Here is a 62,372-nt window from a genome sequence, read left to right as displayed (position 1 = left end):
AGGGCACCATTGGTGTGACTTTTTTTTCAGAAATCGAAAGGGGGGGGGGAATCAGGACCTCCTTGACAGCCCCTCCCTAAATGCGCTACTGTATGTTGTCTGTTAACATGTCTGTACTGTCTAGTGAAGAATGTTGCACAAAAAAAATGACGTCATCGCCCAGCTTGCCTAGAGCTGGTAGAGAGAACAACAAGTATCTCCATTCTACTTTGTATAAAACGTCTACAAAATAAGGTGCACTAAAAACAGGGGTATTTGGCGCTTCTGAGTTAATAAAACAAACCTGTGGGTCTCAGTCTTTGCCCTTTTTTTATTTCGGTGGAGGGCCCACAACGTACGTCCACTAAGATTCCTATCTGCGACGTACTGTATGTTCTACAGCTGAATTCGCTAATTTGATTGGGAAAAAGATTAAAGATTATCATAGCCCCCTGCCTCACCGCCCTCCCTTGTATCTGCCTTCGGTGGTGAGGGGGGGGGGATTGAGATGTAAAACATGATTTATGAGTTCATAAACATGATACTTGATTTTTCTGTTGTATAATCCGTATGATGAGACATGCGCTTTAAAGATTAATTCAAAGAAGAGAGAGAGAGAGAGAGAGAGAGAGCTGAATAAAGAATTACGTGTTTTTTTCCCCCACGAAAACACCATCACGCTCACAAATCAAATTACAGATTTACATTACTCCTTTTCAATGTAATTTTACCTAATCGACGTCGTGAGACCAATTCAGCTGCTGTACATATTTTTAACATGGAAGTCTCGGGTGTATGCTAATTATTTATAATCTGGTGTCATTGAACCATGTTTAGAAGACCCAAGGCCGTGATAAGGAGTCATTTGCCAAAATACGTTTTAGGACTAATTCTCAGATGTTGACCTCGTGAAATTTCTTAAGACTCTATGGGACTCTCAAGGAATATTAACCCACAACACTGTATGAAACTCTACAGATACTCCTGACACCCCCCCCCCCTTTGATTTCTGATTTATAAAAAAAAACACTTTAAAATTTTTTTTCGGGGCTCTCGAGCGTTCCCCCAACCTGACGCCTAGGGTATGCCTGTCAATCCCTAAAAAAAAATAAAAAAAAACGGACCCCCCCCCCAAACAATTCTTGATCCGCCCCTGAAAAGGATCACTTATTTGAGCCTGCAGATGAGAGCGCGTGAGCTGCGCATAGATCTATCTTCAAATTCCCCACAGGGTGCTGGGCCTTGGCGAAATCCATCTTTCTAAGGCCACAGGGAACGGGAGGATTTTGTGGAAAAATTATCTGTTCTACACTGGCGCTTAGGAAAGCTGTTCTTTGCGTGTCGGTGTCTCTTGTTATGTTTGGGTCCAGTTGGTCCAGTTGACGCACAGTCAGTAGCGCGAGCAGATCATTACAATCACAAACTTACAAGTACTGACGCAGAACTGAGGGTAAGTCCTAAAGTCGAGTTTACTCGATGTGGATTATATGGTTCCAGCCGGTTCGATCCTGGAGCGTACGGGGCGCTGGATGTTTTCAGTGACTGAGTTGATTTGAAATTACGCTGCACGTGTCATATAAAAGTAGGAGGGCTCTTGAACTCAGACATATGTGCAAGTTCGGTGCAAATCGCGCGCACGGACTCGTACTTTTGACTTGAAAGGAAATCAATTTTATGGCAATGAAATACATTATTTTGATAAATGACATATCATCGAATGATACACGTTTCATCGGTCGTCTCAAACTTTACAAGCCCCTGTAAATACAAATATTCCCGGTGATCGCCAAGGCGCTAAAAGAAAACATTCGGGGAACAGACAGAAAAGGGGAACAAAAGCCAAAATCCATGCCTGGGTCCACCAGGTACACGTACCAGTCCATGTATATGTGGTGCGCAGCCAAACCCTAAAAAAGACGCTTATATATGTTGTGCGATGTTAAGGGATGGAAATACATTAAAGGCAAAGTGAATGGCATTAATATTAGATTATTAATAGCTTAAGCGACTTAGATGTGTGGCACGCCCACTGAAGCTGCTAAACGATAGTTTATTACCCCCTAACAGCTTCAGTAGTCGCCCCAGACATCAGGGCCGCTTAAGCTCAGTGCAATTTAGCGAGAAACTCCTCGGATTTGGGTCGATCCTTCTAGATTGATCTAGGTATGGGAATGGGGTCTTAGAGTAGAGGGGGGACCAAACGCAAGACCGATGTACCAGTAGGTGCATGGAAGCGTGCTATCCGCGCTGGTGACCACTTCGAATGGGCAAAACCGAAAGTCAAAGAAGATGAAGAAGAAGACCAGCTGCTCCATAGCTGCTGATTAAACACATTTCCAGTCCCCTCTCGTTAACATCTGTTTTGCACCATACCTCATTTACATTTTAAATTACTGTTTAAACCCTGATTTCTCTATCTTTTTTTTTATCAGTAGAAGGTATGCGTAATTATACCGTACTGTACATGTTACAAAGGATCGCTTGAATCTACTAGGTACAACTGAATATATTTGAACCGTTTTAATTCATGTACTAAACATAAGAAAGTCATTTGAACCCTAACGGATTCAATACATTTTTTGCGTTCACTGTACAGAATGGACGCGCAACTACATGTATAAAACATACACACAAATATGACAAGAAATACCTGGGAAAGCCGGTATGACGTGACAGAGCACCCCCCCTTCCCATGATAGAGAGTCCGGTTCCATTAATTTGCACATTTTTATTCCATACATGCAGGGACGGATTCAAAGATATTTTCTGACAGTCTTCCAAATTATCTTTGTTGATCCATCCTCCATTTTTGACCGTCTTCCGACAGAAAAAATCAGATACCCGTCAATGTAAACTTGAAAATCTGTCCGTCTTCCGGAAGACCCAGAAGACGGCCTAAATCCACCCTTGACATGTATCATGCATTGGCTAATAAGAGAGTCAGGCCCGTAGCCAGCAATTGCAAAAGGGGGAGGAGTTCTTTTTCTGAAAATGTGAACCTTTTCTCATGAAACCTTAGTTCACCTGGATCAAATTTACCCAGAGTGGACCTTTCCCGAGCAAAAAGGGGGGCTCTTTCGACCCCCCCCCCCCCCCGAACCCTCCTGGTTACGGGCCTGAGATTTATCTTAACTAAGAGAACTGACTGCCTCTAGCCCAGCCATTATTCCACTTTCAGATCGTTACGCATATGTAATATTCCATATAGTGCATTTTAAGTTTGTGTGGTGAGACACCCGAGTCAAGTAAATATCTATTTATTCACCAGACGATCTATCTGTAGTACAAGGTAATTTTATTTTGCTTAAATTGCAAGCCTCTCCAAGTCTTGTCCGCTGTTACGCACGATCTTTTAGAGATGCATATTTATCTAACAGATAAGTTTTCCTCCCGTTTATTTAAATGACGCTGTCCAAAGTTTTGCGATCTACTAAAACGACATTCTCGCATCTCATCACTTCACGGGATCATTTTGAATTATCTCAAACGGATACGATCTCTTTTTAGATAAACGGTTATATGTTATACCTTTAGGAGCACAGCACATATCATTATCATACAATTACACCTGCTGGCCTATTCTGATTAAATCAGAAAATCATGAAAATGCTGCCATTAGTTTGTGCCTAAGTTCCAGTATACTTAGACCTTCGGTGGGAGAAGGGAAAACGAGACGCAAACAGTGACAGGTACTGTTGAAATGCTTTTTTTTCTACTAAATATTTTTAACACCCGTAAACGCTGTGTATTAGGGTCATTTAATTACATACTTTGGTTAATAGACAGAGATCACAGTTTCAGCTTTATTTACGGAGATGGGAAGGGGTGCTTGTTTATAAACAGGCTGAAATGTTTAGGTGTAGCCTATCAGTGCGTGAAATTTCATGAAGATATACGAGCAACAAATTTTACTATGCATTTTAAAATAAGAATGCTGTCACAATGGTGCACTTTTACCAGTATTTGTTGATGGAATACACAGAGAGCCATACCTCACATTACATGTATGAACACAGCGGTAGATATACCTGTAGAGCTGCACCCGAAAGCATTTTACAAACATTTCAAAATAAAGATAATACACATTTTTAAAGCGTGAATAGGTAATAAAATAAATTATCAAACATAAAATTATTTTCATATAAAGATAAAACATTGAATTTCTTCCCGTTAATATCTAATACAGAAAATATATATATATCTTAAATTACAGATTTTGAAGAGTACCAGATTTATCGATGGTCAACAACCGAGGGATATGATGACAACTAAGAAATTCACACACGTACTTTTCTCAGCAGTAGTGACTGGTTCTATGTTGTGGTTTCTATGGATAAATCAAAGCGCTTTAGTGAACAACAACAGAGAGGACATTGATGTCGAGGCAGCCAATCCGAAAAACTCAAAAACAGCGCCTCCTACTGGCAGCATGGGAACCGCATACGACGACCTGCCCGAGTCCGTAGACTTAACAAGGGGGGTAAGGTATGCAGTTGTGCGACAGAGAGATCACAGACTGACATCTGGGAAGCGATTTGTGTATCTTATTGAGAGCCCAACAAAGACGGCCATTGAAGGATTAGAAGAAACTAAGGAACGCGACGTGATTTGGATGACGTTTGCAGATAGGTCTGGTGACATTTACGCCCCGGATACATCCGTTGCTTCCGGGAGAAGTGTGCTTCTTCAGCACGCGGTCAACTTAGCGGCCCAAATGCAAGACGGCGGTTATCTCTACTATATATTCATGGACGACGACTTGGAGCTTTCGGTAAAATCAGACGGGCAGGTCAACTGGAAATCTTGGCTCAAAATGGCCGCGGATCCTTTTCAGAGATTTGAGGAGTTTTTAATGTATTACCAACCTGCTGTGGGTTACGTGCGTTTCGAAGACATGGTCAGGCAGTTTGTCAATAAACAAGAACCCGTAAACTTAAACTGGGATTTTGATGAGTGTTTGAACGCTTTTCACAAGGATACACTGTCCTTTCTGATACCGTATGATTTGCACCTAGATTATGAATCGTGGTATAATGGCGCCTGGATGACTCGTCAGTTGATTTCGATGCTGTATCACAGCTATCGCATTCAGTGCAACTCGCTGCTTGTTACAAATCGTATACACAAAAGATCTGTTTCAAAGGAAAGATACAAGCAATATTTTGATTACGAAATACCACGAAACTACATCTCGTCTGCATTACTAACGAAAACAAAAGCCAGCCCAGCCAAAGCCAACCCATTAATCAAAGCTGTGTTAAAAGGAACGTCCTCCCGCCAAGATCCTGGTACCCTACAACCGGGCTCTAAAATCAAGATTCCCGGCCAGCCAAAACTAAAAGGCAACCATTCGTACCTTGTAACGCCTGATTTCATCCTACAGCATTGGGACCCTACCCATCCCATGATCAGAAAAAAATTAACTTGGTTGCAAAAGCCAGAAATACAGAAAATTCTCGGACTAGATAACCGTCGTCTGCAGCCGTTTACACCTGACACTTTGTACTGCTCCGCACCAAATAAATTTTCACTGACTATTGGACAATGACATTAATTTAAAAATATACTTACCAATCACTGGACTTTCAAACGACTTCAACATTAAAATTTATTAATTAAATTAATGCTATCTTGTCCTAAATATGTTTTATTCAATGTCATCGTTCGTATGAAAGAGAAGATTATTTTCTGTTAATGCAAAAGAAATATTTGTTTCTCCAGATATTTATTCATACCCTTAGTTACAAAGATGAAAAATAACCGCCCAGGATAACAATCTTTGCCTGTAACGTTCGAAAACAAAAAAATATTCACTTTAATGTAAATACTGGACACTCGCATAGATCTGCCAGATATTTTGCAGCTCTAGATAACAACGTTTCGTCCTTATCACAAGGACATTTTCAGGGAAATGTCAGTGCAGGCGACACTGCCGGTGGTATTGAGGTCATCACATGACGACTGGTGTAACGTGACAGAGAGTCCTCCATGATAGAGAAAGCAACACCGTACAGAAGACGAAGGGGTTCAAAAAGCTCGCATAAGTTCGGATCTGGCCGAAAAGCAGGTTTCTACTGTTTGCAAAGTTTGTGATTTAAAAAGAAAAAATGGGAAAATTCATGAAAGTGAATCGTTGTCCTATAATGGACAGAGAATTCAGAAAACCAATAGTTTTCCCTACCTGCTGTTAAATCACAATGGGAAGTTCGTCACTACACAGGGGGCAATTAATCATCGTTTAGCTGCGTAGTAGGCGTGCCAGACATCTAAAAGCAATTTAGCGAAAAATCCCTTGGAGATGGATCGATCCTGCTAGTACGATAGTGTCTGGGAATGGTCCCTTGGACTGTCAGATATCTGGGAGCATTAAAACATATCGGTTGTAGCCAATTTTTTTTAGAACGTTTATATGATAATTCAATTCACGAAATTTGTATAATAATCCAAGAATCATCTAAATGTTTATTATACAGACACTTGACGGGCATTTTGACCTGCAGTGCTACCTAAGAAAAAGTCTCTCTTTTAAAACAAGACAAACAATATGTCGATTCATAATATCAGACCATAAACTAATGATTGAAAACGGGAGATACCATAACCAACCAAAAGAAAATAGAAAATGTATATTTTGCGATGGAAATTCATAGAGGATGAAGTTCATTTTGTCTGTATTTGCCCACATAACAGTGATCTAAGGAAAAAATATTTTAAAAATTTACTGGAACTCAGAATTTAACAGCTAATTGACATCTGGGGAAATTTTGATAAAGGAATGCAAGAGAAGGAAAAACCTGGGTGTAAGAACTATGCGAAATACGGCACTTAAGTCTCATATTAAATTTATTAGTATTATTATTATTATCATTATTGTTGTTATTTATAATATTATTACTATTGTTATTATTATAAAGACATTTCGTATGTAAACTATTGTTGTACCGCACCAATGTAGAAGATGTCACGGAAAAATCAACTATGAAATGTCCCTCTGGTGAACAACCAGGCATTTTGGGCTTGTCATCTGATGATAATAAATATGGAACACTGTCAGCTTTTGATGTAATCGAAACCACTCGAGTCGACCATGCATAATCTTGTGACATTTCCTGAAGAAAGTTATGAAAAACCGCCGTAGGCAAAGTAAGAAGGTCGTCCACGAAATCTTGAAAAATATAGACCGTCATCCGAAAGACCCAGTAGACGGTCTCCACCCGCCCCTGAGGACGGTAAAAACGAGACGAAAAAAGTGACAGGTACTGCTGACATGGTTTTCTTTTATACTTGGTATTATTTAACAACCGTAAACGCTGTGTATTATATTTAAGGTCATTTTATTGCTTTGTTAATACTTTTATACGCAGACTTAAATCAAATATGTTTGTGAGTAACAGTGAGTAAAATTTCATAGAAAGATTTCATAAATAGACTACACATTATGGAAACAACGGTAAATGTATCTGTACAACTGCACTTTGCAATTGCATAACATTTTGCAAGCATTTTCAAAAAAGATAGATAGATAAATATAATTTTAAAAGCGTGAATACACATTTTACAACGAACCATTCAAAGAACATCATTTAGTGACCTGTATGTTATGCATACTCCATTTGAACAAGTAGGAGAAAGACTGGGTCCTTTTTTAAACCAATGAAGTTATTAGTGCAAGAGTTTTGATAAAAGGAAACATCGATATTTAAAAATGAACAAGAAATAAAATAAATTACCTAACGCAAAATAATTCAAAATTATTGTCATGTAAGGTGAAAGCAGCGTTTCTTCAACCAGTAGCTAATATGGAAAACATGTAAATAATAAATATAGTGGTTTATCTTAAATTACAGCTTTTGGAGATTGCCGGATTTACTGATGCTCAACTACTGAAGGTTATGATGACAACCAAGAGGTTTATACACGTTTGTCTGTCAACAATAGTCACTATTTCTGTGTTGTGGTTTCTATGGGTAGATAAGATCACTTTAGTGAACAACAAAAGAAAGGACATTGGCGTCAAGGAAGCTCCTCCTATTACTAGGATAGGTATCGGGTACGATGGCTTGCCTGAATCCATAGATTTATCGTTGGAGATAAGGTATGCAGTTGTGCAACAGAGAAATTACAGGAGAACAACTGGCAAGCGATTTGTGTATCTCATTATGGGTCCAACCAAAAGGGTTATCAAAGGATTAGAAGAAACCAAGGAACGGGACGTCATTTGGATGACATTTGCGGATAAATCAGGTGACATTTACGCCCCGGGGACATCCATCCGGTTTTTATTGTATCTGTCCTTTTAAACAGGGCTCCGTAACTCGAAAGCAACGCGAATAGCGATATCACCTTTTATTTCGAGGCTGTTATATGGAGCGAGTATAGGCGAGATATGGAATCGAGACACTAACGCACGTGCGCAACATAGCGAACCTTTCGAGATACGGAGCCCAGGGCCCCGTAATTCGAAAGCATCGCGATTTGCTACCGAGCGCAAGCGTCTCGATTCCATATCTCGCCTATACTCGCTCCATATAACAGCCTCGAAATAAAAGGTGATATCGCTATTCGCGTTGCTTTCGAGTTACGGAGCCCTGTTTAAAAGGACAGATACAATTTTTTTATTATTATAAAAAACAGCGGGACTACTTATCGTCTGCATTGCTAAAGAAAAAGGCTACACCAGCCAAAGCCGACACGTTACACGTGATTTTGTTTATCACCAATTTACATGTATTACAAATGTGACTAAGGCAGCGATGCTTTACAATTTCATTACATCTTTTAATTCAGCAACTCACTGCCCCATAGCTGCTGACTTTAGAAATTCTCTAGTCCTCTCTCGTTCACATTTGTTCTGCATCCTAACTCATTTACATTTTAAATTACTGTTAAAACCCTGACTTCTCTATCTCTCTATTCTACATTATCAGTAACATGTATACTTAATGATAATGTACTGTACAAAGGATCGCTTGAAACTATAATGTACAACGGAATATATTTAAACAATTTTAATCCGTGTACAAAACATAAGGGTGTCATTTTAACCCCAACGGATTCAATACATTTTGGCGTTTACTGTATAGTATGAACACACAAATATAAAAGATAAACAAAAAATGTGACAAAATGTGCCTAGGAAAGCCTTCTACACTCTTGCCCAAAATGGTTGGTACACGGAAATTTTGGGATGCATATCGCCCTGTTTCTTTCATTATTATTGATATTACCAAATTAATACTGTTTATATTGTTAAATATGTGAAGCTGGAGGATTGGTAAAGTCAAGGAGAAACAACCAATGCAAATGTGAAAAAAGCGTTAATTTATTTAGGGTTTTTTTTTCTCATGCCCCCAAAGAGAATACTTTTTTTACATAACAGTACCAAGTAAAAAATTAAACATAAATTTATACTGTGATTGACAATTAATATGAAATTAGGGGAAATTGTCAAGAAACATCTTCAGAGTTCATTACTAATCTCAATAGCGGGTATGCCCACCCCGAGCTTGGATAATGGCCGCCAGACGGCGTGGCATACTGTGAACTAGAGTAACAGCTCTTTGAAGAGGAATTCTGGTCCATTCATCTTGAAGGGCATCTCGCAGTTCATCTAGATTTGCAGGGGGAGGATTCGGCTAGATTGGGATGTACTTGTTATTCTATTGCCAAAATAGAGCACTTTTACTTTGTGATGCCAAAAGACATCCGAATAAATATATATTTATACATACCTGGAGGATCATTTAACAAACTACCTGTAACAAAAGATAATTTCATATTGCTGTAATTGCAAGCCTCCCCAAGTCTTGTTTGACTTCATGTACGACCCTTTAGAGATACATATTTATATGATGCAAATTACTGTTTTCCTTCCTATACATGTACATTTAAATGATGCTATCAATGTTAAGCATCTGTCCAAAATTATACAGATTACAGATTAGTAAAAGGCAGTCCAATTTTATTGTTCAAAATTATACGAACTATCTAATCTACATATTCCTATCTCATTTCAAGCGACCAATTTGGAGTGCCTGAAACTTATACGATCTCTTTTAGATGCGGAAACATGATACATGTCGAATTTTATAACGAGTTTCCATTAAATTTCACACGTTGGCCTATTCCTGTTGGATCACAATATGATTGACTTCACATAGTAGTCTTGGTTGGAGTGGAAGTAGTAGCTCACATTAGTCAATATTGTATAGAACGGTCGTTGTCGCCCAGATGACGATTTATTCAAACAAACTTTCACACAGACAATCATGAAAAAATGCCAACAAGTTCCGAATTAGTCGTCCGTTCACGGAGTCTTCGTACCTAGGCTCTAGGAAGCAGTTTTATGAACACTAAAGCTAGAAGGACGGGAAAACGAGGCAAAAACAGCGACAGGTACTGTTGAAATGCTTGCGTTTGTACTTGGTGTAAAGGCTGTGTATTTAGGCTGTGTATTTAGGTCATTTTATTATTTTGGTTAAAAAATGGAGAACAAAATTTCAGCTTTATTTACGGGGGAGGGGGTTCATTTATACGCAGACTGTTATCAAATATGTTTGTGAGTAACAGTGAGTAAAATTTCGTAACGACATACGAAAACAAACTATACTACGCATTTAGAAATAGGATTGCGGCCACAATGTTAGTGTTCGATGACGATATAAATAGATACCGGTAGTTCACATTATGGACACATCGGCAGATGTACCTGTACAGCGCTGCACTTTGCCACCGGTCGAATATCATTTTGGAAACATTTTCAAAACGATATATATATATATATTTATAATTATAATTTTAAAAGTGTAAATACGCATTTTGCAAACACCGATTCAAAAACAATATTAAGTAAACCGTATGCTGTTTTAACACAAAGGTTTTAACAGAGAGAAATATCAATATTTAAAAAAGAATAAGAAATGAAATGATTAAAAATGATTGTTATATGAGGATAAAGCAGTGATATTTTCTTCAAACAACAGCTAATATACTGGTAGAAAGCTACTTAGTCATATATATGGTTTTCTATCTTATATTACAGCTTTTGGAGATTGCCGGATTTACTGATGCTCAACTACCGAAGGTTATAATGACAACTAAGAGGTTTATATACATATGTCTGTCAACAATAGTGACTGGTTCTATGTTGTGGTTTCTATGGATAAATCAAATCACTTCAGTGAACAACAAAAGAAAACGCATTGAGGTCAAGACAGCCCCTCCTACTACAACAAGTAGGGTCGGCATTGGGCACGATGACTTGCCGGAGTCCATAGATTTAACGCTGGAGATAAGGTATGCAGTTGTGCGACAGAGAAATTACAGGCGAACAACTGGCAAGCGATTTGTGTATCTCATTATGGGCCCAACCAAGGGAGTTATCAAAGGATTAGAAGAAACTAAGGAACGGGACGTTATTTGGATGACATTTGCAGATAAGTCAGGTGATATTTACGCCCCGGGGACATCCATCCATTCCGGTAGAAATGTGCTTCTTCAGCACGCGGTCACCTTAGCGGCCCAAATGAAAGATGGCGGTTATAGTTACTATATAATAATGGACGATGACTTGGAGCTTTCGGTTAGGTCGGATGGGCAGGTCAATTGGAAAGTTTGGTCCAAGATGGCATCAGACCCTTATCAGAGGTTCGAGGAGTTTCTTATGTATTACCAACCTGCTGTGGGTTATGTACGTTACCAAGATATGAGACAGTTTGTCAATAAAAAACTACCCGTAAACTTGAACTGGGATTTCGACGAGTGTTTTAGTGCTTTTCACAAGGATACACTATCATTTTTGCTACCGTATGATTTGCACCTAGACTATGAATCTTGGTGGTATGGCGGCTGGATTACTCGTCAGTTGATCTCCATGCTATATCACAGCTATCGCATGCAGTGCAACTCGCTGCATGTTACAAATTCTTTATCAAATAGACCTGTTTCAAAGGACAGATATAAGAAATATTTGGATTTTGAAAAGCCGCGGGATTACGTCTCATCTGCCTTGCTGACGAAAACCAAGACCAGCCCATCCAAGCCAAACATATTAATCAAGACTCTATTGAAAGGAACCACTTCGCTCGGAAGTCCAGGTACCTTACAGCCTGGCTTTAACATCAAGATTCCTGGCAAACCGAAACGAAAGGGTAACCATTCGTATCTTGTGACGCCCGACTTTATCCTTCAACACTGGGACCCTACCCATCCCATGATTAAAAGAAAATTAACTTGGTTGCAAAAACCAGAAATACAGAAAATTCTTGGACTAGATAACCGTCGTCTGCAGCCTTTTACACCTGACACTTTGTACTGCACCGCACCGAATAAATTTTCACTGACTATTGAAAAATGACATCTAACGACACATATACGTTCCCATCAAATGTACCAAGTATTATCACAAAGTTCATCTGGTAGGGTATACCCCCACCCCCCATCCTTCCCCGTTGTTAAGTTATAAATTTCCTCGGTAATAGTACATGTATCTTGAAAGCATGCCGCTTGAAAGTCAACTTGCTATCTACATGTGAAAGTATCTTATTCGCGTTTTTTTCGTAGCTGAACGTAGCTAAAACCAAAGAAATGATAGTGGATTTTAGAAGGAATCAGAATGTAAAGGTACCACTCACCATTGGTAATGATGAAGTTAGTAGGGTAGAGGAATTTAAACTACTTGGTATACACCTTAACAGTAAATTGAATTGGAAAGATAACACCGTAAAGAGTGTAAAGAAGGCACGGCAAAGACTGTATTTTTTAAGATCATTGAGAACTTTTACTGATAGTGTGCCTATTTTAGTCAATTTTTATAGGTGTGTAATTGAAAGCATTCTAGCGTACGGAATTATAATATGGTATAGCGGAACAGCTGGGGAGGAAAGGAAGAAATTAGCAAACGTTGTAAAAACTGCAAGCACGATTATCGGGCAAGATCTCCCCAAGCTGGATGATATTTTTAAGGACAGGATGGAGAAAAGAATTGTCAACACCATGAAAGACGCTTTCCATCCTGCATCCTCTCTTTTTACTTTTTTACCAAGCAACAGTAGACTTTTAACTTTTAAAGGCAGTAAACGCTTTTTAAACAGCTTTTATCCAAGTGCAGTGACGCATTTTAATTTGATCTCAAAGCTAAATTCTTAATTTATTTATTTATTGTATTATTTTATTATTTTACTCTGTATATTGCTCCAATGGAAAATGATTTCCGATTTTTATAATTGGCTAAATAAACTCTTATCTTATCTTATCTTTTCTGCCAAATCGAAACTTCCTCAGTACAAATGGGATTTCTTATACTAATAAATATTTGTAGCGTTGCTCTACCTGACCCTGCAATTGGATTTGTTCTTTTATACCATTTCTTATTATTCAATTTATACATTCAATTTATTTCAAAGAGACTGGCCGGTCACTTAGGGCGCCTTGACCTCGTTTATTTCAGAAAGGAATTTCGACATATTAGTGATGATATGCAGTCTTTAAGGTCCGCAGGGGGAAAGGAAAGTATGTTTGTAGATTGTGCTGACCAGGGCTCCGTAGCTCGCGAATTGCGAATAGCGATAACCTTTTATTTCGAGTCTTTTATATGGGGCGAGTATGGGCGAGTTATGGAATCGAGACGCTTGCGCTCTCTCGCAATGCGCGATGCTTTCGAGTTACGGGCCCTGAGAAATCTGACTCTGGGACGTTATGAAATGCATTTGTGCCGTTACATGTATCTCTCGTCTATTTGGCACGAACAATATGAAAACCAAAGTAATGTGTTGCCGCTGCGCGTCACATAGCTGCTGACATAATACCCAGCTTAAGTTAATATTTTAAAAGGATACACTATCATTTCCGATATCGTATGATTTGCTCACGTGCGCAAGTGTCTCGATTCCATGGCCCCGTATCTCGAAATAGAATCGGTTATGGAGTCGAGACACTAACGCACGTGCGCAACATAGCGAACCTTTCGAGATACGGAGCCCAGGGCCCCGTAATTCGAAAGCATCGCGAATTGCTACCGAGCGCAAGCGTCTCGATTCCATATCTCGCCTATACTCGCTCCATATAACAGCCTCGAAATAAAAGGTGATATCGCTATTCGCGTTGCTTTCGAGTTACGGAGCCCTGTTTAAAAGGACAGATACAATTTTTTTATTATTATAAAAAACAGCGGGACTACTTATCGTCTGCATTGCTAAAGAAAAAGGCTACACCAGCCAAAGCCGACACGTTACACGTGATTTTGTTTATCACCAATTTACATGTATTACAAATGTGACTAAGGCAGCGATGCTTTACAATTTCATTACATCTTTTATTTCAGCAACTCACTGCCCCATAGCTGCTGACTTTAGAAATTATCTAGTCCTCTCTCGTTCACATTTGTTCTGCATCCTAACTCATTTACATTTTAAATTACTGTTAAAACCCTGACTTCTCTATCTCTCTACTCTACATTATCAGTAACATGTATACTTAATGATAATGTACTGTACAAAGGATCGCTTGAAACTATAATGTACAACGGAATATATTTAAACAATTTTAATCCGTGTACAAAACATAAGGGTGTCATTTTAACCCCAACGGATTCAATACATTTTGGCGTTTACTGTATAGTATGAACACACAAATATAAAAATAAACAAAAAATGTGACAAAATGTGCCTAGGAAAGCCTTCTACACTCTTGCCCAAAATGGTTGGTACACGGAAATTTTGGGATGCATATCGCCCTGTTTCTTTCATTATTATTGATATTACCAAATTAATACTGTTTATATTGTTAAATATGTGAAGCTGGAGGATTGGTAAAGTCAAGGAGAAACAACCAATGCAAATGTGAAAAAAGCGTTAATTTTTTGAGGGTTTTTTTTTTCTCATGCCCCCAAAGAGAGTACTTTTTTACATAACAGTACCAAGTAAAAAATTAAACATAAATTTATACTGTGATTGACAATTAATATGAAATTAGGGGAAATTGTCAAGAAACATCTTCAGAGTTCATTACTAATCTCAATAGCGGGTATGCCCACCCCGAGCTTGGATAATGGCCGCCAGACGACGTGACATACTGCAAACTAGAGTAACAGCACTTTGAAGAGGAATTCTGGTCCATTCATCTTGAAGGGCATCTCGCAGTTCATCTAGATTTGCAGGGGGAGGATTCGGCTAGATTGGGATGTACATGTTATTCTATTGCCAAAATAGAGCACTTTTACTTTGTGATGCCAAAAGACATCCGAATAAATATATATTTATACATACCTGGAGGATCATTAAACAAACTACCTGTAGCAAAAGATAATTTCATATTGCTGTAATTGCAAGCCTCCCCAAGTCTTGTTTGACTTCATGTACGACCCTTTAGAGATACATATTTATATGATGCAAATTACTGTTTTCCTTCCTATACATGTACATTTAAATGATGCTATCAATGTTAAGCATCCGTCCAAAATTATACAGATTACAGATTAGTAAAAGGCAGTCCAATTTTATTGTTCAAAATTATACGAACTATTTAATCTACATATTCCTATCTCATTTCAAGCGACCAATTTGGAGTGCCTGAAACTTATACGATCTCTTTTAGATGCGGAAACATGATACATGTCGAATTTTATAACGAGTTTCCATTAAATTTCACACGTTGGCCTATTCCTGTTGGATCACAATATGATTGACTTCACATAGTAGTCTTGGTTGGAGTGGAAGTAGTGGCTCACATTAGTCAATATTGTATAGAACGGTCGTTGCCGCCCAGACGACGATTTATTCAAACAAACTTTCACACAGACAATCATGAAAAAATGCCAACAAGTTCTGAATTAGTCGTCCGTTCACGGAGTCTTCGTACCTGGGCTCTAGGAAGCAGTTTTATGAACACTAAAGCTAGAAGGACGGGAAAACGAGGCAAAAACAGTGACAGGTACTGTTGAAATGCTTGCGTTTGTACTTGGTGTAAAGGCTGTGTATTTAGGCTGTGTATTTAGGTCATTTTATTATTTTGGTTAAAAAATGGAGAACAAAATTTCAGCTTTATTTACGGGGGAGGGGGTTCATTTATACGCAGACTGTTATCAAATATGTTTGTGAGTAACAGTGAGTAAAATTTCGTAACGACATACGAAAACAAACTATACTACGCATTTAGAAATAGGATTGCGGCCACAATGTTAGTGTTCGATGACGATATAAATAGATACCGGTAGTTCACATTATGGACACATCGGCAGATGTACCTGTACAGCGCTGCACTTTGCCACCTGTCGAATATCATTTTGGAAACATTTTCAAAACGATATATATATATATATATTTATAATTATAATTTTAAAAGTGTAAATACGCATTTTGCAAACACCGATTCAAAAACAATATTAAGTAAACCGTATGCTGTTTTAACACAAAGGTTTTAACAGAGAGAAATATCAATATTTAAAAAAGAATAAGAAATGAAATGATTAAAAATTATTGTTATATGAGGATAAAGCAGTGATATTTTCTTCAAACAACAGCTAATATACTGGTAGAAAACTACTTAGTCATATATATGGTTTTCTATCTTATATTACAGCTTTTGGAGATTGCCGGATTTACTGATGCTCAACTACCGAAGGTTATAATGACAACTAAGAGGTTTATATACATATGTCTGTCAACAATAGTGACTGGTTCTATGTTGTGGTTTCTATGGATAAATCAAATCACTTCAGTGAACAACAAAAGAAAACGCATTGAGGTCAAGACAGCCCCTCCTACTACAACAAGTAGGGTCGGCATTGGGCACGATGACTTGCCGGAGTCCATAGATTTATCGTTGGAGATAAGGTATGCAGTTGTGCAACAGAGAAATTACAGGAGAACAACTGGCAAGCGATTTGTGTATCTCATTATGGGTCCAACCAAAAGGGTTATCAAAGGATTAGAAGAAACCAAGGAACGGGACGTTATTTGGATGACATTTGCAGATAAGTCAGGTGATATTTACGCCCCGGGGACATCCATCCATTCCGGTAGAAATGTGCTTCTTCAGCACGCGGTCACCTTAGCGGCCCAAATGAAAGATGGCGGTTATAGTTACTATATAATAATGGACGATGACTTGGAGCTTTCGGTTAGGTCGGATGGGCAGGTCAATTGGAAAGTTTGGTCCAAGATGGCATCAGACCCTTATCAGAGGTTCGAGGAGTTTCTTATGTATTACCAACCTGCTGTGGGATATGTACGTTACCAAGATATGAGACAGTTTGTCAATAAAAAACTACCCGTAAACTTGAACTGGGATTTCGACGAGTGTTTTAGTGCTTTTCACAAGGATACACTATCATTTTTGCTACCGTATGATTTGCACCTAGACTATGAATCTTGGTGGTATGGCGGCTGGATTACTCGTCAGTTGATCTCCATGCTATATCACAGCTATCGCATGCAGTGCAACTCGCTGCATGTTACAAATTCTTTATCAAATAGACCTGTTTCAAAGGACAGATATAAGAAATATTTGGATTTTGAAAAGCCGCGGGATTACGTCTCATCTGCCTTGCTGACGAAAACCAAGACCAGCCCATCCAAGCCAAACATATTAATCAAGACTCTATTGAAAGGAACCACTTCGCTCGGAAGTCCAGGTACCTTACAGCCTGGCTTTAACATCAAGATTCCTGGCAAACCGAAACGAAAGGGTAACCATTCGTATCTTGTGACGCCCGACTTTATCCTTCAACACTGGGACCCTACCCATCCCATGATAAAAAGGAAATTAACTTGGTTGCAAAAACCAGAAATACAGAAAATTCTCGGACTAGATAATCGTCGTCTGCAGCCTTTTACACCTGACACTTTGTACTGCTCCGCACCGAATAAATTTTCACTGACTATTTAAAAATGACATCTAACGACACATATACGTACCCATCACTGTACTTTCAAATGTTCCAAGTATTATCATGACGTTCATCTGGTAGGGTCCCCCCCCCCATCCTCCCCCGTTGTTAAGTCATACATTTCCTCGCTAATAGTCTCTTAATAGCATGCCGTTTGAAAGTCAACTTGCTGTCTAAAGGTATCCTATTTGCGTTTTATTCTACCAAATCGAAATTTCCTCAGTACAAAAGGGATTTCTTATACTAATAAATATCTGTGGCATTGGTCTACCTGTCCCTGAAATTGGATTTGTTCTTTTATACCATTTCTTATTATTCAATTTATATATTCAATCTAATTCAAAGAGACTGGCCAGTCACTTAGGGCGCCTTGACCCCGTTTATTTCAGAAAGGAACTTCGACATATTGTCCTTGTATTTTAGTTGTGATATGCGGAAAAGGAAAGTATGTTTGTAGATAGTGCTGACCAGGGCTACGTAACTCGAAAGCATCGCGAATTGCGAATAGCGATATCACCTTTTATTTCGAGGCTCTTATATGGGGCGAGTATGGGCGAGTTATGGAATCGAGACGCCTGCGCTCTGTCGTAATGCGCGATACTTTCGAGTTACGGGGCCCTGAGAAATCTGACTCTGGGACATTTTGAAACGCGTTTGTGACGTTACATGTACAGGTACATGTATCTCTCGTCTATGTGACACGAACAATATGAAAATCAAAGCACTGTGTAGCCTCTGCGCGCAACATGGCAGCTGACATACATGTAATTCCCGGCTGACAGGATGCACTATCATTTCCGATATCGTATGATTTGCACCTAGATTATACATTTTCGTAAAGCACGGGCACCGTGCGATGAAATTGTCCGTGCGATTTTTTTTAATCACAAGGAGCTACGGGAAACGCCGAGTACGTCTACAGTACATGGCCTTAAATCCGTACGATTCCGTGCGATTTTGCACGGCCACCGTCTACCTCCGCTCAGACGCCTTACGAAAAGGCCATTACAAGCAGCATACGTGCACCGTACGGGCATCGCATTTCAAATTTAATCTAGGCTTAAATTGGCGCCTGGATGACTCGTCAGTTAATTTCGATGCTGTATCACAGCTATCGCATTCAGTGCAAATCGACAATACACAATCGACCTGTTTGAAAGGACAGATATAAGACGAATTTTTTATTGTGAAAAAAAAAACGCGGGACTGCATTGCTAAAGAAAAAAGCCAGACCAGCCAAGGCCGACACGTCACTGAAAGGAACGTCCGCGCGCATAAGTACAGTGATTTTGTTTATCACCAATTAACATGTATTACAAATGTAACTGAGGCAGCGAGGCTTTACAATTTCACTACATCTTTCATTTCAGCAACTCACTGCCCCATAGCTGCTGACTATAGAAATTCTCTAGTCCTCTCTCGTTCACAGCTGATCTGCATCCTAACTCATTTACATTTTAAATTACTGTTAAAACCCCGACTTCTCTATCTCTCTATTCTATCAGTAACATGTATACTTAATGATAATGTACTGTACAAAGGATCGCTTGAAACTATCATGTACAACGGAATATATTTAACCAATTTTAATCCATGTACATATCATAATTATATAAAGGAGTCAATTTAACCCTAGGTCACGGATTCGATACATTTTGCGTAAAGTTTATAGTATGGACGCACAAATATAAAAGATAGACAAAACTGACAAAATGTGCCTCGGAAAGCCTTCAATTTACGACACTGGGCAAATCTTATATCAATTACTCCTACATGAGAGAAAGACACCATTTTATAGAATAAGAAATATGTCTTAAATACGATACTGTAACTTACATGTACATTTACTAGTAGCAACTGGCAAATGTTGTATTATACATACATATATACTCGGGGGATCATCGAACAAACTACCTGTAGCAAAATATAATTTCATATTGCTGTAATTGCAAGCCTCCCCAAGTCTTGTTTGACTTCATGTACGACCCTTTAGAGATACATATTTATATGATGCAAATTACTGTTTCCTTCTGTACATGTACATTTAAATGATGCTATCAATGTTAAGCATCTGTCCAAAATTATACAGATTACAGATTAGTAAATGGCAGGCCAATTTTATTGTTCAAAATTATACGATCTATTTAATCTATATATTCATTTCTCATTTCAAGGGACCAATTTGTAGTGCCTGAAACTGATACGATCTCTTTTAGATGCGGAAACCTGATACATATCGCATTTTAATGAGTTTCCATTAAATTTCACCCGCTGACCTATTCTTGTTGGATCACATTATGATTGACTTCACATAGTAGTCTTGGTTGGAGTGGAGATAGTGGCTCACATTAGTCAATATTTTATATAACGGTCGTTGCCGCCCAGAGGACGATTCATTCAAACAAACAAACAGACAGACAATCAGAGACAATGCCACCTAGTTCTGAGTTAGTCGTCCGTTCATGGAGTCTTCGGACCTAGGCTTTAGGAAGCAGTTTTACGAGCACTACAGCTAGAAGGACGGAAAAAGGAGGCGCCATCGGTGACAGGTAAAGTTGAAATGCTTTTCTTTTTGTACTTCACTGAGAGAAAAAAAAGCTTCAACCGATTCTCTCAGAGGCCTCCAGGGTGCTGTATTCCCTTAGAGACTCAATGTTAACCAAAACAGACTCACTCAAGTCCGTTTAAGGAATCCAACCTAACGATTTCATTGTTTCAAGCTAGACTCAAGTTTTGAGTCCATTTAAAGACTCACTTTGGCGGGATTTGCAAGCTTTGAGTCCTTTTAAAGACTCACTTTGGCGGTTTTTTTAGTCACGTGATTGGTGATGACAGATCCGTCAGGTACCACGAGGAAGCCTTCACACACGTTTCTTGTTTTTGGTAAGTAAAACTTTTAAGTATTTAACGGTTTTAGACTTAGTCTTTTTTTAATTTCCTAAAGTTTCATATCATTGAGTGCTTTAGACCATATTGAGACGATCAGTTATAGACCCATAGCCCTTTTCGGGCCTGTTGCTGTGATATAGCAGTAGAAAATCAGGTCATTGTGTTTCTGAAATTGGACCACAGAGGTCAGGCTAAACTTCCGCTTTTGTGGTCGTGTTTATCTGTTATTATGTTACAGTCTTGTTTTAAAAGATCAGTCCATGTAAAAAAGGCTTTCGGTGTTTGATATGGCTAGCAAGTTTGATATTAAATAACAAGCTAGTTAGGAAAAATTACCTTTAATCTTAACATATTATACCATATCAATTTTTAGAATACATTCATATTTTTATCTGTTGAATTTATCTTTAATTAAAATGTTTACTTATTTTCAGTTATTCAATGAATTCACAAGGCTATGGGAGAAGGATATTAAGTCAGCAATGGCCAAAAACTTGGATTTTTATGAACAAGGTCTTGTCAATTTGCCACAGCCCAAAGGAAAAGGAGCTTCCATGAGGGGACTCTCTAGTGAACTGCAAGAGGCTAAAGAAGCTATATGGCGTCTGCACGCTCTGATGTTGACAGAAAGTGTATGTACCATTTAATTTTCAATATTTTAACAGTTCCTTTTGAAATGCTTCCCTCTAAAAAGCCATTGAATTCAATTTCATGGTTTGCATAATTCTGTATTGTCTCAAAATAAAGGCAAAATAACCTTATAAAAATGTCAGGAGTTTCCGCAAGCCAGGCTAAGGCTGCTTTCTTCTTCAGTGTGATATGGTTTTGCAGATTGTGGGTCTAATGATGACGTTCACAAAACCAGGGGGTTTTAAATCCATATAATTTCCTTTTGGGATAATTGAGATGAAAACCTTGAAATTGAAGGCTTTAGTGTCCCAATAAAATTATCCTCGGTTGCATTGAACACAATCCTCTACTCATAAAATAATGTAACTGCTATGAGTTATTTTCACTTGCACATTACCTATATATGCAATGACATATTTATTTTTAGATCCTGCACTTAATCATGAAACAATTCTTTCTTGCAACAGTGTAAATTAACCTAGTCAATAAAAGTGAGATTTACAAGAGGTTGATGTTACTCGTTACTTGGCACTTTTTTAATTAATTAAGCTCATTTTTGCGACCCTACATGTATGCACAATTTCATCTTGCTAATTCTTTTAGATTTAATGTTTATTGCATCCTTTGACAACAGAAAATTTGGTAGAACACAAAGCTAATGTTAGACATTGAAGACTACAGTTAATACATTGTTTACTGCAAATGTAAAGTATATTCATCATTTGTTACATCTCATTAGTAGATGATAATGAGTATATATTTTTCTTTACATGTAGATGCTACCTGGTGTGCTGGCATTTTGTGTTTGCCGCTTCATTTGAAGGAAGAATGTGGATGCCTGCTTCGAAAATTCAGTTGTCAGGGGGATTCAGTTCAGCCTATAATTACTTCCAGTACTCAGGAGACTTTATGTCAAGAGACAAAATTTTACATCTATCTGAAAATGTGAAAACTGGCACAGTTGATTCATTTGTCGATGTTCCTGGTGGCCACTTATTTTGCCTTTAACATGGCATATTCGACCAACCTTTATGGCACCTGACTTTCATTCAGAAAGTCCTCATTGGGCATACAAATAAGGTTAAGGTTTTGCCCAAGCTGACTACCTTATTGACAAGAATACATTCATAAACACTATGGAACCGTTATTCATTGACAAGTATTCAAACTATTACAGGTTAGCCAATTTACCGGCTCTTTTAAATTCCTTACACTTAATTTTAGCCAATTTGCCGGCTCTTTTAAATTCCTTACACTTAATTTATTGAGGACCAAAATTTTTTCTGGCATATCTGGTTATAAGGCTGTATTTTTTTAGGAAAAGTTTCTTGAAAAAAAAAATAGATCTGCCTCTGAAGTTCTGAGACACCACTTTGTTCCTCAAAAAATTGGTGTTCGAGTTTTCAAAAAAATGAGGAATTTAGTTCATGTGACCATGACAAAGACATTGAGTTGTACGTGGATGGAAAAGTTTGTCATGACTTCTAGTTTTATAAAGTATAAACTTTAATATGTTGACTCTTATAAGTTAAAACGATATTTTCAAGTAGACTGGTTATAATAAGCCATTCTCATTAACTTAAGATGAATACCAGGGTCAGAGTCTTCAGAAACTTTGTTTCCTTTTTTGTGAGTAATGTTTGTATTGTAAGCAGCAAGATGCTGTATCTATGAATAATCATTTCTTTCATTTTATATTATCTTTTGGAAGCTGTAAAAATTACTTCACATTCTTTCGATTGGAACATATTTAAGAAAGCATTTATTTTGTTAAAATGTTTCGGTGGCTTAGTGGCTAGATTAGTTAAGAAATTCAACTAAAGGTCATCCCAGGTTTTGGGACAACTGGTCGAGTTAAGTTTTCCAAGAAGAGTTCTATGTTCATGACCATTGTAAATGCAATACATTCATGTTTATCATTTAGGATTTGTTTGTATCTTGATCGAGGTATTGGATTCCATGGCTATTGCATGCTTTTCTAAAAGAGGATTTGTTAACTTGCTGTTTTTAACTGCAAATAGAAATATTTATCAAAAAAAAACATTTTGTTTATTTTTTGCAACAACTCATTTCAAACTATCACTGTTTTGCTTAAAGTGTTGTATCACTTTGCAAAAGGCTGAAAACACAATTTCATTGAAAAATTCCCCTTTAAAATAGGACCAGATGAGTCTTTAAATGTCTTCACTAGACTAAAATGATTCCCCTATAAGCCTCATCTGGAGGCTCTGAAAGGACTAAAATTCATAGCTAGAGCCCCTTAAAAGAATCTTTCGAGTCCTTTAAAAGACTCAATCGTCTTGAGTCCCTTGATTCCAGTTGAGTCGCTAAGGGACTCTAGCTAGCTGGAGTCTCTTTTACATTAAAGGACTCGGAGAAATCCTCAAAGGGACTTGATTTAGGACCCGCTGCTGGAGTCCCTAAAAGACTCAGTATGAGTCCTTTTTTGCTGTCAGTGTTGGTGTTAATTTAACACCCGTAAACGCTGTGTATTAAGGTCATTTTATTCTTTTGGTTAAAAAATGGAGAACAAAATTCCAGCTTTATTTACGGTGGAGGGGGCTCGTTAATGCAAAAGTGTTATAAAATATGTTTGTGAGTAACAGTGAGTAAAACTTCATAAAGACATACGAACAACAAACTATACTACGCATCAAAAAATAGGAATGCGGCCACTTTGGTAGTATTCGATGATGATGTCAATAGATACCGGTAGTTCACATTATGGACACAACGATTGATGTACTTGTACAGCGCTGCACTTTGCAATCGGTCGCATTCATATCAAAACGATATATACATGAATAGATACAATTGTAAAAGCGTAAACCATCGATTCAAAAAAACAATATTTAGTAAACTGTATGCTATGTTTTTAAAACACATTGGTTTTATTGGAATATGGAATATTTTAAAAGGAATGAGGAATATAATAATTCAAAATTATTGCCATATAAGGATAAAGCAGTGATTTTTCTTCACCCAACAGCTAAGATAGAAATTTTTTTAGTCATATATATGGTGTTTAATCTTATATTACAGCTTTTGGAGATTGCCGGATTTACTGATGCTCAGCTACCGAAGGTTATGATGACAACCAAGAGGTTTATACACGTTTGTCTGTCAACAATGGTGACTATTTCTGTGTTGTGGTTTCTATGGATAGATAAAATCACTTCAGTGAACAACAACAGAAAGGACATTGGCGTCAAGACAGACCCTCCAACTACAAAAAGTAGGGTCGGCATCGGGCACGATGACTTGCCGGAGTCCATAAATTTATCGTTGGAGATAAGGTATGCAGTTGTGCGACAGAGAAATTACAGTCTGACAACTGGAAAGCGATTTGTGTATCTCATTATGGGCCCAACTAAGCGGGTCATCAAAGGATTAGAAGAAACTAAGAAACGGGACGTCATTTGGATGACGTTTGAAGATAAGTCAGGTGACATTTACGCCCCGGGCACATCCCACAATTCTGGGAGAAATGTACTTCTTAATCACGCGGTTAATTTAGCGGCCCAAATGAAAGACGGCGGTTATCTCTATTATATATTTATGGACGATGACTTGGAGCTTTCGGTTAGGTCGGATGGGTGGGTCAATTGGAAAGTTTGGTCCAAGATGGCATCGGACCCTTATCAGAGGTTCGAGGAGTTTCTTATGTATTACCAACCTGCTGTAGGTTACGTACGTTACCGAGATATGGGTAGACAGTTTGTCAATAAAAAACTGCCCGTAAACTTAAACTGGGATTTCGACGAGTGTTTTAGTGCTTTTCACAAGGATACACTATCATTTTTGTTACCGTATGACTTGCACCTAGACTATGAATCGTGGTGGTATGGCGGCTGGATAATCCGTCAGTTGGTCTCGATGCTGTATCACAGCTATCGCATGCAGTGCAACTCGCTCCATGTTACGAATCGCATATCAAATAGACCAGTTTCACAGGACAGATACAAGAAATGTTTGGATTATGAAAAAACGCGGGACTACATCTCATCTGCTTTACTGACGCAAACCAACACCAGTCCACCCAAGCCCAACTCATTAATTGGCGCACTCCTAAAAGGAACATCTTCGCTCGGAAATGGAGGTACCTTACAGCCGGGCTATAACATCAAAATTCCCGGCCGACCGAAACGAAAGGGCCACCATTCGTATCTCGTAACGCAGAATTTTATCGTTCAGCACTTTGACCCTACCCATCCAATGATAAGAAGGAAATTAAATTGGTTGCAAAAACCAGAAATACAGAAAATTCTCAGACTAGGTAACCGCCGTCTGCAGCCTTTTACGCCTGACACAATGTACTGCTCCGCACCGCATAATTTTTCACTGACTATTGGACAATGACATCATATGATTAAAAAAACGTACGCATCATGCTCTATATGAACATGTATTATGTGATTATTTCCCGTGATGCAGAAAGAATATTTTTGTATTTCTAGGTAATTATTTATACCCTTATTGCGAAAGGGTGCCATTAAAAAAGCACAAAAGAATGCACCGCCGAGAAAATAAAAAGTTCCTTTTGCACGCCTTAAAATAGTGGCTTACAAATCAATGTTTATTTAAAATGACGTACCAAGTCGAAGTATTACCACAACGTTCGTCAGGCAGGGGTAACCCCCCCCCCCCCTTCCCCAGTTGTTAAAGTTATAAATTCCCTAGGAAATTGTCCGTTTCACTATCAAATTTCACTTGTCGATTTTTTTTTTCTTTTTTTTTTCTTTTTTTTTTTTTTTGCCTTTTGTTTCATAATACTTAATTATTATCCAAATACCGAAAATGAGGCTTTTCTGGCATCTAATTATTCAATAACGCATCCATCTTTGTGCTGATTTTAATAACATATAAAACCCCTCGCTGCGTGTTACGAATCATATATCAAATAGACCTGTTTCGAAGGACAGATATAAGAAAGCTTTGGATTTTGGAAAAACGCGGGACTACATGTCGTCTGCCTTACTGACGAATACCAAGACCAATCCACCAAAGCGCAACACATTAAGCAAGGCTCTTTTGAAAGGAACCTCTTCGCTCGGAAGTCCAGGTGCCTTTCGGCCGGGCCCTAACATCAAGATTCCTGGCCAACCGAAACTAAAAGATAACCATTCGTATCTTGTGACGCCCGATTTTATCCTACAACACTGGGACCCTATCCATCCCATGATTAAAAGGAAATTAAATTGGTTGCAAAAACCAGAAATACAAAAAATTCTCGGTCTAGATAACCGTCGTCTGCAGCCTTTTACACCTGACACTTTGTACTGCTCCGCACCGAATAAATTTTCACTGACTTTAGAAAAATGACATCAAATAATTAAGAAAACGTATATGTTCGCATCAGTGGACTTTCAAATGACTTCTGCTTACATTTGATTCCTTTAATAAATGTTTGTTCTTGTCAAAATTTTGTTTGATTCAGTGTCATCGTTCGTAGGATCAAATAGTACATGCTTTATATGTATTGCGTGGTGATTTCCTGTCGATGCAAAAAGAGCAAAGAGAATTTATGTATTTCTAGATATTTCTTTTATTCCCTCATTAAGAAAGGGGTGCAAAGATAAAAAAAAAAAAAAGAAAAAAATCACTGCCGAAAAAATAACCTTTTTCTTTTGTACGGAAGGTCTTAAAATAGAGGTTTATAAATCAGTGTTTGTTCAAAATCATATACCAAGTATTATCACAACGTTCTACTGACAGATGGGCACATGTAGAAAAATCACATGTCTACCATTTCTTACACCGTATGATATTCACCCATAGATTACGTGGAATCCTAGTTTTAAGTCGCGCCGATAGATGGCGGCTGCGCGCGCGAGAGTAGGCCTACATGTACCCATATGTAATAAGACGAAAGGCCTATGGTGTTTACCACGAGGTGGCACTTGTCAACAGACGTGTACACATATGTTCAGTAGAAAACATTCACTGTCCCACTGAGATAGCGGACATTGTCCACCCCAGACTGACTAGGGTCCGTAGCCTACAGGTAGGAGGGAGCTGTTAGCTTACCCCGTATTCGACTGCCCATGTTGTCAACAAGCACTGGGGAGTTCACGTCAGAGACGGTTGACGGAGTCATCACACTTAAACCCCTTTGAACTCGACGGAGTACTTTCTGCGCCCTCCGTGCAACCATAAAACTGGCATCGCTGTGGTCGTCGAAAGGAGGCACAAGCATCGCTTTGGTGCCAGATTGCGTGCTAAATGATAGGCCAGTTGTCGGCACGTAAAGTATTGTTTTTTTACTCTCGTACTATGGGACGCAGAAAGGACGCCGTCCAGTGTAAAGTGGGCTTTATCTAAGGGCTAGCAGATGGATCCGGGGATACGATTTTTTTTTTTTTTTGGGGGGGGGGGGGTCGGGGGGGTTTAAAGAACCTTTCTTCGGGTGGTAAAACTCGTTATCACAAAAAATACGCTTATAGGTCAGTCAAGGGAATGCAAAGATACCATTTTTCATTTAAAAATAACGGCAACCCCTTTTAAAATCTGAAAAGCATGCACAGGCTACTACTGTAGTTCCAGTATACATGTAGGGCCTATATCTTCATATCATATACATTTCAGGGTTACTACTCCAGTACTTCTTTGACTTTAGATTTTCTTCCATTTCTTCATGTAACAAATTAAATCAAGTCAGTTTTTTCGGAGTAGATTCTCATACCATCCTGGCTTTATAGATGTACGGATCGCTTCTGAGACTCTCCCATGGAAACTATAGAATGCATGACACCATGCAGGGCCTGCTATAATTTGATCTGTGACGTAGCTGGTAAAAGAGAGATCAACGACCACCCCCACCTAAGTATCATTTTAAGGACTTTTAAGTGAAGAGAAAAGATATATTATTGACTAATAGCCTCCTCTTGGAATTAGAATTTTGACAAGTTGATTGATAGCTCTAAACCGCACTGTTTGCCCTCCAAAACGCCAAAAATATTTGGGGCCTTTCAGTGCCCCCCCCCCCCCCCCTTCAAATAATCCTGGATACTCCCCCTGCCCTTTCAACATACTGGTAGACAAAATAAATGCCATTCGAGGCAAAGTCCGAAGAATTTACCTTTGGATTCATACATGTACATTTAACAAAATATTTTCCATAAATTAACTCTCTCAAATGACACCAGAAACCAAACCAAGTCAAATAAACCAGGTGGAGTTCACTGGCAGGCTTTGTCAATTTCGCCTTCTTGTTTATTAAAAAAAAAAAGCGCGCTTTCCGGGCATGCGCAGTCGTGTGCCACCTGTGCTGGAAGCGCTATATTTACCTGACAATACCTGATTCGGGTCAGACGTTTTGCTTAGAACAAGAAGACGCTGTCACACAGGTAAGGTGCTAGGGTGACAAGCAGGATCATAAATTTTAAAGTACATGTAACTAAAAATCATAATTTCCCTCTTTTGTGAAACACTTGGGGCCAAGCAAAGAGCCATATTGTGCAGGGGTACCATTCAGTTCAGTTTACAAAGGACACTTGTGGTAAAAAAAAAAGGAATGATTAGAGTCCGCCATTATGTCATGGAAAGGCGGAGAGAGAGAGAGAGAGAGAGAAGAAGGAGAAGGGAGGGGAGAGAGAGAGAGGGAGAGAGGGGAGGAGGAAGGGAGGGAGACAGACAGACAGACAGACAGACAGACAGGCTCCCCCAGCCCTCTTTCCCCTAATACGCACTGGGGCGTGGACGAGAATAATTACCGTGTGTGACGGGAATGGTAGTCATAGAAATTGAAGTCCGGGTCCCGTGTGATAGGTTCATGTACAGGTTAGGCTTTATTGTAGTATTGGGGTTACTAGTATGCTTTTGGGACGAATGTCACCTGCACAAAGTAAAGGAGCGAGAGCAGACTACTAGTAGGGGAGCCAAACTCCAAAAGCCTTCAAAAAAGGGTAGTAAAAAAAAATTAATGATATAAAATTTTTGAACATATCGTTGGAGAGCCTGATACCTGGGGTTTATGAATCTGCTAATTGGACAAATGGGCTCAATTGCGAAAGTGCCCAAAAATCCAAGATGGCCGCCAGCAATAGTGAATACAGAGAACAAGCATCAATTATGAAAAATGGTTGATATTTTCAGTTTCTTTAGGTTTGTGTTATCCATATATTGTGGAAATATGTACTCTCTGGTGATCAATAGCTAGATTTAGTCAATTGGATTCAAAATGGCCGCTTTATCCAAGATGGCGGCCAATTTTTCACCTTTTTTTGCAATAAAATAATGTTTGCTTTCATTTTGTATTATATTCAATCATTATTAAAGCAAACTGTTATCAAATATAGGTTGTCTACAATATTTCTTGCATTTCAAGTATCTGTTTACAGAATGATGGCTTGATGGATAAGAGAAAATCCAAGATGGCCGCCAGCCATGGTGAATACACAGAATAAGCATCAATTATGAAAAGTGGTTAATATTTTTTTTGCTGAAGTGTACATTACTTTTATTGTGTATATATTGTGGAAATATGCACTTCCTGGTGATCTGTAGCAATAATTTGACAACTGGATTCAAAATGGCCGCATCATCCAAGATGGCGGGCAATATTTCACTATTTTTTGCAATTAAGTCATGTTTTCTTCAATCTAGAATTTCTTTTAAACGTGATAAAAGAAAAAACTGTCATCACATATAGCTTTTTTATAATATTTCATAGCTAGAGGAAACGAGACACCATGAGATAGAGACAGTCAGGCTCCCTCAGCCCTCTTTCCCCTAATACGCAGTGGGGCGCGGACGAGCAGTGTTATTGGGTGTGACAGGAATGGTAGTCATAGAAATTGAAGTCCGGGGTCCCGTGTGATAGGTTCTTGTACAGGTTAGGCTTTATTGAAGTATTGGGGTTACTAGTACGCTTTTGGGACGAATGTCAACTGTACAAAGTAAAGGAGCGAGAGCAGACTACGGTCCCTATTATAGCTAGAATAAACGAGACAGCTTCAATCCTGGTACACTGATTTCAGGTCACAGCCATGCTGCATACACGGAAGTTGTGCATGTTATCTCACTGTTTTGCAGTGGTAAAATCGATAGCATTCATATGTTAATGCCAGGTGGTTTTTTCATTCTTAAACGTAGCATTGTTGAATTATTCGTCGTGCAGCAGAAAGACTGCATAAATAAGCGGGGTCGGTTTACAGTGTAGGTTTTTTTCTATTAGTATTTGTACGTATAAAGCCTAGGTCCCAACCGAACGTACTGGCTGCTACGTGTGGTCTACGGCCAAAAAAAATGGGGAAAACGTGGGAGTTCGTGCGTGAGGAGCACGTCCATCGTGCGACTTTTGGAGGACGCAAACAGCACTTAGAAACTTTTCACCAATTACTTGATTTCTTCCCTGCGATCTAGCTACGTCCTAACCGGACGCAAGGAACCTAAAACCGTGCGTCCAGAAGTAGTTGGGACCTACATGTAGGCTTAAGCAAGGCTACAGGTATCTTATTGTCAGTCTCTCAAAGCATACCTATATTACAGCGCATACAGAACAGTGGACTAACAGATCCTCGGATCAAATATGGCCGACACACTTGAATGGTTGTTGCGTAATCCCCGCGTGGAATCTTTTCAATGTCTCATTGGGAATTAAGCGGCAAGATTTTTAGTGGGTCGCCATATTTGATCCGCGGAACTGTTAGTCCACTGTTCTGAATTCGCTGTTAGCGGCACTGTGAAGATCCTTCTCACATTGTACTGTGCACTTATCTATATAACGCAACTCACATTGTACTGTGCACTTATCTATATAACGCAACTCACATTGTACTGTGCACTTATCTATATAACGCAACTGTCTGGATGTGGCACGGAGGGAAAGTAAAATAAAATAATTTGTATTCCACATACTTTGAATAAAAAAATACCAAACGAAATAATGCAAATATAGTATTTGCCGAACCCGACGAAAACGCTGGGCCCGGTTTACTTATTGTCGGAAAAATCAAGTCCAGTTTTAACTCTGATTATTTGGATAACACAATTAAAATTAAGAATCTTCCATGTGAATTATTGTTCTGTAAAATAATCGTATTGCCATTATACATAATTGTTAACTATAATATATACCAATAAATAATTTCTCTTCGTTACAAATTTAATTTTTCCCCTTTTCTTTGAACTAATGGCATCCCATCTGACAAAAAAGCTGGAGGAAAAAATAACCTTATTAAGCCGTTAAAATTAATTTTAAAAAAACCTGTTTCTTACGCTTTAACAAACATTATAATCAATTTACTCAAGTTCAGTTACTTATAAATATGTTTGGTTGCCAGATAGAAAGTGACCCACTCCTTCAAACCTACTTGATCAACATAGCAAGTGCTCAACAAACCAAATCATTGCACAAATGTTGAACATTTGTCCCCTTTTTCGCTGACCCGTGTCACCAATACAACATTTCCCGCTGTATTATTCGAAACGTGGGAAAATATGTCATTCTGGTATACCGCACTCCACACGTCAGTGCAGTTTAAGTAATAATATTTATTTCTTTGAAAACCGCATTGGATTTTTTTTGTGTAAAACGAGCCTTTGCCATGGGGGGATTCATGGGGGAAATTTTTTGGGCTATATTGGGCCCTCAAGTGACCAGAATCAGTTGAGAAACCTTTGTCACCAATTTTTTTCCAACCTAAGTTGTTTATTGACTGGCCTATTGCTTATACGTACAAATACCGGTACTAATAAAAAAAACCCTACACTGTTAACCGACCCCGCTTATTCTATATAGTCTTTCTGCTGCGTGACGAATAAATAAAGCAATGCTACGATTAAGAATGACAAAAACACCTGGCATTAACATATGAGTGCTATCTATTTAACCACTGCAAAAACAGTGAGTCAACATGCACATCCACCGTGTTTGCAGCATGGCTATGACCTGAATACGGTGTACCAGGATTCAAGGTGTCTCGTTTCCTCTAGCTATAATAGGAACCATAATCTGCCCCCTCCCTTACTTAGTGACATTCGTCCCAAAAGCGTACTAGTAACCCCAAATACATCAATAAACCTTAACTAACCTATACTAATCACTTCAAATCATGATTTGCCAGAGGTAAAATCATTCTTGTGCTCAGTGAATTTCTCCTGCGGATTTGATTTATCATCTTCCATTCCTAAGACTACCATTCCTGTCACACCCAGTAACAATTCTCGTCCACGCCCCAGTGCGTATTAGGGGAAAGAGGACTGGTGGAGCCTGTCTGCCTGTCTGTCTGTCTGTCTCCTTCCCTCCCTCCTCCCCCCTCTCTCTCTCTCCGCCTTTCCATGACATAATGGCGGATTCTAATCCACATATATATATATATATATATATATATATATATATATATATATATATATATATATATATATATATATATATATATAACAATTAAAATGATTAATGCTGGTTATAGCAGTTATAGTCTAAACAATAAAACTTTTTCTGATAAAATAAGAAAACATATAATTTTAATCTGCTAATAGACACAGAATAGATATCCCGTGGGGAAGTAATCAGGTGGGTCGGCCATATTTGACTCAATAGGCCAGAAATTTTTTGCCCATACAACCCTATACCAGGGCGGCAGATTAATTTTTCACAAGATATTCACAGATATAATCCTGGCCAATTCGTGACATCTTTTTTCTACTGTAAGAGAGAATTTGTGCATGGACTGAATTCTATCAATCTGGCCTCTAGTATAGAGGAGGAAAACACAGTCTAGCCGTCGTGTGAGGAACTTATAACTTACAAACTAAAGATATATTTCACTGCCAGACCGGTTACTTGATCCATATCCCTGTTTCGGTTCACACCCCAAAGTGCCAAGTTCCAAATAAGATATTATAAACCAGTAAGATATTATAATGTTGTAAATATATTGTATATGTGTTTATACTTTCGTATAGTTGTTTATGGCGATGGTGCAAAGACGAAAAAGATGAAACAATAAAAAAATTCAAACTGCGAATCCAAACTAAGAAATGGAAGACAATGATATTTTATTAATTTTCTTTAATTTTAGGTCTTTGGGTCCAATTGTGCCTAATGTCAACTGCAGCAGACGATGGGGAAAAATAAAAGTTTCATATACGTACTGGTATTACTGTTAGTCATCGTGAGTGGCTCTGTGTGGCGTTTTTTGTGGGTGAATAAAGATATTTTGGTAAACTATACTAGCCGGATGCAAAACTTCGACGTCTGGAAATCCATTCAACAAAATCCGCAAAGACTGCCTTCTGGGATGGCTGCTGACGGTAATGCCTTGCCGGAATCTGTGAATTTGACATTTGAGCATGGATATGTAGTTTTCCGACCAAGAAATTACAGCCAGACAACTGGGAAGCGATTTGTGTATCTCATTCAGAGCCCAACTAAAGGGGCCATCAAAGGATTACAAGAAACCAAGGAACGTGACGTCATTTGGATGACGTTTGGGGATATGTCAGGTGACATTTACGCCCCGGGCACCTCCCACCTTTCCGGTAGAAATGTGCTTCTTCAACACGCGGTGAACTTAGCGGCCCAAATGAAAGACGGCGGTTATCTCTATTATATATTACTGGACGATGACGTGGAGCTTTCAGTTAGGACGGATGGGCAGGTCAATTGGAAAGCTTGGTCCAAGATGGCATCGGATCCCTATCAGAGGTTCGAGGAGTTTCTTATGCATTACCAACCTGCTGTGGGTTACGTACGTTACCAAGATATGAGTAGACAGTTTGTCAATAAACAAGAACCTGTAAACTTGAACTGGGATTTTGATGAGTGTTTGAATGCGTTTCACAAGGATACACTGTCCTTTCTGATATCGTATGATTTGCACCTAGATTATGAATCGTGGTGGTATGGCGGCTGGATTACTCGTCAGTTGATCTCCATGCTGTATCACAGCTATCGCATGCAATGCAACTCACTGCATGTTACGAATCATATATCAGACAGACCTATTTCGAAGAACAGATACAAGAAATTTTTTGATTATGAAAAACCGCGGGACTATATTTCGTCAGCATTGCTGACAAAAACAAAAGCCAACCCAGCCACGTCCAATACATTAATCCAGGCTCTATTGAAAGGAACCACTTCGCTCAGCAGTCCAGGTACCCTACAACCGGGCCCTAGCGTCCGAATTCCCGGCCAGCCGAAACTAAAAGGTAACCATTCGTATCTTGTGACGCCGGATTTTATCCTACAACACTGGGACCCTACCCATCCCATGATTAGAAAGAAATTAACTTGGTTGGAAAAACCAGAAATACAGAAAATCCTCGGCCTAAAAAACCGTCGTCTGCAGCCTTTTACACCTGACACTTTGTACTGCACCGCACCGAATATATTTTCACTTACGACTGGGCAATGAAATAAAGTGATACTTGAGGGGCACCAATTATAAGCTTTTTAGACGCCTTTCAGCATTAGAATTGGTACTTTGAATGCATGTATTTTGGTCAAAAAAATGTTTGTTTTGATTCAAGTCAACTTTCTTTGAAGACAAAATGTTGTGCAACCGGTGACAGATTCGGGACATTATCAAACGCGGATTGGATACCTATAACCCATATAATCATTTTAATTGTCTGGCACGCTACCTCTCAAAGCAACATGAACAACATCATGGACCACAAAGTATTCCCGACTTTAATAAAGCACTTTTAGTCATACGTATTCTGTTTATATAAAATATCTCATTTAATGTTGTATGACATAGAATAGGCAATGCATTTCTGTTTGCCTCACTTCAACCAATGAGCTGATGTCAGCATGACATCAAAGAGATAATTTAAAGTTATTAAAACACGATTTTAATCCTTATTTTCATTTATCAGTCAGCAAAATAGGAAAAAACTGATGAAAAATGACTTAGAAAAAAATATTCCATATTAAATGTCAAGTCTGTATATATATATATATATATATATATATATATATATATATATATATATATATATATATATATATCCGCCCCTGTCTGGTTATTAAATCCGCCCCTGTCTGGTTATTAAAGCTCTTTCCTTAATCTATTATATGGCTTATCTAAATTATTTCTTATGATATGATTTTAAAAATATATTTAAAATTATAGCTTTTCAAGAGCTAAAAAATAGTATATTTTGCCAAAAAAGATTTTGCCACATATCTCCAAAACTTATGGTCCTAAGTAAGAAAGCTAGTGGCTGCCAGTATCTTTCATGTAAATGGTTTGCCACAACAAAAATTATTAAAATCTGTTCCCCCCCACCTTGCCACTTTTTAAATGAAGCTGAATTCAGTTGTTTTTCTGGTTTTTTTTTAGTATTGTTATCCCATGATACATATCTGTTAGGTAATTAATGTCCATATTTTATCATTTTGGGGAAATCCTAGATAGCCTTCTTTTCCCCATAGGAAAACTGGTGCATTAGATTTTATAGGCACTTCTACGGCAAATGAGGGTAATCATGATATTTTTTCAAATACTTACGGGTATACACTTGTTACCCACCAGATAGATATCTAAAAGTCCAAAAAGAATGTGGGAAATACTGAGAAACAAAATTCATTTTATATTGAACCCAATGTCTCTCTGGCAGTAGTTGACTGTACTATTCCTATTGTGAATTGCAGCAATCTTGAATTTTCTCAAATACGCAAGATGCACACTTGCTACACACCAGATTTATAAAGAGTAAGGTTAATAAGGATGTCAAATTGTTTAAACATCAAAGGCTTTATTTCATGTTGGAATCAATGTCTGAACTGTTCTATTAATTGACACCTATGTGCATTTGAATGATATATTCCTATGACAACTGGCAGCTATCTTGGGTTTTCTCCGAATAATACTCAAGGATACATACACTTTCAAAACACAGAGTCTTTCATAAGGATAAATAGGATATGAAAAACATTTAAAAACGACCCAAAGTTAACTACATTTAAATCGTACTCAGTGTATCTCTAGCATTATTTGATTATGTGTTCGAATATTCTAATGACAAAAGGAAGACATCTTGAATTTTTTCAGAATACCCAAAGATACACACATGCTACAGACCAGGTATACATCATAGGGGTAATAATAAATGGAATGAAAAACATAAATGATTTTTAAAACAAACCCATGGAAATGTAATTGTATAATGAACCATATGCTTCTCTAGCAGCAATTGAAACCCACCCATTAGCATTCCTATGTTAAATTGTAGGTATCTTTTTCTCAGAATATCCAAGGATGCACACTATTTACCCACCAGATATATATCATAGGACTAATAAGGATGGGCAAAACTTGATAAGCAAACACAAATTCACCCTGGTAGTAGATGAAAAGCCATGGATGTGCAGTTGTAATTCCAGTAGTATTCCTATGGCCAGTGACGGCCATCTTGGGTTTTCTCAAAATGATCAAATATGCACATTTATTACCTGCTAGATATGTATCACAGTGTAATAATAATGTGTAAAACACTAAAAAAATAAACTGAATTTGATAGTGAATTAGCTGGCATTAGTTCCAACCCTTTGTAATACTAGAAGTATTCCTATTACATGTGACGGCCATCTTGGATTTTTTCAAAATGCCCAAGAATACTCTTAGTTACTCACCACATACATATTGTGTGGGTAAAAAGGATGTGGAAAACACTCAGAAACCAGCTTAATTTGATAGTGAAAAACTAATCTTTCCAGTTGCCATTAGTTGAATCCCCCGTATACTAGAATTCCTGTGGCACATGCCAGCCATCTTGGATTTTCCAAAATGCCCAAGAACACTTCGTAGTTACTCACCACAAAAATATTATGTGGGTAACAAAGATCTGAGAAACAGACTTAATTTGATAGTGGACAACGTATCGTTCTAGCTGGTAATAGTTGTGCACTAGTATTCATATGGCTGTTTCTATGGCAAATGACAGCCATCTTGGATTTTTTCAAAAAGTCCAAGGGAACTTGTTTGCTATCTGACATGTATGAATAAAATGAGTAAAAAGGGTGTGGAAAACTCTGAGAAAATAATTTATTTGATAAAAATCAACATAGGTTTGTACATATTTCTAAAGAATTCAATAAATTGGCGGCCATTTTGGATTTTTTGGCCAAACGGTAAATTTTTTCCGTGGGCTACGGCTCTAATTTGATTTAGAATGTCAAAAGGTACCCACATGCAAAATTTGGTGCTTTTATCCGCCGTGTCACGATTTTTTCCTTAAGCCACCGGACTATTAACCATGCGGTGAACTTAGCGGCCCAAATGAAAGACGGCGGTTATCTCTATTATATATTAATGGACGATGACGTGGAGCTTTCGGTTAGGTCGGATGGGCAGGTTAATTGGAAAGCTTGGTCCAAGATGGCATCAGACCCTTATCAGAGGTTTGAGGAGTTTCTTATGTATTACCAACCTGCTGTTGGATACGTACGTTACCAAGATATGAGTAGTCAGTATGTCAATAAACAAGAACCCGTAAACTTGAACTGGGATTTCGACGAGTGTTTCAGTGCTTTTCACAAGGATACACTATCATTTTTGCTACCGTATGATTTGCACCTAGACTATGAATCGTGGTGGTATGGCGGCTGGATAATCCGTCAACTGGTGTCAATGCGGTATCACAGCTATCGCATGCAGTGCAACTCGCTGCGTGTTACGAATCATATATCAAATAGACCTGTTTCGAAGGACAGATATAAGAAAGCTTTGGATTTTGGAAAAACGCGGGACTACATGTCGTCTGCCTTACTGACGAATACCAAGACCAGTCCACCAAAGCGCAACACATTAAGCAAGGCTCTTTTGAAAGGAACCTCTTCGCTCGGAAGTCCAGGTGCCTTTCGGCCGGGCCCTAACATCAAGATTCCTGGCCAACCGAAACTAAAAGGTAACCATTCGTATCTTGTGACGCCCGATTTTATCCTACAACACTGGGACCCTATCCATCCCATGATTAAAAGGAAATTAAATTGGTTGCAAAAACCAGAAATACAAAAAATTCTCGGACTAGATAACCGTGGTCTGCAGCCTTTTACACCTGACACTGTGTACTGCACCGCACCGAATAAATTTTCACTGACTTTAGAAAAATGACATCAAATAATTAAGAAAACGTATATGTACGCATCAGTGGACTTTCAAATGACTTCAGCTTACATTTGATTCCTTTAATAAATGTTTGTTCTTGTCAAAATTTTGTTTGATTCAGTGTCATCGTTCGTAGGATCTAATAGTACATGCTTTATATGTATTGCGTGGTGATTTCCTGTTGATGCAAAAAGAGCAAAGAGAATGTATGTATTTCTAGATATTTCTTTTATTCCCTCATTAAGAAAGGGGTGCAAAGATAAAAAAAAAAGAAAAAAAATCACTGCCGAAAAAATAACCTTTTTTTTGTACGGAAGGTCTTAAAATATAGGTTTATAAATCAGTGTTCGTTCAAAATCATATACCAAGTATTATTACAACGTTCTACTGACAGATGGGCACATGTAGAAAAATTACATGTCTACCATTTCTTACACCGTATGATATACACCCATAGATTACGTTGAATCCTAGTTTTAAGTCGCGCCGATAGATGGCGGCTGCGCGCGAGAGAGTAGGCCTACCCATATGTAATAAGACGAAAGGCCTATGGTGTTTACCACGAGGGGGCACTTGTCAACAGTCGTGTACACATATGTCCAGTAGAAAACATTCACTGTCCCACTGGGATAGCGGACATTGTCCACCCCAGACTGACTAGGGTCCGTACAGGTAGGCTGTTAGCTTACCCCGTATTCGACTGCCCATGTTGTCAACAAGCACTGGGGAGTTCACATCAGAGACGGTTGACGGAGTCATCAGACTTAAACCCCTTTGAACTCGACAGAGTACTTTCTGCGTCCTCCGTACAACCATAAAACTGGCATCGCTGTGGTCATCGAAAGGAGGCACAAGCATCGCTTTGGTGCCAGAATGCGTGCTAAATGATAGGCCAGTTGTCGGCACGTAAAGTATTGTTTTTTTACTCTCGTACTATGGGACGCAGAAAGGACGCCGTCCAGTGTAAAGTGGGCTTTAAAATACCATTTATCTAAGGGCTAGCAGATGGAGGACGCAGGGAGTTGCTATTAAGATAACCAGATCCGGGGATACGATTTTTTTTTTTTTTTTTTTTTTTTGGGGGGGGGGGGGGTCGGGGGGGTTTAAAGCACCGTTCTTCGGGTGGTAAAACATTCGTTATCACAAAAAATACGCTTATAGGTCAGTCAAGGGAATACAAAGATACCATTTTTCATTTAAAAATAACGGCAACCCCTTTTAAAATCTGAAAAGCATGCACAGGCTACTACTGTAGTTCCAGTATACATGTAGGGCCTATATCTTCATATCATATACATTGCAGGGTTACTACTCCAGTACTTCTTTGACTTTAGATTTTCTTCCATTTCTTCATGTAATAAATTAAATCAAGTCAGTTTTTTCGGAGTAGATTCTCATACCATCCTGGCTTTATAGATGTACGGATCGCTTCTGAGACCCTCCCATCTGTCGCCCCATCGAATTTCACAGCCAGATGTCGCTAGCTGTGAGTAGACAAGGAAACGTTTGCACGGGGACAAAACGTCGTGCCTCGATATGAGGATGAGGTCACCTGGACAATGTTTGGCTTTTTTTAGCCCGTAAATTCTACAAAATATCAATTTATCTAATAAATAGGCCATGCATAAGGATTTATCTAAGCGTATGCTTTATTTTTGTTATTACTGAAGATTCAAACAATAATCAAGAAGTCTTTTGATGTGCGCCACACCATATAAACTTTATTTAAACTTTGCAATTTTTGAAAGATTATAAATTGTTTCCTATAGTTGAGATGACATATATTTGTACGGCACCCGGGATATCGATTGTAATTGCAGACGTAAACAGGTACATCCAAAGTGGTCCTCTGCGTGACAAGGTAGCAAGTTCCCATCTGATCTGGAATCTATCTACGAAGCTTCTGCGGCGCCGTGGTAACTCTGATGGCTTGGTCACATGTATGCACATCTGCGCGAGTTCAAGTACTAGTATGTTCAATGTTATTTATTATTATTATTATTTTATTTTTATTTATTTATTTATTTATTTATTTTTTTTTTTTTTTTGCTAGAAATAATTTTAAAAAATTGCATTTGAATACTATAAGAGGAAACACGTACGGAGGGGGGGGGGGGGCGTTCAGTCACAGCGCAGTCGGTGGCGTGTGCGAAAAAAAACACTTCTTGCTGATAATCCCACCGAGAACTTAGCACCTTTTTGATAAATGGAAACTATAGAATGCATGACACCATGCAGGGCCTGCTATAATTTGATCTGTGACGTAGCTGGTAAAAGAGAGATCAACGACCACCCCCACCTAAGTATCATTTTAAGGACTTTAAAGTGAAGAGAAAAGATATATTATTTTTTAATATCCTCCTCTTGGAATTAATATTTTGACAAGTTGATTGATAGCTCTAAACCGCACTGTTTGCCCTCCAAATCACCAAAAATATTTAGGGCCTTCAGTGCCCCCCCCCACCACCACCACTCCCTTCAAATAATCCTGGTTACTCCCCTACCCTTTCAATATACTGGTAGACAAAATAAATGCCATTCGAGGCAAAGTCTGATTAATTTACCTTTTGATTCATACATGTACATTTAACAAAATAATTTCCATAAATTAACTCTCTCAAATGACACCAGAAACCAAACCAAGTCAAATAAACCAGGTGGAGTTCACTGGCAGGCTTTGTCAATTTCGCCTTCTTGTTTATTAAAAAAAAAAAAAAAAGGCGCGCTTTTCGGGCATGCGCAGTCGTGTGACACCTTTGCTGGAAGCGCTATCTTTACCTGACAATACCTGATTCGGGTCAGACGTATTGCTTAGAACAAGAAGACGCTGCCACACAGGTAAGGTGCTAGGATGGCAAACAGGATCATAAATTTTAAAGTACAAGTAACTAAAAATCATTATTTCCCTCTTTTGTGAAATGCCGGGGTACCATTCAGTTCAGTTTACAAAGGACACTTGTGGTAAAAAAAAGGAATGATTAGAGTCCGCCATTATGTCATGGAAAGGCGGAGAGAGAGAGGGGGAGGAGGGGGGGAGAGAGAAAGGGGGAAGGGGGAGAGAGAGAGAGGGAGGGAGATAAAGAGGGGAGGGGGTAGCGAGGGAGGGAGGGGGAGGGCGGGAGGTGGGAGGGAGAAGGGAGGGAGGGAGGGAGATAGAGAGAGAGACAGTCAGGCTCCCTCAGCCCTCTTTCCCCTAATACGCAGTGGGGCGTGGACGAGCAGTGTTATTGGATGTGACAGGAATGGTAGTCATAGAAATTGACGTCCGGGGTTCCGTCTGATAGGCTCTTGTACAGGTTAGGCTTTATTGTAGTATTGGGGTTACTAGTACGCTTTTGGGACGAATGTCACCTGCACAAAGTAAAGGAGCGAGAGCAGACTACGGTTCCTATTATAGCTAGAGGAAACGAGACACCTTGAATCCTGGTACACCGATTTCAGGTCACAGCCATGCTGCATACACGGAAGTTGTGCATGTTGAATCACTGTTTTGCAGTGGTAAAATCGATAGCATCCATATGTTAATGCCAGGTGTTTTTTTATTTTCATTCTTAAACGTAGCATTGTTGAATTATTCGTCACGCAGCAGAAAGACTGTATAGAATAAGCGGGGTCGGTTTACAGTGTAGGGTTTTTTATTTTAATATTAAAATATTTGTACAACCTTTTGAAGCCGTTAAAATTAATTTTAAAAAACCTTTTTCTTACGCTTTAACAAACATTATAATCAATATACTCAAGTTCAGTTACTTAAGCCCCCTTTACACTGGACGGCGTCCTTTCTGCGTCCAGCAGTACGGCCCCATTTGAAAGTTAAAAAATTATAATACTTTACGTGCCGACAACTGGCCGATCATTGAGCATTCATTCTGATACAAAATCAATGCTCGAGCTTCCTTATTAAGACCACAGCGATGCCAAATTTCCTGGTCGCAGAAAGGACGCAGAAAGGACGCAGAAAGGACGACGTTCAGTGTAAAGGGGGTATCATAAATATGTTTGGTTGCCAGATAGAAAGTGACCCACTCCTTCAAACCTACTTGATCAACATAGCAAGTTCTCAACAAACCAAATCATTGCACAAATGTTGAACATTTGTCCCCTTTTTCGCTGACCCGTGTCACCAATACAACATTTTCCGCTGTATTATTCGAAACGTGGGGAAAATATGTCATTCTGGTATACCGCACTCTTCACGCTGCTCAAAGACACTGAATAGATATCCCATGGGGAAGTATTCAAGCGGGTTGGCCATATTTGACCCTCGTACTATGTAGTACCCTATTCTGAATGGCCAGGAATTTTTCGCCCTGATACAGACTGGGTGTAGACGTTCTCATCTCCCTTGGGAGGATACAGGTCATGTACAACCTTATAACAGGGCCACAGATTGATTTTTTCACAAGATATTAACAGATATATTCCTGGTACTTCGTTTTCTAGTGTAAGAGACAATTTGTGCATGGAATTAATGTCGCCACTCTGGCTTCTAGTGTAGAGGAAGAAGACATAGTCCAGCTGCCGGGTGAGGCGCTGATAGCTTTCAAATTAACAATATTTTCCACCGCTAGACCAGTAACAGTTCACAACCGAAAGTGCCGACTGCCAAATTAGATATTATAAACCAGTAAGATATTACAATGTTGTAAATACATTCTACATGTTTTTATACTTTCGTATAATTGGTTATGGCGAAGAATGTGAAAATAAACAAAAAACTAACTGCGAATCCAAACTAAGAAATGAAAGACGATATATTATTATTATTTTTTAATTTCAGGTATTTTGGTTCAGATGTGCCTAATGTCAACTGCAGCAGACGATGGGGACAAATAAAAAATTCATATACGTACTGGCATTGTTGTTAACCATCGTGACTGGCTCTGTGTGGCGTTTTTTGTGGGTGAATAAAGGTGTCTTGGTAAACTTGAGTAGCCGGATGCAAAGCATCGGAGTCTGGAAATCCATTCAACAAAATCCGCAAAGACTGCTTTCTGCGATTTCTGATGACCATAATGAATTGCCTGAATCCGTGAATTTGACATTTGAGCATGGATATGTAGTTTTCAGACCAAGAAATTACAGCCAGACAACTGGGAAGCGATTTGTGTATCTCATTCAGAGCCCAACTAAAGGGGTCATCAAAGGATTACAAGAAACCAAGGAACGTGACGTCATTTGGATGACGTTTGGGGATATCTCAGGTGACATTTACGCCCCGGGCACCTCCCACCTTTCCGGTAGAAATGTGCTTCTTCAACACGCGGTGAACTTAGCGGCCCAAATGAAAGACGGCGGTTATCTCTATTATATATTACTGGACGATGACGTGGAGCTTTCAGTTAGGACGGATGGGCAGGTCAATTGGAAAGCTTGGTCCAAGATGGCATCGGATCCCTATCAGAGGTTCGAGGAGTTTCTTATGCATTACCAACCTGCTGTGGGTTACGTACGTTACCAAGATATGAGTAGACAGTTTGTCAATAAACAAGAACCTGTAAACTTGAACTGGGATTTTGATGAGTGTTTGAATGCGTTTCACAAGGATACACTGTCCTTTCTGATACCGTATGATTTGCACCTTGATTATGAATCGTGGTGGTATGGCGGCTGGATTACTCGTCAGTTGATCTCCATGCTATATCACAGCTATCGCATGCAATGCAACTCACTGCATGTTACGAATCATATATCGAACAGACCTGTTTCGAAGGACAGGTATAAAAAAAATTTTGATTATGAAAAACCGCGAGACTATATTTCGTCTGCATTGCTGACAAAAACAAAAGCCAGCCCAGCCACGTCCAATACATTAATCCAGGCTCTATTGAAAGGAACCACTTCGCTCAGCAGTCCAGGTACCCTACAACCGGGTCCTAGCGTCCGAATTCCCGGCCAGCCGAAACTAAAAGGTAACCATTCGCATCTTGTGACGCCGGATTTTATCCTACAACACTGGGACCCTACCCATCCCATGATTCGCAAGAAATTCACTTGGTTGCAAAAACCAGAAATACAGAAAATCCTCGGATTAGATAACCGTCGTCTCGAGCCGTTTACACCTGACACTTTGTACTGCACCGCACCAAATACATTTTCACTTACGATTGGTCCATGACGTAAAATGATAAACATTGTATGCAACTGTACGTACATGTACCAATTATATGCTTTAAAGACGCCTTTCAGTATTAGAATTGATTATTTGAAGGAATGTATTTTTGTCAAAAAATGTTTGTTTCGATTCATTTCAACTTTCTTTGAAGAGAAAATTCCGTGCAACCAGTGACAGGTTCGGGACGAGGATAAGGCACCTTAAACGCCTGTCTTCTTTTGCACGTGCGTTTTCAATCACACTGATTCAATCAGAACCACGATGTTGACCATACCAGAAGTCGGCCGGTATAACGAAACTGAGGGTGCATGTAACAGAAAGTCCGCTCTCCATTTTGTTATAATGGTTAGGGTTAGCCTTACCTACATGTACATGTAAGTGGGTCAAAGTCTAGGGTGAAGCTTACGTTTAAAGAAATGAATGGGAAGCGGACTCTTTATCATGGGTCTCTCTCTCTCTCTCTCTCTCTCTCTTTCTCTCTCTCTCTCTCTCTCTCTCTCTCTCGTTACACACCAGCATTTCAAATTCATGTCATTGTGTACAGATCTGTCCAGAAGAAAAAATATTCATTGCTAAACTGGGACAGAGGAAAGCTGTTTGATACATGTACTAGTAAGCGCGGGGAATCTTAAAAAGTAAAATGCTCCATGTGAGGCCATGAATATGTTATTGAAAAATGCATTTGAAATCGTAGAAAGGTTAAGATTAGGCCATGCATATGATAGTCCTTCACTTATATCTTACTTCATATCTTGATAAAACCCATTTCTTGTTCACCCTCACGTCTCCATGTACCTACAGCTTAAAATTTTCCAAATGACGTCAAGATGACGTCACAACATCACGTCACGATTCACAAGGTTAGACAACACAGTTGTAATATCCATAACCCTTAAGGACGCTCTCTCATATTTAAGATTTCATATTTCTGCCCTAGCGATTTTGATTAAAATTGTAAGACAAAATCTTCTTACCATATGAGTAAAAAATATGAAAAAAAAATTGGGGGTCACCACGCTCGTTTTCGAGAGGTGGCGTCCCGAAAAACGCTACGTTTATTACATTGCGTTATATGGGGATTTTGCCAAAATGCCCTTAATTTTGCTGAAAAATGCAAAAATAAAAAATTCTGCCCTAGCGATTTTAATTTTATGTGGATATGTTATAGATCTTGGTAGACCTCAAAGAAATTTACAAAAAAATATGTACCACACCATGCTTGTTTTTGAGCCAGGGCTGCTTGAACATCGATTTTTATCAAATTTACATAGGAATCAATGGAAATTTCCAAGCAAATTTAAATAAATGTGTTTTGTATCGTGGGTTTTTTAACTCATACATTTATTTTGCTTCCATGAAAATTATATTTATACTTCTCTGCATCAGCTAACCAAATTTCATAAAGTTTGCTTATCCCATTCATAATAAATAGATATTAATGTTGAAAGTATCAGTTGGATTTCAGTATGCCTCATGGAATGCCGCCATATTGGATTTTTCATAGGCTGGACCTACAAGCACATGTATCAATCTCTTGTGACTTTTATCTTCCTATTCCTTTTTTCTTACTATTTTATACATTTTTAACATTGAGATAGCTTGATAGATTGTTTGCTTTGTATATTTTAATATACATTGTTTAAACAATGTATCAATTTCTTACTACTGGTACGTTACATGTAGCCATATTTCTTGACAAACGTGCTTTGGAAACTAGGTGGCAAAAAAGTTAGAATATTCGTCTAAAGACATCTTTTGGTTATCAGTTTATTTCGATTTCATATTATATTTACAACATGAAATCAAATAAATATATATAATAAATATTCATACATTTTTAAAATTTAGGCATTAAAGACATCCTACATGCATTTTTCTTATTACTTTATACATTCTGTTACTCTTTTTTGTGTTTAGATTAATTTTACATATAGAAGACAATAAAGACCATCTAGACTTCTTTGAAATGACATGTGCAAATGCTGATATATTAACCACGACATCTTGATTTCCCCCCTAAACATGAAGAAATTATTATTATAAACTAGGTATTATGTAGAATTTGCTAAAGGTTGAACACAGGATTTTGTTAATTGAATGGGATGAAATAAAAAATCAGAAAAAAGGATTTTCTTCACTTTCATCATTGCAAAAATTAACAAAATTTTGTAACTCAAGACTATCTTTTAATGCATTATGGGTTGAATAATTTCTGTGAAGTAATAAATTTACAAACTAAAGTCTCTTGTTTATGATTGGGTAAATTAGGATAAAGTTGGAATAAAGTACACTTTATCTTCTAAAATATACTGTTTATTTTCCTAGCATCAAAAAAGTATTGCATGTATCTGCATAAAAACCCTTGGTCCTCTGTTGTGTGTTTTATGGTTTTGTCCATTTGCACTTTAACAAAACCATTACAAGAATGACGTCGCAACACGCCAGGCGGGTGCACACCGGTTGCATCTTTTCTGGAGAGCTGAAAATCGCACTGTTTGCAGGTCATATTGTTCAATAACATACTTAAATCAACAACAAAACGCCATGAGTCTAATTATTTTAACTTATTGTGAAAGAAGAGAATTGTTTTCAGCATACAAATCACGGTAACTTCCCGCACGAAAATGCAGTAGTATCGAAGTAGCAAAGAAGCATTAACGCAGTAGTGGTGTAGAGCATATTTGCAGTAGAAATGCAGTATAGCCTACTGCAATTCTACTTCAAAAATTACATAGGGTTGTACAGAGGAGGAGCATTAATGCAGTAGATTAGCAGCATGATAGAAGCATGTTTCAAATGTGCTAATTAGCTCCCACATCGAAGCAGATTTGAAGCATGTTTGCAGTAGGATTGCAGTAGTCTACTGCGCTGGAGTATATACTTCGTTTTTGTGCGGGTTGGCCCTGGGTGATCGGAAACCAATGCTGAAGAAGGCAATGTCTTGTTGCACACATCGTAACCATATGACAAACCTCCGCAATACACTTTGTGGTCAAAATACAAGCCCTTGTGAATGTTTTCCGTGAGATAAGATCATGTCACTGCTATACAAGCCTTACTAAAACGCTCTTTTCAATCCCTTCTTCGCGTAACTTCTTACATGCGGTATTTGTAAACAAAGTCGCAAGTGGGTACTTTACGTCGTAAAAGACCAAGCGTTCACTCATACGCAACGCATAGTTGACATATTCGTAGCGCTTCGACCAAAATAACATCAAAGATTTCATACAGATTTCTTAAAAAGATGAATTACGTATTTTATTGCATGTTTTATTTTCATAATTAGCCGCTATCTCAAAAAACTACTCATGCGCGAAACCTGCGCAGATCGCAAAAAAAAGCTAATATGAGAGGACTACCTTAATTGAGTTAGTCAAACCCGAGGCGAGGTGGGAGGGTGGGGGGGATAGGAGTACAAGGGGGACTCGGGGGTTCGACATAACCGTCTATATAGGTCGTCAAATGTCTTTTCTGACTTAAAAATAGGATCAGTCATTAGAATACTACGATACACTTAATTAAGCAAAGGCTTAATTGCTGGGTTTCCTTTGCAATACTTCGTTTCAGTGGATGTAAGGCTAAGGTGATGGGTATAACAAAGAGTAGCATTGTTTTTAAGGATAATATAATAGTGCACACATATTTATATTGAATTCCTTCTTATGTGAAGCACTTGAGCCCTGGTCAAGGGCCAATATGGAGACGTGTAATATCACTATATGACAATTTTGGCAAAGGTCACTGAGTAAAGCAGGGGGCGGATCCAGGATTATTTGAAGCGATGCCCGAACCCCACACCAAGGGGGCGATGGTCGGCTTCGCATCAGAGGTCTGTCGTTCCCCTCCGGACCCCCACCCTTCAAATAATCATGGATCCGCCCCTGAGCTCGACCTCCTCCTCTCTCTTCCCCTGGGTTAACGATTTTTCACGAGGACTTCTCCCTGTCAGTACTGAGGTCTGGCTGATTAAATGTTCATGTTTACGTGCTGTTTGAGTTCCGCAATCAATATCAATAGCAAGCTATATTGTTAAGGCTGTGCGTTTTTCACTTCATGAAGAGTCGCTTGAGGTTTGCTTGTCACGTGCATGAACGACTGCATGCTGGCCTGGTTAGGTTAAGGTAAGGCTCTGACATACTTAGCGTTAAGAGAAGCGTATGGGTATCTTAGATTGCATTCTCATAGATTTAGATCGACCCATCTAGATCGAACTAACTCCCTGGGAGTTCACGCTAAATTGCTGTCATCCGAGCGCGCACTGTAGTTAATTACCCCCTTACAGCTTTTAGTGGGCGGGACAGGCATTTAAGCCGGCTAAGCTGACAGTAATCTAGTGAGACTCCCCTCAGGGATAGATCGATCTAAAATCTGTGGGAATGGGGTCTTAGTTACATCGATATTCGCTCATCTTTAATTGTATGTAATCATCCTGATTCCAGCGTATTCAAATGAAGATATATAAGCAGCGCATGAAATATACTGACAATAAATGAAAACGCATCAGAAAACTTTCTTGTACTTTTTTTTACCGAGAATCGATTTCAACCATATAAACGAGAAGAAATGCACTTGTTTGGTCATAAGAGAGTCACCTTGTTTGACTGAATAATGGGTCATATTTCACACGAAAACTGTTATTTTCTTAATGTTCCAAAGGAACTTAAAATATTATTTGATAAATAAATGATGCGTTTTCATTGATTGTCAGTATATTTTTTGAATAGGTTCAAAACAATTTGTCTCCCTTCGAGCATACGAACGTAAACCAAAGTTTGCCTGCGTACTGGAGACGTATACGACGTAAGCCTAACGAACCCCTTGCGCCTGTGTGCATATTGGCAATTTTTCTCATACGTTAGTGCCATGCGCTAGGTGTGGCAAAGCCTTTACTCTTCTGTTTTGTGGCTACGAGGTTCTCCGCCCAGACGACTCTCTAAATAATAGCAAGTCTACTGGGGGGGGGGGGGGGGGGGGGGGGGAGGGGGGAGTGGATAAATCCAAGTTTTTTGATGGTTTATAAAAATAAAAGAGATCTCTAACCTGCACAAAACCACCAACCTGGTTATCGGACAAATAAAAGGGAAAGCGGTCATCGAAGTAAATTACTATTGTATTGTTTGTACATTTTAAGCTGGCTGTCTACATTTATCGCCGTTTTCACGTAGGATGCCGTAGGTTGCTCAGGTGGCGCAGAAGGGAGGCATGAAAGTTGCTTAAGCCCTTAAAATGAGGATACAGCGTCACTTGTAAAGCACTGCACTTAAACTTAATTTTAAACTCAATATTCAATAGAACTCCTGAAAGTTATATCACTAGAGAAAAAGGACTACTTCCAAACCTTTATGCAAACTTTATTTAAAGTATGTTCTTATACCATCCTGGCTTCATAATATACATGTAGTATCGCCATTCAGGTTCTCGAGTCAGTCTCTCCGTCGTATTTCACCGCTAGATGGCGCGCTCACAGTGGGCTGTCTTGGAGGCGCTACTGATATAAATCTATCAAAAGTTGCTTTGGGTCAGATGTCCTGTCTGGAACAGGGAGACGTTGCCACACAGGTAAGGTGCTGGGAATAGCAAACATGGCGTTGTTTTAAGTATAACTTAAAATATATATCAAATTCTCTCTTTTGTGAAACACTTGAACCCAAGACAAGATCCAGTGGAGACGCCCAATACAACTTCGACTTTTTTGGCAAAGGTCGTTGTGCGGAGTGCACTTCTTTAAAACTTAGGACGGTCTGGTTTAAAATTCATCACCCTGTCATGGGGAGCGGGGTGGGGGCGAGCTCCGTCACACTAAAAAGGGCGTGGCTTTGAATCTGCCACAATGTCAGGTAAGAGAGGCGCATGGGGGGATGGGGGTGGGTGAGAACCAGAAGCATCTGTACCGGGGTTAGCATAACGATTTGATCGAGGATTACTATCTTTCAGAACTCAGGTCGTAGCCAGGGGCGGATTTAGGTCGTCTTCTGGGTCTTCTGGAAGACGGTCAGACTTTTAAGTTTACATTGACAGGTATCTATTTTTTCTGTCGGAAGACGGTCAAAATGGAGGATGGTAATAAAGATAATTTGGAAGACTGTCAGAAAATATCTCTGGATCCGCCCCTGGGTAGCCATGTCTACTAACTGTTGGAGTGCTTGAATCAATATAAATATCAATAGCAAGCTATTGTTAAGCCGTGTTTTAAACAAAGTCACTGACTTTATTTGCTTCAGTCGCTTTAGCTTTATTTGCTTGTCACGTACCTGAATTGCAACAGGTCGGATAACATATAGGTAAGGCTCTGTTGTACCTAGCGTAAAGCGGAACGTTTGAATATCGTATATGATATCGATTACGGGAACAACTTTAACCGTACGAAACCCTGTTTCTGTGACAAAGTTGTTATCCCTATCTTTTGCCATTACGCGAGGTACATGTAGTAAACACAACTCTACACACACTGGACAATAGAAGTGTCACCCATACTGAACCAACACTTTGGGGGAGATAAATGACTGTGGAATGATATGCTCCTGGTATCATTTTATTAACATCAAATTTCGCAAAAAGACCAACAATACAATTCCATGGTACAGCGGTTTTATACTCATTAGTCACATTATAAGTAGACCATGCATTATAACTTTGATTGCTCTGATTCAGGGGGTGACACTTCTATTGTCCAGTGTGTGTAGTATTCTTTCGTGTTATTCATTAACTACTTTCCAGATGGTTACCGCGCCGCTTTCTTTCCATTTCTATCTCTACCTTATGCAGTCTCCAGCGGCCTTCTCCCCTTTTCATTACACACAGTTTTATAAGTGTCATAAGAATATGCCGATCAACTCAGTTACCCTACAAAACACTCCCCGCTCTTTATTCGCTCATGGCTGTCAATTACAAACATTACATTTCCAGCATATGAAAATGAAGGTACTAGTATGAACATGTGTATAAGCATGCAGCGCATGAAATTGTTTTTGGGTGTGATCAAAACGTCCTACGGGTGTACAAACGTACAACAACTTTTACCTGCGTACTCGAGAATTATACGACCTAAGTCTAACGAATCCCTTGTGTTTATCTGCTTTTTTCAAGATTTATTTAAACGAAAAACAATTAAATATTATACATTTTCTTAGATTTCAGATTTAAGGGTTTGGATTCGCAGATGATCATTTACAACAGGTAATGAGGACAAATAAAAGAGTCAAATACGTATTTCTGTCTGTCATTGTGATTGGCTGTTTGTGGCGGTTTTTCTGGGTGAAGAAAAACATTTTCATAAACTATAGTAACAGGAGAAAAAACATCGGCGCCGAGAAATCCATTCAACAAAATTCGCAAAGACCAACTTGGAAAGAAGCCGACGATGCCGACTTGCCCGAGTCCATACATTTTCAATTTGAGGTTAGGTATGCAGTTTTACAAACAAGAGATTACAAACAGACAATAGGGAAGCGATTTGTGTATCTTATTCAGGGACCGACAAAAGGGTCCATTGAAGGATTGGTAGAAACCAATGAACGTGACGTCATTTGGCTGACGTTTGCAGATAAGTCAGGTGATATTTACTCACCGGGGACATCCCACAATTCTGGGAGAAATGTACTTCTTAATCATGCGGTGAACTTAGCAGCCCAATTGAAAGACGGCGGATATCTGTACTATATATTCATGGACGATGACTTGGAACTTTCGGTTAGGTCGGATGGGCAGGTCAATTGGAAAGCTTGGCCCAAGATGGCATCGGACCCTTATCAGAGGTTTGAGGAGTTTCTTATGTATTACCAACCTGCTGTGGGTTACGTACGTTACCGAGACATGACAAGACAGTTTGTCAATAAAAAACAACCCGTAAACTTGAACTGGGATTTTGATGATTGTTTGAACGCTTTTCACAAGGATACGTTATCGTTTTTGATACCGTACGATTTGCACCTAGACTATGAATCCTGGTTTCATGGTGGCTGGATGATTCGCCAGTTGATCTCCATGCTGTATCACAGTTATCGCATGCAGTGTAACTCGTTGTACGTTTTAAATCGTGTCACAAAGAGAACTGTCTCGAAGGAAAGATACAGACGCTGTTTTGATTACGAGAAACCGCGGGACTACATTTCCTCAGCTTTGCTAACGAAAACAAAAGCTGTCCAAGCCAAAGCCAACCCATTAATAGCAGCTGTATTGAAAGGAACTTCTACACGCCAAAAACCAGGTACCCTGCAACCGGGTCTTAACATCACTATTCCAGGGCAGCCAAAGCTAAAAGGTAACCATTCGTATCTTGTGACGCCGGATTTCATCCTACAACACTGGGACCCTACCCATCCCATGATTAGAAAAAAATTAAGTTGGTTACAAAAACCAGAAATACAGAAAATTCTCGGGCTAGATAACCGTCGTCTGCTGCCGTTTACACCTGACACTATGTACTGCTCCGCACCAAATATTTTTTCACTGACTATTGGGCAATGGCATCAAATGATGAATATGTTTACTCGAAAATGGTTGTGAGACCCTTTTCAGCGTCAAGTGTAATAATTGACAAATGTTTTTCTTGTAAAAAAGATTTTTTCATCTTTGTCATTTTTTACTCATGTTGTTTAATGTTATAATTTGTCATTGATCTATATTATCTAAACATACCTATCTATCTGATTCGGTCGAAAAATGCTTATTACTATATGTGATTAAATGAAACCCAGAGCTCCCCAAACACACGCTCCTCTAACACAATTGATTGCCAAGTTCAACACAATCCACTCAGACTGTATTCCACGCGACTGTAATGAGATACTTTTGCGCATTATTTGCGACTGACTCGAGTACAGATACCTTATTAAACTGTTTATTTGTTTAAATATTGAACTAAGTACATGATACTAGAGGAAATTAACCCTTTAAAGCGGCGAACTGATTGAAAAGATGGCACAGAACTAAAATGGCAATGGTTGTCGTCCCAACAGAAGTGGTACTGGCGCTGCTGGTCGGTCTGCTCTCCCTGATGTATCTGTCAATAACTGTCTCCAGTATACTCAGGGGCACTGGTCCGGTCTTCAGGATTCGGTTGTGGAATTCTTTCAGATCAAAATTTGAGCCTGGAATGGGTATATGGAATATCCGATGTTTAGAGATAGGCCTATGCAAAATGTGCCGAGAATCTTGAGTATGCGCGCGCGTGTGTGTGTGTGTGTGTGTGTGTGTAAGTTTGCGTGTATGCGTGCGTGCGTGCGTGCGTATGTGTGTGTGTGTGTGTGTGTGTGTGTGCGTGCGTATATGCTGTTGCAGGCGTATTTTTGTGAGCATGCGTGTACTAGTTCGTATGCTGGTGGTACGTATATTGGCGAGAGGAACTGTATGTCATAAAAAATTAGAAAATCTGTAAAGTATTCTTATAGATGAACAAACAAATGCTTGAATGATAGTAAGTAATAGTAAAATGGTGTTAGCAACGAGATAAAGGTGTTCAAGATTTTCTCATGCTTACATAACAAAATAGTGCATTTATAAACATTACCACAAGTCACCCCCCCTAACAACAAGAAGAAAAAGAAGAAGAAGAAATAGCTAAATAAAATCCTCGACCTAACAAGAATGATAATTCACCTTCCCACAGATAATTACACTAGTCTTTTTTTTTTTTTTTTTTTTTTTTTTTTTTGTAGACCCATGTCGCTCGTCCACGACTAGCGGACATAAGTTAACCGTACATGCACATCATTATCTTTGGAAAGGTCGCATTCTCAATTCTCACCTAACGCATCCGATGCCTTCTTCCTCAAGTCTTTTATCTTGAGCTCCCCTATCTTGTATGCGCATGCCTGGCCCGGCCACGTGATGTATCTGTCCACCTCAATCTTGATGCCGTCTAAAGAATTGGCTGTGTAATTTTCAAACAGCTCTATGGCGCGCTCCCGCGTCCAGCTTAAAGACAGATTGGAAGAGATATGTAATTTTGATCGTGTTTTTAATTGTTTTCGTGTGATGGTTGGTTTCAGCTATATCTTTGGTATCATTCATTCATATAATAATAATAATAATAATAATAATAATAATAATAATAATAATAATAACGCTGATGATTACAATAGAAATAATAATGATTAATGTTTAGCAGTCCATGAAAATTGAAAAAAAGTGAAATGCTGTCACTTATTGCTTCGCTGTTACAGCACATCAGCCGGTTTACTAATTAAGTGGTAAATGTAATACTCCACGTACTTGAAATAATGAAGTCCTGTGTCCGCGACAAGACGGCAGGCCCGGAAGATTTCCGAGGAATATCTTCCAAAGCTGAAATAGAACAAAATCAACAAGTACAATGTAAGTTATACTCTCACTGAAATTATCGCTTGGTCTATGTCCATAAGGCATGTCTCATAACAGCATGCTTTGAGCCGATTTCATATCCATGATTTTCTCCCGGTTTGCGCATTTTAATGTTAATGTAGGTCATTTTGGAAAAGAACAATTTCGATTTTTTCGAGAATAGTGTTGGTCAAGTTTTACTAAGTTATTTAGGTAATATTCCGGTAACGCACAGTTCATATTCTCCGTGGGCACATAAAGACCATGCACTTTTGACCATGCACTTTGGAACTCCCAACACATTTTCCTCTCAAGTTGTTGCCCAACAGCGCCAAATATAACCATGCATTGCGTGTCACTTTGTACTATTCTTATAAGAGAAATTCCAAACACGTAAATATAATCCTTGTTGCCCTAAAAATAGTTTCAATTATCTAGTCTCGAATGACCTCACGTTGGTCGCCAGCCTCTTTTGGGTTAATTCAGATGCTAACCATTGTTTGGATGTAGTTTACTTACAGTTCGTAGTTGTTTCTATAGACTCCCATTTCTTCTCCCAAAGCTTCCGCATAGAGTGCCCAGCCCTGATGGACATAAAATATCCAGACGTTAAAATTTCAACATGCACGACACTTCATGAAAACATGTAAACCGTTTTAAATAGATATTCCTTTTATTTATTGCAAACGCCAATATCTAATATGACTTATGGAACAAAAAAACGTTATTTCATACCATTTAATCCAATTAAGAACATAAACTCCCTCCAATTTGATGAAGGGATAACTACATCATGACAACACACTTGCTCACAGTTATTGTCTAGTAGGCCATTTGTTGCGGAAACGCAATGCTGTTTGGATTAATAAATCAACCATATTTTATCCCTGATACTACGGTAACCCTATTCAGCACAAGTATGAGATATGAAGTGGAACATATACGTACATCGATATATTATAAAGTAAGCAAATTAAATGTGTTATATTGCTTAACATTCACCAAAAGATCTTATACTCACCTCAGAATAAGCGGTTTGGAAAGGAAAATTAAATGGGATGGCATAATACTTGGAATACTCCAGGTTCTTTCGGTAGTCGGGGAGATGTTCAGTGATCTGAACGCTGGCCTGTGAACAGATTTTACTTCATATTTTATTTAACAATCATTATAAATCACGTGATAAGCATTAAGACTTACCATTATCAAAAAGAACATTTGAAAATAATTTTAAAGAGTACTTTTAACTTTGATGGACACATAATGATAATTCATTTTTTTTCTAGAAAGAAAAAATAATCATTTCACCACTGATTTAACATTATACTTTACCTGATAATGATGGCCCGGCTCGACCTCGTGCAAACTGAGGGCCACCATTTCCACCGTTAATCTACATAACAGAAGAAGTGCAGTGTATAAAACGATGCTATCAAATACATTTTACTTTACCAGACATTGATGGGGTGACGTTGGGTGCAACACTCCCCGTGCCATACCTTGCTGCCGCTTTTGTTTATCTACTTTCATGATTTTTAGAATGTATTTAACTATATTAAAGAGTTCGGCCTATCTAGGAAACATTCGCATACATCCATTTCGAACTACTTTCTGCAATCGCCGAGTTTGCGGAGGACAAAATTAAGCTGTTAAAAGGGTGACTAATTGCCTTATATGAAACAAAATCGGTTTACTTCGTTTTTGGGTTGTATAGGTTGACCTCAAACACTCCTGGACGGCTGTTGTTTTGCCCTGGGTCGTAATACTGACCCAGTGGGCCATCATTTGTCATTGCTCTGATCCTGCAATGAAAATGAAAGCCTTGTAGTAGTACCACCGAACGCCCATTAAGACATATCAACATTTTTTATAGTGGTCTAATCACAAGTAGTCAAACGTTCTCATATCATTATCGCAAAGTCGACCTTTCATGATGGGCCACCGCAATATTTAGAAATTTTAGAAAAATGCACGATCAGTTATTTTGCATTTTTTTATTATATTTCATTTATAAAACATTACATTTAGACATATTATTACTTGTATCAAGTGGGACCCAAATTTTGAACCTACTCAAATGGAATGACTGGAATGTCCTTGAACACCTTAGGTAGATGTTGTGGAATCAACTCTCGTGTTATCACGTTGTACTCAGCGAGAAGCTCGTCCTGCAAAACCAATCCATTAAGATTTTTGATTATCTTGAATGTACCACTTGTACATGTATACGTTGGGCATATTCGCAAAACATGCTGTGGTTGGAAATGTTACTGTCTTTTAATATATACGATTAAAATTATACTTTAAATTAAAAAAAAAAATAATGCGAATTAGGCCTCTATAATGAAATGCAACATGTCCTGGAAACTTCAGCACTTAACTCTAAGTTAACTCTAAGGAACATCATATCCAAAACAGGTGACCAAGACACAATGGATGGACCCTTTTTTTTTTTTTTTTTTTCAGTTCAATCTTGGTCGACGAAAGAAGTGGCAACAAGTATGCCTTTAATGAAAATTCCCGTTGCGTTAAAATATGAAAGGAGTAGCACTAAAAAAAACGAAAAAGACAAAAACGCATGGCATGATTTGAGATATCCTGTCTTACCGAGGTGTTGTAGAAAAACCTGGGGTCTGTCTTCAGGCTATTTACAAAGTCCCGGATGGAGCCTCTAAATTTTAGATCCGCAAGAATCTGAAATACGCAAGTCATATTGGCAAAGGTTCTGCCACACCTAACGTACAGAGGTGCGTACTGTATGAGTATCGTATACCACATCGACTATACGCACAACTTTAAGCAGATAAAATCACCCTGTTTATAAGTAGCCTATGAAAATGTTTATGAACATGCTCAAAACATTTTATCTCCCTCCTAGAACGTACACCAACGTTTGCCTGCGTACTCTAGACGTATACGGCTTACAGAAAGTGTAAAGGGAATCGTACCCCTTGCGTTTGTCTGCGTATGGGCAATATTTCTCAAAGGTAAGTACTATACAGTAGGTGTGACAGAACCTCAACTAATCTTAAAAACACGCATTGGTTATTTACACTCTGAGAGACATCGTCTGAAATAACACAATCTTATCAACACTGTTGGCTACACTATGAGATGTAAAACAGCATAGGATCTCTCATCTGCTGTCGATAATCGTCACACATCACTGTCACTTAGGATGTTGGTCAAAGATCGATAAAATATATGCTTGATTAATATAAGATACGCGCAGCTGATTTTTTATTTATTTATTATTTGGTTCAGTCAATTCATGAATTCTTTAAAATTTATTATTATAAATTTTTCTGCTTGTTTGTTTTCGTTATCTGTAATTCTTCGGCTACTTTGTTTGCTGCAATTTTACGATTGGTCAAATTGCCAACCAATGACGACCAACCTTATTCATCTCTGCGGATATCCTTCGTATCTCGCTCCACCCCTTTTCGTGGACTTCTTCAGGGGTCATATCGGTGGTCAGATGCCACTTGAGACACGCCTTGTAATAGTCTGACCCTCGGTCATAGCTGCTGACTCCGTACCCAGACCTGGTGTTGGGAAGGTACTCCTGAATTTAAAAAGAAAATGGAAACCGGAAGCGGTTATAGGGTAACAGCAATAAGGGTGGATCCAAGTACTAGGTTACAAGGGTACGCATGCTCCATATTAGGAATTGTATTTCAAAGATTTTTTTTTTTTTTGGGGGGGGGGGTTAAACCTAAGTGTGAACGACTTTCAAGAATAAACAAAACATTTAGTTTCTTTTTTCTGTGGGTCAACTGCATTTCTTTCCATAAGAAAAACAAATAAATATTTTAAGTCTGCAAAAATTCTGATTTCCTCTAAATAAGGTTCGGTCGCACATATAAACCAACCTTTCAATTTTGCTTGGCCTAATGTTCACTACTTACGTCAGCTATAAACATGGACAAATTGGCAAACGCTGGCTGAATTCCGTTTGCTATGACATTCTGGCCGCGAGCTCTGAGTTGTGATCTGTAAGAAATAAAAGATAAAATGGTATCAGATGACTATAACCCTTTGCCTTTGCTCACATCCAAATATAGCGCACTGGAAAACATACCGCACAATCCCCTAATGGATTCCCCGCCCCCCTGCAGGGATTACGCGGCGTGCTGTCAAGTGGGTCGCGCCATGATTAAAGCACGGGTCAGTTAGGCCCGGTTCAACTTGGTTGTGAACAGCGCCTTTTGCTCATCGTGTTTTTATTTTTCCTGAAGCCACAAGGTGAGCAAATATCAATTAGTTCGAGGCAACGTTTGCTCTAGACGTTGACCTCCTCCCACTCATGACAACCAGCCTCATTATTCGTCTAGACTATCAAACAGTAATTTAGACGTAATTAATTAATATGCAGAATTTCAAACGCTTCAAGATAATAACCTTAATGGTCTTACTTTTCGTCTTCCGGTATGGAGAGGTTTGTTAATGCGTCTTTAAACGGTGTATAAAAAAAGGTTTCTACCGCTGACAAGTTTGTGATGCCTTCTGATATTTGGCCAGGGATCTTGTCCTAAAAATTATGTTGAAAACAATAATAACATAAAATAATAAATATTTGAATTCAACTAAAATGGCACTCGGTGTGCGATGACCTTTGCAAAGGCACCTCATTTCTCATTTTTATTCATAAATAAACAATGGTTCTCAATCGACATGTATTTCACTCTTAGTTGGCCTGTTTTTTTTTTTTTTTTTTTTTTTTTTTTTTTTTTTTTTTTTTTTTTTTTCAGATTGCATTTAGCCCCTGCGGAGTTGGATCGATCTATGTAAACCGATAGGGAATATTCCCAGACCCAATTGTACTTACTGTGGATCGATCTATCTCTGAGGGGATTCTCACTAAATTGCAATCAACTTAAGCGGCTTAGATGTATCCTACGCCTACTGCATTTGCTAGGGGTAATTAATTATTGATTATAAGTTTCAGTGGGCATGCCAGGTATCTAAGCCGCTTAAGCTGAAAGCAATTTAGCGAAAAATCCCTCGGAGATGGTTCGATCCTGTTAGATCGATCTAGGTATGGGAACCCAGTCCTTAGTTTCATAGGGAATAAGCCCTTATTCTCACCATGGACACTCTATGGTTGGTTCTTCCCAACTCTATAGCCTTCCTCATAAGGGCCACCATCTGGGACAACCGACTGGGTAGAAGCTCCAGACGAGTCAGATAATTTTCATAATTCTTTTTCGTCTTGAACGGCAAGGAGGAGACCAAATATTCCAGATCGATGTGCGGCCCTTCCAGGAAATTAACTGGGTTCAGAGAGTTGTATCTATAATAATAATAATAATAATCATTATTATTATTATTATTATAATATTTATGATAATAAAATTGTTATTACCATGTAGCAAAATTATAGGTTCTTCCCCGAGAACTAACAATATGAAGGTTTTTTTTTTTTTTTTTTTTTTTGGGGGGGGGGGCAAGCTAATGAAGTTTCATTGCTTTAATTTGAATTTGAATTGATGAAGTGGCTCAGCAATATGAATAATCAAAACTAATACTTACAAATGCCACTCATATCCGTCAACCAATGCTTGAACAAACCGCCTCATGACGTCATAGTTCAGTTGATCACTTTCGCCTAGCTTTGCGCGATCAATTTTTCCAAGACGCAATAAATAGTCTTGGCATTTTGTCTGGAATATATGAATATTTTTTTTTTTTTTTAGATTATAAGATATAGGACAGGTGTTGTGGATGTGATTAAAAACGTAGACCACGAATACAATTTTTTAAAGAATTTAGACTGATGCATGATGTAGACTTCTGCATTTTTAACAACAAAAGCGATACGTTTCCTCCTTTATCTATTCTAGTCTTGCAAAATACATTTTTTGGTTTCGGAAAGTCTTTCTGTTTTTATTTATCAGTTTTTATCGTTTTTTTTAAATTTGACAGACCGTTTAACACTGTTAAAGTCAGTAATTAAAATCCTTTATCAACATTTTAAGTCGTCAGCTTTTTGGCCATCATAAAAAAAATGTTCGAATCATTCGGGCAACTTCGGCTGAATCGTTAATTTTAATTCAGAGCACAGAATTAACCATACAGGCCCGTAGCCAGCAATTTCAAAAGGGGGATTCTTTTTCTGAAAAAGTGGACCTTTTTCCATAAAATTCATGTACCTCGTGGACCTTTTCCCAGCAAAAAGGGCGGCCCTTTTGAACCCCCCGGAACCCCCACTGGCTACGGGCCTGCCATACCTTTCTCATTTCAAAGTCCGCAATCGTCAAATTTTCAAGCTGATCATCATATCGGCTGTCTCCGGACTGTGTAGCGAACTCGGGATTGTCCGCCAGGCGCCACTCGTAAAATTCCGTTACTAGTCGGTTTAAGTCGGACTTGTCATCTGAATTAATCAGGAAAATACCAGTATGTAGTGTGGTCAGGGGAGGAAAAGTTGAAATACTTTTTAATGTAACTCAAAAGCATTGTGACTGATAATAATAATAATAATAATAATAATAATAATAATAATAATAATAATAATAATAATGTTGATGATAAAAATCACTTCTTAAAAAACAAGCTTTACAATCGTCGCAGCGCTGTGTACAGTATGAAAATTAGAACTTAAAATTCTCTCACAATACAAAAAATGCTGAACGCCTTTAAATCGCTAGCTACCTCTTGGTCACGCATATTGAAATTAAACTGATAAATATCTGCACGTACATGCAGTATTCAAAATAAAAAGGCAAAATCGAATTCTTATCAGCGACTGGGGTGTTTGGTAAACGCAGTTACGGTAAAAAAAGCGATCTTTATCAAAATTGACGATAAGAAACATATCAAATGTGCCATTAAAAAGCCAGCCAACAAGTCTTATCTGCTACTTGTCACACATTTGAGACTTGAACTATAGCCATGGATATTTTTGAATTACCCAGATATGATTATAAAGCTGATAAATTGTTATCGAACATTTCGCTAACATTATCTCACTAAGGTCTGGTCGCACACTGCGCGCTTTGAGGCTGTTGTAATGATTTAAATCAGTCCTTTTAATGTTCTTATTCATTTGGGGTCCTTTCTATTGGGATGTGAAATATTTAGCTAATGCTAAAACTTTACAGAAAACACGGGAGAAATCTGAGATTGATATAATTGTTTAAAATAAACTACTACACAGATTTTGACATCAGATGTCAAAGAGAATTTTTCATCATCTATTTGAATTCAGTTCTTATAATGAACAGGCATATTAATAGATTTATTATTTGATTGATCAATTAACTCATAAAAAAGTATAAGATACGTGTATGCCACAACAAGTCCCTCTTTCCACCAAAACATTTAACTGAAAATATGAAAAGGTAAACGTTGTATATTTTGAAATGACATGCATAACCTGGAATCATGATGTCTGAGACCTCGAGGCAAAAAACCAGAAAGCGTATCTTCTTTTTATTCCTGGACAATAACCCGTGAATGCGTTGCATATTTTAACGTTTTTTCTTATAAACTATAATAACGCGTTCTCTATAGA

General features: G+C 38.5%; 7 protein-coding genes and 1 long non-coding RNA gene across 13 annotated transcripts in view; 7 read left to right on the top strand and 1 right to left on the bottom strand.

Moving 5' to 3' along the window:
* Positions 1–3,481: 3,481 nt before the first annotated feature.
* Positions 3,482–7,029, top strand: LOC106156004 (uncharacterized). Its single transcript, XM_013531065.2, has 2 exons — positions 3,482–3,668; positions 4,193–7,029. Exon 2 carries the CDS (start codon positions 4,238–4,240, stop codon positions 5,525–5,527), a length of 1,290 nt encoding a protein of 429 aa, XP_013386519.2. The 5' UTR covers positions 3,482–3,668; positions 4,193–4,237; the 3' UTR covers positions 5,528–7,029.
* Positions 7,030–10,057: 3,028 nt separating this feature from the next.
* On the top strand, positions 10,058–13,320 carry LOC106156011 (uncharacterized). Its single transcript, XM_086994380.1, has 2 exons — positions 10,058–10,374; positions 11,021–13,320. The coding sequence occupies exon 2, from the start codon at positions 11,069–11,071 to the stop codon at positions 12,332–12,334; it is 1,266 nt and encodes a 421-aa protein (XP_086850506.1). The 5' UTR covers positions 10,058–10,374; positions 11,021–11,068; the 3' UTR covers positions 12,335–13,320.
* A 1,945-nt stretch (positions 13,321–15,265) lies between these two features.
* Positions 15,266–18,146, top strand: LOC106156012 (uncharacterized). Its single transcript, XM_013531073.2, has 2 exons — positions 15,266–15,906; positions 16,555–18,146. Exon 2 carries the CDS (start codon positions 16,603–16,605, stop codon positions 17,860–17,862), a length of 1,260 nt encoding a protein of 419 aa, XP_013386527.2. The 5' UTR covers positions 15,266–15,906; positions 16,555–16,602; the 3' UTR covers positions 17,863–18,146.
* A 1,986-nt stretch (positions 18,147–20,132) lies between these two features.
* Positions 20,133–25,937, top strand: LOC106156010 (uncharacterized). The gene is made up of 2 exons (XM_013531070.2): positions 20,133–20,412; positions 24,425–25,937. The coding sequence occupies exon 2, from the start codon at positions 24,470–24,472 to the stop codon at positions 25,739–25,741; it is 1,272 nt and encodes a 423-aa protein (XP_013386524.2). The 5' UTR covers positions 20,133–20,412; positions 24,425–24,469; the 3' UTR covers positions 25,742–25,937.
* LOC147760321 (uncharacterized) lies at positions 20,419–23,388 on the top strand. Its single transcript, XR_015335738.1, has 3 exons — positions 20,419–20,746; positions 21,187–21,384; positions 22,159–23,388. It is a non-coding gene; the product is annotated as an uncharacterized LOC147760321 (long non-coding RNA).
* Positions 25,938–28,632: 2,695 nt separating the features above from the next.
* LOC147760320 (uncharacterized) lies at positions 28,633–35,044 on the top strand. The gene is made up of 2 exons (XM_086994581.1): positions 28,633–28,728; positions 33,406–35,044. The coding sequence occupies exon 2, from the start codon at positions 33,448–33,450 to the stop codon at positions 34,741–34,743; it is 1,296 nt and encodes a 431-aa protein (XP_086850707.1). The 5' UTR covers positions 28,633–28,728; positions 33,406–33,447; the 3' UTR covers positions 34,744–35,044.
* Positions 35,045–37,591: 2,547 nt separating this feature from the next.
* On the top strand, positions 37,592–44,625 carry LOC106156001 (uncharacterized). 6 transcript variants are annotated; one of them, XM_086994023.1, is made up of 3 exons: positions 37,592–38,242; positions 40,263–40,412; positions 43,223–44,625. In XM_086994023.1, exons 1-3 carry the CDS (start codon positions 37,615–37,617, stop codon positions 43,276–43,278), a joined length of 834 nt encoding a protein of 277 aa, XP_086850149.1. In that variant the 5' UTR covers positions 37,592–37,614; the 3' UTR covers positions 43,279–44,625. The 6 variants fall into 6 exon arrangements, 2 of the variants coding, with proteins under 2 accessions (XP_086850149.1, XP_086850150.1); XM_086994024.1 differs by lacking the exon at positions 40,263–40,412; XR_015330789.1 differs by lacking the exons at positions 37,592–38,242; positions 40,263–40,412 and adding an exon at positions 41,174–41,280.
* Positions 44,626–53,380: 8,755 nt separating this feature from the next.
* Positions 53,381–62,372, bottom strand: part of LOC106156009 (uncharacterized) — a 12,639-nt gene continuing 3,647 nt past the window's right edge. Inside the window, exons 2-16 of the mRNA XM_013531069.2 lie at positions 61,087–61,232; positions 60,389–60,519; positions 59,945–60,149; positions 59,272–59,387; positions 58,765–58,849; positions 58,254–58,421; positions 57,464–57,550; positions 56,930–57,024; positions 56,551–56,658; positions 56,189–56,249; positions 55,878–55,985; positions 55,376–55,440; positions 54,770–54,841; positions 54,303–54,472; positions 53,381–53,646 (exon numbers count right to left, since the gene is read on the bottom strand). Coding sequence (XP_013386523.2) covers positions 53,441–53,646; positions 54,303–54,472; positions 54,770–54,841; positions 55,376–55,440; positions 55,878–55,985; positions 56,189–56,249; positions 56,551–56,658; positions 56,930–57,024; positions 57,464–57,550; positions 58,254–58,421; positions 58,765–58,849; positions 59,272–59,387; positions 59,945–60,149; positions 60,389–60,519; positions 61,087–61,232 — 1,823 coding nt within the window. The 3' untranslated portion in view covers positions 53,381–53,440. The remainder of the gene's footprint in view (positions 53,647–54,302; positions 54,473–54,769; positions 54,842–55,375; positions 55,441–55,877; positions 55,986–56,188; positions 56,250–56,550; positions 56,659–56,929; positions 57,025–57,463; positions 57,551–58,253; positions 58,422–58,764; positions 58,850–59,271; positions 59,388–59,944; positions 60,150–60,388; positions 60,520–61,086; positions 61,233–62,372) is intronic.

This window comes from Lingula anatina, chromosome 8 (assembly GCF_051362555.1).
Source record: "Lingula anatina isolate TDL-2025a chromosome 8, LinAna3.0, whole genome shotgun sequence".
Lineage (NCBI taxonomy): Eukaryota > Metazoa > Brachiopoda > Lingulata > Lingulida > Lingulidae > Lingula > Lingula anatina.
Note: the sequence above shows the minus strand (reverse complement) of the source record. Positions and strands in the feature narration are given on the sequence as shown.

Excerpts from the sequence above, each read along its gene's own strand:
- LOC106156004 (XM_013531065.2), top strand. The coding sequence starts at position 4,238 with ATGATGACAACTAAGAAATTCACACACGTACTTTTCTCAGCAGTAGTG.
- LOC106156011 (XM_086994380.1), top strand. The coding sequence starts at position 11,069 with ATGACAACTAAGAGGTTTATATACATATGTCTGTCAACAATAGTGACT.
- LOC106156012 (XM_013531073.2), top strand. The coding sequence starts at position 16,603 with ATGACAACTAAGAGGTTTATATACATATGTCTGTCAACAATAGTGACT.
- LOC106156010 (XM_013531070.2), top strand. The coding sequence starts at position 24,470 with ATGATGACAACCAAGAGGTTTATACACGTTTGTCTGTCAACAATGGTG.
- LOC147760320 (XM_086994581.1), top strand. The coding sequence starts at position 33,448 with ATGGGGAAAAATAAAAGTTTCATATACGTACTGGTATTACTGTTAGTC.
- LOC106156001 (XM_086994023.1), top strand. The coding sequence starts at position 37,615 with ATGAAAGACGGCGGTTATCTCTATTATATATTAATGGACGATGACGTG. Across the intron at positions 38,243-40,262 it reads TGGCCAACCGAAACTAAAAG|ACGTAAACAGGTACATCCAA; the intron begins GTAACCATTCGT and ends TTGTAATTGCAG. Across the intron at positions 40,413-43,222 it reads CTGCGCGAGTTCAAGTACTA|GTATTTTGGTTCAGATGTGC; the intron begins GTATGTTCAATG and ends TTTTAATTTCAG.